The sequence below is a fragment of the Loxodonta africana genome, chromosome 11 (assembly GCF_030014295.1).
Source record: "Loxodonta africana isolate mLoxAfr1 chromosome 11, mLoxAfr1.hap2, whole genome shotgun sequence".
Lineage (NCBI taxonomy): Eukaryota > Metazoa > Chordata > Mammalia > Proboscidea > Elephantidae > Loxodonta > Loxodonta africana.
Genome location: NC_087352.1, coordinates 6272947 through 6345035, shown reverse-complemented (window position 1 = coordinate 6345035; position 72089 = coordinate 6272947). Strand labels below are relative to the sequence as shown.

The 72089-nt window shown below is 44.4% G+C and overlaps 2 protein-coding genes across 2 annotated transcripts; both read left to right on the top strand.

Moving 5' to 3' along the window:
- Positions 1-21824: 21824 nt before the first annotated feature.
- Positions 21825-35914, top strand: LOC100667350 (cytochrome P450 2B11-like). Its single transcript, XM_003420790.3, has 9 exons — positions 21825-22204; positions 24030-24192; positions 24337-24486; positions 27362-27522; positions 29763-29939; positions 30390-30531; positions 31667-31854; positions 32026-32167; positions 35733-35914. The coding sequence occupies exons 1-9, from the start codon at positions 22034-22036 to the stop codon at positions 35912-35914; spliced, it is 1476 nt and encodes a 491-aa protein (XP_003420838.2). The 5' UTR covers positions 21825-22033.
- Positions 35915-37367: 1453 nt separating this feature from the next.
- LOC100677504 (cytochrome P450 2B11-like) lies at positions 37368-66097 on the top strand. Its single transcript, XM_064293492.1, is given in 12 exon segments — positions 37368-37619; positions 38091-38257; positions 38352-38504; positions 39321-39480; positions 40386-40517; positions 40519-40563; positions 41658-41799; positions 43000-43172; positions 44680-44851; positions 55506-55513; positions 65634-65809; positions 65941-66097. Coding segments are annotated over 12 exon segments (1668 nt in total). The 5' UTR covers positions 37368-37436.
- Positions 66098-72089: the final 5992 nt, after the last annotated feature.

Genomic DNA, 72089 nt, shown 5'->3' with positions numbered 1-72089 from the left:
TATCTTTAGTTTAATAGTTTCTTATAGTTGTTTTGTGGTGTATAAGACTATCCGTGAGCTATGTGCTTAAAAACATTAGGTAATCCTGACCTTCCCCCTATAAAACCCTCTCGTTAGCCCTTTACAGTAAGACAGAATTTGGGAGAAATTTAACTCCCTCTGTCTCTTGGATGCCGGTGTTCAATAAAGCCCTCTTGCTGCTTACCTCCTCCTGTCTCAGCATTGGCTGTCTGGCAGGTGGCTCGAATCCATGATTTGTGGTAACATCTACCTGTCTCTGTCTTTCTCACTCTCTCCTACTGTCTTTATCTGTTGCTCTCCCTGTCCCTAAGTTTCTCCATGTTTCTGTGTCTGGTGGGCATTTCTGTTCAGAAAATTCCTTCACTCTCTCACCTCTCTCCGCTTCTTCCTGCCCCTGTCCCTGCCTTCACCATTACTTGACCCCCACCCCATGGCTTACCCTTGAAGCAGGCAGTCATGAAAGGGTTATTAAGCATTGTTAACCATCCCATAATAGCAGTTTTTTCAGAAAAGTCTACTTATGCTACATTTTATTACAACTTTTACAGCACTTCACCATGATTGGTTGAAGCCCCAGGTTTCTTGTCTTCTTGTGGCAGGAGGCTGAGGCACAGGGGCACTGATTCCAAATCTACCCACTATATGACCTTCCTGGGGTGGCAGTAGTGAGCTGTCACCATTTTTTCAGGACTGTGCCCAGTATTTTTAGTCATGTGCAAAAACCCATTCACCAAAATTATCCGGACTGCCCATGCTTCACAAGACTGAAGACCCTCCCCTCATTGTTCATGCATACGTATGTCACTCCCTATAAAAGGACCAAATCTGCCCTGGTTCAGGGAGCTGACAGCCTTAGGTCACGAGACCCTGCCTGTCTCCCAGTTTGCAAACTGTGAATAAACCTTTCTATTCTTCCAACTCTGTCTGGCTGACTTCAATTCACTAGTCTGCTTGATAAGAAGCTATTCGTTGGAGGCTTCATTTGGCACCCCAGAGGGGACTCAACAGAGACTCCAGCTCGGAGTAAAGTAGGTCCTGAAACCTCCTCAAGAGGGCACCCTTGACCCTTCATTTGTTCAGGAGGACTTTCTGGGTGGCACCAGCTCTGAACTGGACAACCCAGGAGTCCCTCATTGGAGAACAGAAACATTCGGACAGCACCGTGAAACAGGTACCTAGTTTAAGTTTCATTTTGGAGTAGCTTTTTACTAGGTGGTGGACTGTGTCCTTGGTGATGGGTGTTATTAGGCCTTGTGGTGATCCTGCTGTGTTTTGGAGCTGAGTCCTCACCTGCATGGGGGCACAGCCCTTGATCTCCGTACCTGGAGGACACCTGGGGAGACTGTCGCTATGTTCTGGGGCTGAGCCCCCACCTGCATGAGGGCACAGGTCTCCATTTGGTCTTTTGTCTCGACTCCTGCATGGGTATGGGACTTGGTTAATTGTCTTTGTGTCTTGGGCCCCCCTGTTTGTCTTGTGTGTTAGCTAGGAAGACTCAACTGGCTCGAGTCTAGGACCCTCCCTGTATAGGACAGTTTTCTCACTCTCTTTCTCTTCTGAGGAGTGTACTGAAACATTCTAATTTTAGATACTGAGTCTTATATAAGACACTAACTTAGTTGGAACAAAATACACACCTTGCAAATGTTGGCTCTGAAAGGTGTGGTACTTCAATTGTGCCATCTTAGATTATTTATCAAGGCAAGAGAGCTCTGCCTCTCCATATAGCCAGTGGCTCTCAAATACATCCTTCCTCTGACCGACTAATTGGAAGAGATAAGATTTACAAACTAGTTGGATGCCGGTCAGTCCACCCCTAAACCACCCCCTTTAGAGTGCATCTTGACCCATTGGGATTTTTGTTTTAAACTGGTGACACCCGGAGGGAGCGTTTGAGGTTCCTCTGTGGCACAGCTTGGGCTCAATATAACTTAGAAGATCAGGAGAAGTGGCCAGCCGAGGAATGTTTGAATCATAATACCATTTTGCAGTTAGACTTGTTTTGTAAAAAAAAAAAAACATAAGTGGGAAGAGGTACCTTACAACAGGTTTTCCCCTATTCAAAATAGGTGATTAAGAGCTTGACATGACTAATGCCATAATGACGCTCTAAGTAAACTCTAAACATTTTTTAATTGCACTAGCTGCACTGGTCTCTTCCAAAGGGGTGCAGAGCTATCTCAGCTCCTGTGGCCTTGGTCTCCTTCTTTCTTCGTTCTCTTGAGAAATGGCCTTCAGCCTGCAAACTGACTAAAAGGCTTTCTTTCTTGCTCCCTATCTCAGCCAGATTGGATTTGGCAAAACAGCTCCACTAGCCGAGACAGTCTTATGAGAGTTTTTCAGCCTCTTATAAATATACTGATTAGAGTCCAGATGCCTGACATGTTTATCTTTAGTTTAATAAAGAGTTTCTGTAGTTGTTTTGTGATGTATAAGACCATCTATGGACTATGTGCTCAAAACATTAGGTAACCCTGATCTTTCCCCTATAAAACTCTCCCATCAACCCTTTAGGGCAGACAGAGTTTGGGAGAAATTTAACCCCCTCTGTCTCTTGAATACCGGTATTCAATAAAGCCTTCAAACTGCTTACCTCCTCCTGTCTCAGTATTGGGTTTGCAGCAGGCGGCTCAGACCTGCAATGTGCAGTAACATGTACACGCAGACAGCCAGAATCAGTTTGCTTTCAGTTGAGAGGCGAGAGAGTGGACTTCCATTGTGTTCCTGCAAGGGTACCTGCATAACCCCACCATGCTCCATGACATGGTTGCCACTGACCTCAAATGGTAGACTCCCCCTATCAACGTGGCCGTATTCCACTACAATGATGATGTCATGCTACCCTCTGACTTGTTTGCTTCTTTGTAGACTGCAGCTGGTGAGATAGTCACGCACTTCCAGTCACAGGGATGGGTGGTGAACGAGGGAAAAATACAGGGGCCTGGCTTGTCTGTCAAGTACTTGGGTGTTATCTGGTCAGGTAAGACACGCGTGATGCTTGAAGCGGTGATAAGGTCCAAGTCTACCCCGCCCAGAATCTGTAAAACAACGAGAGGCATTTGTCGGGCTCCTAGGATATTGGTGTCCCTTCATACCCTGTGTAGCCCACATTGTACGACCCTACAGCCCTTATATAGGTGAGTGAAGAAAGGAAGTGAGACTGAAGGAAAGAGAAACAAGAAGATTGGGTTAGAAACTAATACAGGGGGCTAGAGGAGAAGATAATGAGGCAGAGAGAGACAGGAAGAGATGAAGATTGGAGAGAGAGAGAAGATGAGACCTGGGGAGCTCTAGAAAGTGAGGGTGTGAAAAGAGAAAGCCCATAAGAGAAGAAAGACACAGACACAGAGAATGTAAAGAAAGGAACAGTGTGAGACTGAGAAACAAAAGAGGGGGAGGCCAAGATATTTAGTGGGCAGTACGGGAGGCACTCCCCTCTGTTAACTTGGTTTCTGCCCTTTTTGGGCCCTCTAGTTGCTCTCTGGACCTTGTCTCCTCAAACTTCTGATAAAGTTTACTGCAATTCCAAGGTGATGGAGGGTTTCCAGCCCATTCCTGACAGAGAGGCCACTGGCCCTTACAAATCTTTAGAACAGACAGAGATTTTTACTCAGTTAGACAGACCAGTACCCCTGGACAGTTTGAAGTTACAGAAGAATGACCTTTGCCCCTATTTCCTTTAAGATTAAAGGGACCAGTATTAGAGGAGGGAATGAAGCAGGCAGTCATGAAAGGGTTATTAAGGGTTATTAACCATCCCATAATAGTTGTTTTTTTTTTTCAGAAAAGTCTACTCTTCGTACATTTTTGTTACAACTTTTACAGCACTTCACCGTGGTTGGTCGAATCTCCAAGTTTCTTGTCTTCTCCTGTCAAGGTGCAGGCACACTGATGCCGCCGAATCTACCCTACTATATGACCTTCCTGGGGTGGCAGTAGTGAGCCATCGCCGTATTTTCAGGGCTGTGTGCAGTATTTTTAGAGCCGTGTGCAAAAACCCATTCACTAAAATTATGTGGACGGCACATGCATTACAAGACTGAAGATCCTCCCCTCACTGTTCATGCATTTGTATGTCACTCCTTATAAAAGGAACAAATCTGGCCTGGTTCAGGGAGCTGGCAGCCTTAGGTAATGAGACCCTGCCTGTCTCCCAGTCTGCAAAATGTGAATAAAACTTTCTGTTCTTCCAACCCTGTGTCTAGCTGATTTCAATTGGCTAGTCTGCTTGACAAGAACCTATTCATTGACAGCTTCACCGAGAGCAGAGCTTGGGGGAGGGGCACTCCCCTCCATGGCAGGGGGTTGCCCAGCCCCAGGAGGGCAACAGACCTGGGGTCAGGCCAGCTTGGCAAGCAGGACCCTGGCTCCAGAGGAAGAAGCCCAGAAGGAGAACAAGGAGGAAAAGGAATACAGCCCATGGCAGGGCCATGAGGCCTGGGTGCTGAGAGCCCAGCCCAGGTCAGGAGAAACAGGAAGAAGAAGTAGTGGATACAGGCTCCCACAAGTTTGGGGAGGAGGTAGGGAGGGGCTCTGCAAGGTTAAGCTTTGATCCATCATGCTACTTTTCCCTTATCCTGGTTCCAGTAGCTCCTAACTCTTCCCTCAGCCCATCTCTAGATTCTGCAGCCTGTTTCCCTAAGCCCCTCTCTAGCTCCCCCAGCCTGTCTCTATTTCCCTTGGCTTGTTTCCAGTTCCCTCAACCCTTCTCTAGCTCCCTCAGACTGTCTCTAGCTCCCTTAGCTTCCATCTCTGTCTCTCTCAGCCTCTCGGTATGTTTACATACCTCCATGGGTCTACCTCTGTCTTTCTAACCTCAGTCTCTGGACTTCTGTGTTTCTCTTGCTAGCTCTCAATGTCTTTCCACCTGCCTCTTTGCCACTGTTTTATTCTCACAGCCTTAGGCTTCCCAATTTCCATCCCTATGACTCCTACCCACATAATAAACACTTGTCACATCCCAAGGTCATGACAAAAATACCTCACACTTAGTATACTTGGGAATGAGAACAATACCTACATCAGAGGGTGTGAATTCAGCGAGTTAGTATGTGTAAAGCACATCTTTCTTCCCTGTGAAATAGTGGGAGTAGGAATAGAATCAGCAGTAGGTCAACACTTGCCTATTGTCCAATCCCTGAAAGGTGCACACCAATCACTGGGCAGCCTGCTGTCCAGGGCCAGACAAAAAGTATCAAACCAAGTTGTTTACAGCTCACCCAAAAAATGTCAGTCAACCTGGCAAAAGTAACAGACCCTGTGGAATAGAAAACTAGGGCAACGGGCTTAGGGGAAAAATCTCTCAAGTTTTTTCCCCAAGAACCAAGGCAAAACACCACATAAAGGAACTCATTTCAACAGATTGCCATCAGTAATTGCTGGGGCTGGAATAAGGGCCCAAGGTCAGTCCCAGATCACGCAACACAGCAGGAGCCAAATCCTGGGGTGAGGAAAGTCCATGGTGGCACCTCTCCAAGGTTAGGAAAGTGCAGGTTCCACCCCTAAAAGACATCAGGAATGTTGTTCCCCTCCTGGGTCAGAGAAGCATGGGGTGAGGCTGATGGCTTTGACTTTCAGACATTTGCCTCACCCCCTCATGTGGGGTTGAAGCTGCCAATGAGGCTTCCCCCACTCCACTGCAGTTTCCCCCCTCTTTGCAGCCCACCAAGCCGCAGACACTTCACCAAAGAAGACAGTCAAGTGGCCAACAGGGACATGAGGAAATACTTATGATCTCTAGCCATCAAAGGAATGCAAATCAAAATCACAATGAGATACCATCTTACCCTGGCATTTTACCCTGGCATTACTGGCACAAAGCACTAAAACAGGAAATAAATGTTGGAGAGGTTACAGGGAGATTGGAACTCTTACGCACTGCTGGCGGGAATGCAAAATGATACAACCATTTTGCAAAATGATATGGTGCTTCCTTGGAAAGCTAGAAATACAAATACCATATGATCCAGCAATCCCACTCCTAGGAATATATCCTAGAGAAATAAGAGTCGTCACATGAGTAGACATATGCACACCCATGTTCATTGCAGCACTGTTCACAATAGCAAAAACATGGAAACAACCTAAGTGCCCATCAACAGTTGAATGGATAAACAAACTATGGTACATACACACAATGTAGTATTACGCAATGATAAAGAACAATGATGAATCTGTGAAGCATCTCATAACATCGATGTATCTGGAGGGCATTATGCTGAGTGAAATAAGTCAATCACAAAAGGACAAATATTGTATGAGATCACTACTATAAAAACTCATGAAAATTTACATACAAAAAGAAACAATCTTTGATGGTTATGAGGGAGGGGAGGAGTGGATATGGAAAAACACTTAATAGACAACAGATAGGTGGTAACTGGTGAAGGGTAAGACAGTACACAATACTGAGGAAGCCAGCACAACTTGTACAAGGCAAGGTCATGGTAGCTTCGTAGACACATTGAAACTCCCTGAGGGACTGAAGTGCTGGTGTGAGCGCTGTGGGGACCATGGTCTTGGGGAACTTCTAGCTCAATTGGCATAACATACTTTATAAAGAAAATGTTCTACATTCTACTTTGGTGAGTAGCATCTGGGGTCTTAAAAGCCCAGAGGAGGTAGAATGAAGAAAACTAAAGACACGGGGAAAAGATTAGTCCAAAGGACTAATGGACCACACCTACCATAGCCTCCACCAGACTGAGTCCAGGACAACTAGATGGTGCCCGGCTACCACAACTGACGGCTCTGACAGGGATCAAAATACAGGGTCATGGACAGAGCTTGAGAAAAATGTAGAACAAAATTCTAACTCAAAAAGAAAGACCATATTTACTGGCCTGACAGAGACTGGAGAAATCCTGAGAGTATGGGCCCTGAACACCCTTTCGGCTCAGTAATGAGGTCACTCCTGAGATTCACCCTTCAGCCAAAGATTGAACAGGCCATGGAACAAAACAAGACTAAAAGGTTGCACCAGCCCTGGGGTAGGGACCGGAAGGCAGAAAGGAAGAGGAAAGCTGGTAATAGGGAACCCAGGGTTGAGAAGGGAGAGTGTTGACATGTTGTGGGGTTGTTAACCAATGTCATACAACAATGTGTGTACTAACTGTTTGATGAGAAACTAGTTTGTTCTGTAAACCATCTAAAGTACAATAAAAAAAAGGAACAACAACAAAAAAAGAATGTTGCTGATGTAACTTGTAGGAACTTCCTACTTGTCAACCCCTTAAAACTAACCTTCCATCTCACCCTTGCTGAGCAGTCTTGGCAGCAGCAGCCTCGACTGTCTCCTTTCCTTGCACAATAAAATACAGGCACATTTCTACTCTCCTACCTCGGTCTCTCATTTATTGTCTGAGGCGAGTCACACTGAACAGAACCTGGGGTTTCCACCTGACAACATTTCTGGTGAGCCAGCCGGAGTCAATCACTTGGTTTCACAGGTGGATTAAACAATAGGCGGACTGTGACATCTGGCGCCACCAGTAGATTTCTCCCAGAGACCTTGGAGCAGCTCTGGAAGCCAATCCATGGCAGACACAATGGTGACTTTGTAGGCGACACGAAACGCACCTGGGTTATTTGGTAAGTACCTAGCTAAGGCCTTAGAAGAGTCCCAAGAAGCGGGAGGAATTGACTGTTGAAGGCATTAAAGGCTCTAGGTATCTGGGGTTATTTGGTAAATAATGGGGTAATTCCCAGGTAAAGACTTAGAGGAATCCCAAGAAATGGGAAAAACTGAGGGTGTAAAAGACTCTAAACAAAACAAAACAAAACAAAACAAAACAAAACACCAAACCCATTGCTGTTGCGTCGATTCTGACTCATAGCAACCCTATAGGTCAGAGTAGATCTGCCCCATAGAGTTTCCAAGGAGTGCCTGGTGGATTTGAACTTCCGACCTTTTGGTTAGCAGCTGTAGTACTTAACCACTATGCCACCAGGGTTTCTGCAAAAGGCTCTAGATATCTGTTATTAGGTTGGCACACAGAATTAGGTTGTGTGAGTGCGTTAAGTGTGTTTGTGTTCAGAGAATTGGGAACATTCAAGTGATCCCACAATGCAGCCCACTGGGATGCATCCTTAAGAACTGGGAATATTTCAAGTCAGATCCTACGAAAAGGAAAAAGATTATGTTCTTTTGGTTCTTTTGTAACACCGCATGGCCTCAGTATGAATTGGCAGATGGGGAAAAGTGCTAGCAAATGGGTCTCTAAATTATAATACTATCCTCCAGCTTGATCTTCTCTGTACTCCCCGGGGTAAATGAGATGAAAAGTAGTATGTAGAAGGCTTTATGACTGTGTATCAGGACTAGGGACTGCAGAAGAAATGTAGAATTCTAGTCCAGAAAGGGGCTGGTGGATCGTGACTTCCAGCCTTCCCTTCTGACCCCAAGGAAGAATCCTTTTTGCCCTTGCCTGTCTCTTTGGTGCCGGGCCCCTTATACTTCTATTCTGGGAGATGCAACTGTACCAGCAATGATTCATGCCCCATAGCTTTCCTATATCCACCTTCCCAAGCCCTTCTGCTCCAGTGTTGGGCTCGCCACCCCATACATTAAGTGAAATGGTTTTGGGGCACCCCAACTTGGTGACTAGGGAGAACAAAAGTAACACAAGGGTGACAGATTCTCAGGACAGCCATAGCACAGTCGAGCCCAGGGGCATACACCCCCTTTGACAAGTCCCAGGAGGAGACGCTGGCATGGTCTGAATCCACCAACCTTTCTCAACAAAGTGATCTTTATAACTGGAAAAACTATTGCCCCGGATATTGGGAAGACCCTGAGAGAATACAGAGGTTTTTTTTCCTTCCATCTTCTGCACTTATAAAGCTAATGGGACAGATTGTAAGGTGCTGCTAGATGTGCTCCTGACCCCAAAAGAAAGGTGCTTGGTCCTAGAAAAGTCTAGGGCTGAGGCCAACAGGCACCATGAAGTACAGGCAGTAAATCAGCCAGGGGCAGAGAATTTCCCCACAGGGGCCCTGGCTGGGATCAGAATATACAGCCAATGGATGGACTCACCTTGCTTATCATCCAAAACCAAAACCAAAACTTGTTGAGTCAATTCTGATTCATAGTAACCCTATAGGACAGAGTAGAACTGCCACCATAGGGTTTCCAAGGAGCAGCTAGTGGATTCAAACAGCTGATCTTTTGGTTAGCAGTTGAATGCTTAACCACTGTGCCACTATGGCTCCTGCTTATTATAGGCAGTGCCTTTAAGAAGGGTCGAAGAAAGGGGTGCCTGAACAAACAAACAAAAAAACCAAGAATCAACTAAAGATCCCTCTAAGTTTCTGGAAAAAATTTATGAGGCTTTTAGACAATTAGCCGACATGGACCTTGACAGTTCTGGAAATCCTTGCATGGTAAATAGGATTTTTATCAGGCAGAATACCTTGGATATACAGAGAAAGACTCCAGAAACTTGAGGGAGGTGTGGAGTTAGGGATCTCATGGCTTGTTGAGCTTGCCTACCAGGTATATTCCTATTGGGACTGGTAACAAGAAAACAGAAAAATTACTGATCAGAAGAGACAAGCCACATTCCTGACCACCACCTTGCTGAGACATGGCCCATATCCTGGTGGCCCGAGAAGGGGAGGGTCCCTGAGGACAGAGGGAGGTGAGAGGCCCCAGCCCCTGTTAAGCCAAGACTAGTGTGCCTAGTGCAAAGAGAGACGACACTGGAAGAGAGAAAACCAAAACAACCAAACCCATTGCCGTCAAGTCAATTCCAACTCATAGAGACCCTAAAGCAACCCTATAGGACAGAGTGGAACTGCCCCATAGAGTTTCCAAGGAGCGCCTGGTGGATTCAAACTGCTGACCTTTTGGCTAGCAGCCATAGCACTTAACCACCCTGCCACCAGGGTTTCCTTGGGAGAGAGAGTATCCTAAATTTCTACCCAAAGGAAAGAAAGAGGCTGGTGCTGCCCAGTGCCCCACGATGCTGGTGGGAGAAGACTCAGATTGAGGGAGAACGGAGGTGACTCTCCCAAGTGAGCCTCTGGTTATAATGAAGGTGGTGGTGGGGGACCTGTACAGTTTCTAGTGAATACCGGAGCGACCCATTCTGTCCTGACCCAGAAGACGGCGCCAATGAAACAAACTGTGTGAGTCATGGAAATCTTGAATAAGAGGGAGAGCCTTCCCTCCCTCCAGCTTCTAACCTGCTCCATACAAGGGACGCCATTAACACGTTCTTTTCTTTACATGCCTGATTGTCTCATTCCCTTGCTGGAAAAAGACTTGTGCAAACTGCAAGCGCACATTTCTTTTGATAAAAAAACCATGCAGATGCAGGGTATCGAGTCTCAGAAGAAAAATCTCAGGTCAATTTAAAAAAAAAATTAAAAGGAGGTGATTTATCTGGGTTTTAAAATCAGACAGGAGTGTGAGAACTCCTCCCTGCCTGAAAAGATGCTATTTGCAGATTGGCAGCCCTTACCAACCAGTGACAGCTCCAAGGTTTTTTGGGAATGGCTGATTTTTGCTACATCTGGATCCCAATTTTGGACTTATTGCCAACCCTTTACACTGAATCTTAGACGGAAAAGACACAGACCCCTTAGAATGGACCGAGACAGAGCAACAGGCTTTTGATACCATTATGCAATTGGGTTAGGAGACATTTAATTGGATCAAAGGCCCACACCACTATTTAGGCAGTGGTAAAGAGCTGCCCCCACCTGCGTGAAAAATAATCCCCAAAACACTCCTGAAGTGCCCCCAGTGAACTGGGGCAATGCTTGGAGACAACTAGCAGGTGGATTTCACTGAGATGCCTTGAGTTCCCAGGAATTACAAATATCTGCTAGTCTTTATCCAAACCTTCACTAACTGGGTTGAAGCTTTTCTTTGCAGGACTGAAAAGGTCAGAGGTTGTGAAGCACCTCCTGAACAAAATTATCTCTCAATTGGGGCTTCCCGTCTCCACTGGCAGTGACATCGGGCCCCATTTTGTGGCCTTGGTAGTGCAATTGGTGGCAACCACCCTGGACATTAATTAGAACTTACACACAGCCTGGAAACCCCAGTCCAGCTGTAAAGTACAGCAGGCTAACCAGACTCTGAAGAGGCATCTAGCAAAGCTGTGGTAAGAGATCAAGTTGGTATGGACAAAAGCACTGCCTATGGCCCTCTTGAAGAGTTTGGTCCACCCCCAGAGGCAAACTAATACAGCTGCAGCCCAGGGCCAGACAAAAAGTATCAAACCAAGTTATTTACAGCTTACCCAAGAAATGTCAGTCAACCTGGCAAAAGTAACAGACCCTATGGAGTAGAAAACTAGGGCAAAGGGCTTAGGGGAAAAATCTCTCAAGTTTTTTTTCCCAAGAACCAAGGCAAAACACCACATAAAGGAACTCATTTCAATACATTAAAAAAAAAAAAAAAGTTTTTTTTTTTTTTTTTTTACCCATCAGTAATTGCTGGGGCTGGAATAAGGGCCCAAGGTCAGTCCCAGATCACGCAACACAGCAGGAGCCAGATTCTGGGGTGAGGAAAGTCCATGGTGGCACCTCTCCAAGGGTAGGAAAGTGAAGATTCCACCCCTTAAATACACAAGGATTGTAACTCACCTCCTGGGTCAGAGGAGTACAAGGTGAGACTGGGCCTGACAACTTTGACTTTCAGGCATTTGTCTCACCCCTCCTCATCGAGGTGATACAGCAGCACCTATCTTTAATGGTGAAAAGTGGTTTGCTTAGATTTGTAAGCAAGACACTGGCCTCCTGTTTAAAGATGAGAGAAAGAAACAGCCAGAAAGAGATAGACAAACATGGACACATTCATTTACATATTTGGCAGATGTGGGCTGACCCCTGCCAGGGGCTGGGTGGGTGCAGGTCACAGAGATGATGGAGCGACTTGAGCCCAGTGTACATCAAGCAATCTGGACCAAGTCCCTGCACTCCTGGAAGTCAGAGCCTAGAGAAAAAAAGAGACACCCAGAAGGAAGGAGATAGTGGGTTGAGAGAGTTAAACACAGTGATCGTAAAGGTCAGAGAGAGACTCTGGCACAGTGAGAGATGGAGAGAAAGACAGGGAGAGAACAGCTAAGCTCAATTACATGCCAAAGAGGCCAAGAGAGGGAGGCTGCGAATGTCTTGGTGTCCCAGGTCTCAGTCTCTCTGTTTTTCTCCATTTGTTTTACCTCTGCCTCTGGGTTTCACTGATTTTGTCTTTCTCACTCCCTCAGTCTTTCTGTCTTCCCTTCTCATCATCTCTGTCTCTATGGCTGTCATAGAAAGGGAGAGGTGAAGGAGAAGGTGTAGACTGAGATGACACTGAGCATCATACAAAGACAAGATACACACACACACACACACGCAGACTCATTCACAGGAATGTATACCAACACCACAAATACAAATACACAACTTCCACTAAGGGCCCAGGTGAAGTAACAGGGACCAGATCAACCCTCCCTTTGGAAGCAACCACAAAATGGAGATACTATATGAAAAAACAGCTTTTAAGCCATGGGACATAAGGCAATGAAGGACGGTGATTCCTGACAGATGCGAAACAAAAGAGGGCAGCTCTATAATTACCCCAGTTTATGGGTTTCTGAGAGTTTCCATGCTGCAGTGCAGGAAGGGGAGCCTTGACAGAGCCCAGTGGACCCTCTGAGTTAAGGAGAGGTGAGTGAGAGTCTACAGGGACCAGACAGAATTCACAGGATGGAATGCAGGCTAGGAGAGCGCCACACACAGAAGGACTACTGGAGATCTTCAGAGGGTCCGTCTTGAGTATTCAGCAGAGCATTGATCAGTGAATGCATGTCAGGAACCACCTGATGATGGGGAAAGAGTCCTTTAAAGTATTACCAAAAACAGTACAGTCTCTCACACAAGGCCAGGAATTGTCCCGCTTCTCAACAGACAGACTGAAAAAAATTCATAATTTCCTGGGCATTGGGACTCAGGAAGGTCTTGCCTCAGTAAAAAAAAAAAAACTGCCTCAGTAAAAAAAAAAAAAAAAGCTCTAGACCGAGCACTGCACTGGACCCACTGAAAACATCTTAAAAACAAGAACTGAATGGATAGAACAGTGTCCGAGGAACTTAACTATGTCCCACAACAAAACTCAAGAATATTTATGGTTTTGTTGTTAGGTGCCTTTGAGTTGGTTCCAACTCATAGTGACCCTATGTACAACAGAACAAAACACTGCCCGGTCCTACACCATCCTCACCATCATTGTTTTGCTTGAGCCCATTGTTGCAGCCACTGTGTCAATCCATCTCATTGAGGGTCTTCCGCTTTATCACTGACTATTTTACCAAGCATGATGTCCTTTTCCAGGGACTGGTCTCTCCTGATAACATGTCCAAAGTATTTGAGATGAAGTCTCGCCATTTTCGCTTCTAAGGAGCATTCTGATTGTACTTCTTCCAAGACAGATTTGTTTGTTCTTCTGTCAGTCCATTGCATATTCAATATTCTTCACCAACAATATAATTCAAAGGCATCAGTTCTTCTTGGGTGTTCCTTATTCATTGTCCAGTTTTCACATACATTTGAGGCGATTGAAAACATCATGGCTTGGGTCATCTTGCACCTTAGTCCTTAAAGTGATATATATATACATACTGACACTTTAAAGAGATCTTTTGCAGCAGATTTGCCCAGTGCAACTCATTGTTTGATTTCTTGACTGTTGTTTCCCTGGGTGTTGATTATGGATCCAGGTGAAATCAAATCCTTGACAACTTCAATCTTTTCTCTGTTTATCATGATGTTGCTTATCAGTCCAGTTGTGAGGATTTGTGTTTTCTTTATGTTGAGGTGTAATCCATACTGAATGCTGCAGTCTTTGTTCTTCATCATGAAGTGCTTCAAGTCCTCTTCAATTTCATCAAGGAAGTTTGTGTCATCTGTATATCACAGGTTGTTAGAGTCTTCCTCCAATCCTGATGCCATGTTCTTCTTCATGTACTCCAGCTTCTTGGGTTATTTGCTTAGCATACAGACTGAATAGGTGTGGTGAAAGGATACAATCCTGATGTACACCTTTCTTGACTTTAAACAATGCAGTATCCTCTAGTGTTCAAATGGCTGCCCCTTGGTCTAAGTACAGGTTCCTCATGAGCACAATTAAGTGTTCTGGAATTCCCATTTTCCACAATGTTATGCATAATTTGTTATGATCCACACAGTCAAATGTCTGTGCAAAGTCAATAGAACACAGGTAAACATCTTTCTGATATTCTCCACTTTCCCCCAGAATCTATCTGACATCAGCAATGATATCCGGCTTGAATTTCTCACAGTTCCCTGTGGATGTACTGCTGCAACTTCTTTTGAATGATCTTTCCTAACCTTGCAGAGGTGCCACCATGGACTTTCCTCACCCCAGGATCTGGGTCGAGCTGTACTGCGTGATCTAGAACTGGCCTTGTATCCCTATTCCACCCTCAGCAATTACTGATCAACACTCATGGAGGCCGCCATCAAGAAACAAAAAGATGTATTGCATTGGGCAAATCTTCCGCAAAAGACCTCATTGTAGTGTTAAAAAGCAAAGATGTCATCTTGAAGACTAAGGTTTGTCTGACCCGAGCCCTGGAGTTTTCAGTCTCCCCATATGCATGGAAAAGCTGAACAATCAGTAAGGAAGACTCACAAAGAACTGACATCTTTGAATTGTGCTGGCAAAGGATATTGAATATACCACCGACTGCCGAAAGAATGAAAAAATCTGTCTTGGAAGAAGTACAATCTGGCATTATTTCTATCACGAAGGCCATATTTTCTAACCACCAATCCTTCTCCTTTGTTTACAACTGTTCCTTCCTTTGTTTTCAGCTTTCAAATTCCAATCACCAGTAATTATCAGTGCATCTTGATTGCATGTCCAACCAATTTCAGACTGCAGAAGTTGGTAAAAATCTTAAATTTCCTCATCTTTGGCATTAGTGGTTAGTGTGTAAATTTGAATGATAGTCATATTAACTTGTCTTCTTTGTTATTAGGTGCTTTCAAGTGGGTTCCAACTCATAACGACCCTGTGCACAACAGAACAAAACACTGCTCAGTCCGTCACCATCCTCACAATTGTTGTTATACTGGAATCCGTGGTTGCAACCATTGTGTCAACCCATCTCATTGAGGGTCTTCTGTTTTTTTTGCTGACCCTCTACCTTACCAAGCATGATGTCCTTCTCCAGGAACTGATCTCTCCTGACCACATGTCCAAAGTATGTGAGATGCAGTCTCGCCATCCTTGCTTTCAAGGAGCATTCTGGTTGTACTTCTTCCAAGACAGATTTGTTTGTTCTTTTGCCAGTCCATGGTATATTCAATATTCTTTGCCAACACCACAATTCAAAGGCATCGATTCTTCATGGGTCTTCCTTATTCATTGCCCAGCTTTCCCATGCATTTGAGGCAGTTAAAAACACTATGGCTTCGGTCAGGCACACCTTAGTCCTCAAGGTGACATCTTTGCTTTTTAACACTTTAAAGAGATCTCTTGCCCAGTGCAATGGGTCTTTTGATTTCTTGACTGCTGCTTCCATAGGTGTTGATTGTGGATCCAAGTAAAATCAAATCCTTGACAACCTCAATCTTTTCTGCCTTTATCATGATGTTGTTTGTCAGTCCAGTTGTGAGGATTTGTGTTTTCTTTATGTTGAGGTGTAATCCATACTGAAGGCTGTGGTCTTTGGTCTTCATTAGTAAGTGCGTCAAGTTCCCTTCACTTTCAGCAATCAAGGTTGTGGCATCTATATAACTCAGGTTGTTAATGAGTCTTCCTCCAATTCTGAAGCTCTGTTCTTCTTCATATAGTCCAGCTTCTAGGATTATTTGCTCAGCATACAGATTGAATAGGTACTGGTGAAAGGTACAACCCTGACACATACCTTTCCTGACTTTAAACCACTCAGTATCCCCCTATTCTGTTAAAACGACTGCCTCTTGATATATGTACAGGTTCCTCACAAGCACAACTAAGTGTTCCAGAATTCCCGTTTTCCAAAATGTTATCCATAATTTGTTATGATCCACACAGTTGAATGCCTTAGCATAGTAATAAAACAGAGGCAAACATCTTTCTGGTGTTCTCTGCTTTCAGCCAGGATTCATCTGACATCAGCAATGATATCCCTGGTTCCACATCCTCTTCTAAATTCAGCTTGAACTTCTGGTGGTTCCCGGTTGATATTCTGCTTCAGCCCCTTTTGAATGATCTTCAGCAAAATTTCACTTGCATGTGATATTAATCATATTGTTCAATAATTCCGCATTTGGTTGAATCACCTTTCTTGGGAATAGGCATAAACATGGATCTCTTCCAGTTGATTGGCCAGGTAGCAGTTTCCCAGATTTCCTGGCATAGACAAGTGTGCACGTTCAGAGCTATAGCCATTTGTTGAAACATCTCAACTGGTATTCTGTCAATTCCTGGAGCCTTGTTTTTTGACAATGCCTTCAGTGTAGCTTGGACTTCTTCCTTCAGTACCATCGGTTCCTGATCATATGTTACCTCCTGAAATGGTTGTACGTCCACCAATTCTTTTTGGTATATTGACTCTGTGTATTCCTTCCATCTTCCTTTGATTGTTCCTGCGTCATTTAATATTTTCGCCGTAGAATCCTTCAGTACTGCAACTTGAGGTTTGATTTTTTTTTTTTTTTCTTCAGTTCTTTCAGCTTGAGAAATATTGAGCATGTTATTCCTGTTTGGTTTTCTATCTCCAGCTCTTTGCACATGTCATCATAATACTTTACCTTGTCTTCTCTAACCGCCCTTTGAAATCTTCTCTTCAGCTCTTTTACTTCATCATTTTTTCCTTTTGCTTTAGCTACTGGACGTTTGGGAGCAAGTTTCAGAATCTCTTCTGACATCCATTTAGGTCTTTTCTTTCTCTCCTGTCTTTTTAATGACTTCTTGCTTTCTTCATGTATGATGTCCTTGATGTCATTTCACAACTTGTCTCGTCTTTGGTCATTAGTGTTCAACACATCAAATCTATTCTTGAGACGGTCTCTAAATTCAGGTGGGATATACCAAGGTCATGCTTTGGCTCTCGGGGACTTATTCTAATTTTCTTCAGTTTCTTCCTGAACGTGCACACAAGTAATTGATGGTCTGATCTGCAGTCGGCCCCTGGGCTTGTTCCAACTGATGATATTGAGCTTTTCTGTCATCTCTTTTCACAGATGTAGTCCATTTGACTCCTGTGTATTCCACCTGGCAGGGCCCATGTGTATAGTCGCCATTTATGTTGGTGAAAAAAAGCATTTGCAATGAAGAAGTCATCGGTCTTGCAAAATTCAATCATTCAATCTCCAGCATTTTTCTATCACCAAGGCCATGTTTTCCAACTACCAATCCTTCTTCCTCATTTCCAACTTTCACATTCCAATCACCAGTAATAACTGTGCATCCTGATTGCATGTTAGGTCAATTTCAGACTGCAAAAGTTGGTAAAAATCTTTAATTTCTTCATCTTTGGCCTTAGTGGTTGATGGGTAAACCCGAATAATAGTTGTGTTAACTGGTCTTTCTTGTAGACGTATGGATATTATCCTACCACTGACAGTATTGTACTTCAGGATACATCTGGGAAATGATCTTTTTGACGATGAATGCAACGCCATTCCTCTTTAATTTGTCATTCCAAGCATAGTGGACCATGTGATTGTCTGATTAAAAGTGCCCAACAGCAGCCCACTTCAGCTCACTAACACCTAGGATATCAGTGTTTATGAGTTAGTTTCATTTTTGACAACTTCCAGTTTTCCTAAATTCATACTTTGTACGTTTCATGTTTCGATTATCAATGGATCTTCGCAGCTGTTTGTTCTCATTTTGAGTAATGCAATATCAGCAAATGAAGATCAAAAACTTGACTCCATCCATATTATTAAGGCCGACTCTACTTTGAGGGGACAGCTCTCCCTCAGTAGACTTTTGAGTGCCTTCCAACCTGAGGGACCCATCTTCCTGCACAATATCAGACAATATTTGGCTGCTGTTCATGAGTTTTTTACTGGTCAACTTTTTCAGTAGACTACCAAGGCCTTTTTCCTAGTCTGTCTTAGTCTCGATGCTCTGCTGAAATACTGTCCGCCAAGAATAACCCTGCTGATATTTGAAATACCAATTACAAAGCTTCCAGTATCACAGCAACATGCAAGCCACCACAGTGTCACAAACTGACATACAATTTTGAAACAACAGCAAAAACATCCAAAAAATACTTGCTGGTATATGTAAGCATATGTATGTATGTAGTGTATATGTGTTCATACATACATGTATATATATGGTTGTTTTTGCTGTTGTTTCAAAATTACGTATGCCATAGCAATTACCATCAAGTCCTTATTTCTTGTGTACTTTTTAGTGACATTGCTTACCTTCACCAAGCTGAGTACACTTCACCCTTGTTTGGTGTTAACTTTCGAATGGCCAAAAATAACAAGTGTCTTCTATCCAGAAAACCCGCCTCTCTCCACCCATCCATGGTAACCTCTAATGAACATTAAAAAAAGCTTCTATATATTTACTTGTTCATCTCATTTCATAGAAGTAAGAACACAAAATATTTGTTTTTTTGTGATTGTCTGATTTCACTCAACATAATGTTCTACAGCTTCACCCATGTTCCAAGATATTTTGGGAACTCATTTTGCTTTATCACTGAGTTGTAGTCCATTGTTTGTATGTACCATATTTTACTTATCCATTCATCTGTTGATAGACACTTAAGTTGTTTCCATCTTTTTGCTATTGTGAATAGTGCTGCACAGAACGTGAGTGTGTATGAGTAAAAGTGTTTTATAAGGTCTCTTTAATTTTCTACTAAATAAAATATTAAGTAAAAATCAGAGGTTATAAACCTTGAACTGAAACTTCCCCCTGAGTTACCTTTTAGCTAAATAATAAATTGGCTCAAAAAATAAAGGATATGACCCTTGAGTAATGCACAACTTAAAAAAAAAATCATGTACATGAGTCTACCATGGATTGAATTGTGTCCCCCCAAACTGTGTGTCAACTTGGCTAGGCCATGATTCTCAGTATTGTGTTGTTGTCCTCCATTTTGTGATCTGATGTAATTGTCCAGTGTTGTAAAACCTAACCTCTGTGATATTAATGAGGCAGTTATATTAATGAGACAGAACACAATTTAGAGGATTATGTTGTATCTTGAGTCAATCCCTTTTGAGATATAAAATAAACAAGTGAGCAGAGAGGAGAGGAACCTCATTACCACCAACAAAGAAGATCCAGGAGTGGAGAGCTTTTTTTTGGACATTTGATCCCTGCGCTGAGAAGCTCCTAGATGTTGTAGGGTAAAAAAAATCACAAAGTGTAGTAAAGCAAAAAGAAAGTTTTACCTGGCATATATTTAAAGAGGCAAAAGTGGGAAGCAGACAAGGATGCTGTCACAGTCATGTCTGCCCGAATCTAAAGAAATATTACAGAATAGGCAAGAATGGGAAAATGGACAGGCACGCTGCCACAGCCATGTCTGCTCGAGTCCAAGGAAGGTTAGAGAATCACCTGTATATATTAACGCTACAAACAGGCAAAACCATGCAAGCTTTGCCTTTTCACAGATTGGCTAGAAACTGTGATCCTACATCCCGAATTGCTTTTCTTAACAATCACTGGTACAGGTTTCAGTAATGACAGCAGCGTCTTCATTGTTCCAACAAATTTTCCATTCATTAAATGCTAATAGAAAGTGGAAAGTCTTTTGTGTTCTGTTTGAATGGTTTATGTGAAGGTTCCGTAAGAGATATTTTCCAAGATTATCTTAGCTATTGTCTTTATACCTCAGGGCCCAGTTGATGTGTCCTTGTGAGTCCTTGCGAGTTCTTTTGAGCCCTGTGAGCCCAGCTCCAGCTGAGTCACATTCTCTAGGCTCAAGGACAGGGAATAATGATTCCAATATTATTTCCTAAATCATAGACCAGGGAAAGATAAATGACAAGGACCTTCCCCAGAGCCAACAGAGGAAGAAAGCCTTTCTCTGGAGATCATACCCTGAATTTGGACTTCTAGCCTCTTAAACTGTGAGAGAAAAACTCTGTTAGAGTCACCCACTTGCAATATTTCTGTTATAGCAGCACAAGATAACTAAGACAGAGACCAAATGGTCAAGAATTACTCTAAAGCAAAGATGAAAGGGTAAGGGAACAGAGAAACGAGATTCCTGGAAATGAAACATCCAGAATGGCATTAATAAGAATGTTGACATATTGTGAAAAATGTAATCAATGTCACTGGACAATTTGTGTAGTAATTGTTATTTGGGAACCTAATCTGCTGTATAAACTTTCACCTAAAACACAATAAAATATTATTTTTAAAGAATCAGATGCTATCTGGCCAGGTTTATTTGTTCTTTGTTACTATGGTTTCTTTCCTCTGTTTCAATGATCTGAATTGTGGAGACACCTCTCAGTGTAGGAGGGGTATGCAGAAAAGTTTCATGTGATGGAAGGGAGCATAGGGCAGGTATTACTTAAGAGGTATGGAGTTTCTGTTTATCATGTCATAAATAATTACTGTAAAGCAAAGACAAAATGGTAAGAGAACAGAGAAACCAGATTACTGGAAACGAAACATCCAGAACGAGGTTAATGAGAATGGTGACACATTTTGAAAAACATTTCTGTAGTTTCTTTCCTCTGGAAACAGAAACTTTATCCATCTCTAAATTGGGAATGACAGCAATTCCTACCTCAAAGGGTGGAGATCCCCAGCGAACAAAGACACTGAGAAACACCTGATCACTCAACCTGCCAGGTATGTCTCTCTCCACCTGAGCCCTCCTTTTGTTTGTTTCACCTCTTCTGTGTCTCTCACTCCTCCCTTGGTTTCTCTCTGGCCATGGCTATCAGCGGGGAGACTGGAGAGACAGACCCTGAGTATCTGTAAGCTGTACACAGACAGGGACCTGAGATGCACACACACACATGCAAACACGATAAGCACACGCAGACTCACACACAGGGACATATACCACCACCACCACGCAAATACATACCTTCCCATATGGAACCACGCAAGCACATACAAGCATGTGCCCAGAGGCAAGCAGGCACATACAACATAATCACGCACAAGCACACCCAGAATCGCCCCAGGAAGCCACACCACCACCACCCAAATGCAGCACACCTTTTCATCTAAAATCATGTAAACATGTATAAGTCCATAGACACACAAGAGCATACACACAAGCACAACCAGACTCATAAACAGAAACACACACCTTCACATTTGCATAAATACTGACTCTTATTCACATATGGTTCAGCCCTGGTGGCACAGTGGTTAAGTGTTCAGCTGCTAACCAAAAAGTCGGCACCAGACACTCCTTGGATTCCTTTGGGGCAGTTCTACTCTGTCCCATAGGGTTGCCATGAGTTAGAATTGACTCAGAGGCAGTGGGTTTGGGTGGGTATTCACATATGGATCCCCAGTGGTGCAGTGGTTAAGTGTTCAATTGCTAACCAAAAGATCAGCAGTTTGAATCTTGGAAACTCTACGGGGCAGTTCTACTCTCTTCTATAGGGTCTCTATGAGTAAGAATTGGGTCAACGGCAACAGATATTCACATATAGAAATCATACAAGTGCACACAGAGAGGCAAGTAAGCATGGAAAAGTGCATACCGGCATAAATACACAAACACAAACAAAGCCAAGTTGACTAGTGGATGCTCACCCAACCCCCTCGAAAACAAACACCTGTACACTTCCCTGTGACCTTGGCAGCTCTGCCACAGAGCTCTTGCCATCTGCTGAAGGGGTGGAGGACGAGGGAGTAAGCAGATTACCAGGCTGCCTGAGCAGGAAGTATGGATTCCCTAGCACCTCTTCTAAGTTCACACTATTGGGCAATGATGTGAGGAGAGGCAGGAATGAAAGGAGTTACATAATTGGGAGTGGGGGGAGGCAGGTTCAGATAAAAGCCCCAGCTTCAGAATTGACTCGATGAGGGGTGGAAGACACTCAGACTAAGGCCATGGAGCTCAGCATTCTCCTCCTCCTGGCTCTCTTCACAGGCCTCTTACTTCTCCTGGCCAGGAGCTATCCAAAGGCCGAGGGCCACCTCCCACCAGGCCCAAGTCCTCTGCCTTTCTTGGGGAACCTTCTGCAGATGGACAGAGGAGGCCTACTCAAATCCTTCCTGAAGGTGAGATCCAGATGGACGGGGTCAGATGGTGGGCTGGTCCCTGCCTCAGTGCTTGGAGATCACTCAAGGATTCTTAAGAAAGAGTGGGGTATGCTTTCAGGTTCGGGGTGGAACACGTGAAGATTGGTATGTAAGGTGCTGTAGGGTACATGGAGGTGAAGCTTGGTGGATTATGGCCACTTTGTCAGGTCTTCCTGCTCAATTGAAAGTGTGTAGGCATTGTCCGTGGAGTGGGCAAATGGTTATGAAAGTGTCTAGGTGCAAGCCACGGGCATAGTATTTCACTCTTCTCCCCGTCCGTCTGTAGAGTCCCAGGGTGGCTTCCTGACACTTGCAGAGAGAAAAAAAGAGGAAGAGTTGCCAAAGACTGGCTCCTGTCAGTGCTAGGGAAATGGGGAAGAAGGAGGGAGAGCAGAAAGGGAAGGGAAGGACTGCTGGGAGGCTTGGTATGGGGTGATTATCAACAAGGAACATAATTCACTATAACAGTAGCTTGCACTTGTGGAGTATTTATTAGGCTCCCAATCACTGCTTTCTACCCATGATTTCATTTTTAATTATTTTTTTCTATTTATTAATAATGTAATTAATATCCATGGGCCCACCACTCCACAGGTTCAACATCTCCTAAAAATTTTACAACTCTTAAGTGCACAGCTCGATGAATAGTCACAAACTGAACACACCCATGTGATCAATGTATATAGCAAGAGAGAACATGTTGGTCCACTCACAACCTTTTCTAGCCACTACCCTGCACGCTATTCCTGACACCATAGATTAATTTTGCCTGTTTCTGAACTTTATATAAATCAAATTAAGAAGTATGGACCCTTCTCTGTCTAGTTGCTTTAATTCAATATTATGGCTATGTGAGTCATCCATGTTGTTGTGTATAGCAGTAGTTTGTTATTTTTCTTTGCTGTATGGTATTGCGAGTACATCACTATTTATCCATTGATTCCATTTCTATACTGATGAGCATTTTAATAGTAAGGCTTCTATGACTGTCCTTGTTGCTTTTTTTGCGACCACATGTACACCTTTCCATTGGGCATGCATCTAGGAGTGAAATTATTGGATTCTTGAGTATGCATATGTCTGTTCGGCCTCAGTAAATGCAGTCAAGCAGTTCCCCAGTCAGTTGTACTGACAGAATTTTTCATATTTCATGATCACCATCAGAGGGCTGTACTCTGCCTTCTTGTCTACAAAGTGGGTTGTTCTCTGCAGGAATTATCAGCAGGCAGATAGCAGGTTGGGTCACAAGAAAGATGGTTTTTTAGTTGTGATGCCATGGAGATATGGTCAGCCTCCAGGATACGGGCAGGAGTGATATTAGAAATACTTAACCATCTGTATTGCTTTGGGCGTCAACCGATCACAGCAGACCTTGGCTGCACCAAAAGTTATCCTTTAGTTGCTGGGTCCTGGGGAGGTCTCGTGGGTCCTGAGAAGGGGGGAAGAGGAGCCCAGGGAGGAGATTTGTGGGACAGTGACTCATTACCAACCTATATGTAAGTGCTTTCACGATTTAGGAGTCCCTGGGTGGTGCAAATGGTTCACACTCTTGGCTGCTAACTAACAGGCTGCAGATTCGAGTCCACCCGAAAGTGCCTTGGAAGAAAGTCCCAGTGATCTACTTTTGAAAAATCAGCCATTGAAAACCCCATGGAACACAGTTTTACTCTGACACACATTAGGTCACTGTGAGTTAGAACTTACTCTAAGGGAACTGTTTTTTGTTTGTTTGTTTGCTTGTTTTTATGGCCTTAGAGATGCATACTGACTAATTAGCAATCTTGGGTTTGGGTATGCTTGGCAGCTCCAAGAGAAGTACGGGGATGTGTTCACGGTGTACCTGGGGCCCAGGCCTGTGGTCATGCTGTGTGGAACAGAGGCCATACGGGAGGCCCTAGTGGACCAAGCTGAGGTCTTCTCTGGCCGGGCGCATGTCGCCTATGTGGAGCAAGTCTTCCAGGGATATGGTGAGAGCCTCAAACACACTGAGGGGTGGGGTGGAGGATGGGAATCAGGGAGAATGAGGCTGGGAAGGGAAGACAAGGGGTGAAGAGGGGCTCGGCATCTCCTTCCAAACTCCTCTGCAACCCAAGCCTCTTTCATGCCCCCAGGTGTCATCTTTGCCAACGGGGATCGCTGGAAGGCTCTCCGGCGATTCTCCCTGGCCACCATGAGGGACTTTGGGATGGGAAAGCGGAGCGTGGAGGAGCGGATCCAGGAGGAGGCTCAGTGTCTGATGGAGGAGCTGCGGAAATCCAAGGGTGAGCCCTGGAGAGAGAGATGGGTAGGAAAGAAAGATAGTGAAATACAGAGAGAGGTGGGGTACATAGCAATAGAAAGACAGAGATGTATATGTGGGCAGATAAACAGAGGTACCGATAGGGAAGGATGGAGACCGAGAGACTATCAGATAGAGAGACAGAGAGAGAGGGGAATAGAGATGGGTAGCAGAGAAACACAGAACCAGAGAGAGATTTGGGGGTCTATAGGGTGTCAAAGAATAACTCGAAGGCACAGACTATTTACTTGTATTCAAGGGAGAAACAGTACATGGATTAACACATGTTATTTTCCATAGAGTCAATTTCTACTCATAGCAACCTCACGCGACAGAACAGAACTGCCCCATAAGGTGTTCAGGGCTGTAATCTTTACAGAAGTGGATGGCCAGGTTTTTTTTGCATAGAAATGCTGGGTGGGTCGAACAGCCAACCTTTGGGTTAGCGGTGGCGCAGTGGGGAAGTGCTATTGCTGCTAACCAAAAGGTCGGCAGTTCAAATTCACCAGGCACTCTTGGAAACTCTTTGGGGCAGTTCTACTCCGTCCTATAGGGTCACTATGAGTTGGAATCGACTCTATGGCAACTGGGTTTAATGGTATGGTATGGTGTAGTACAATATAATATTTATATAAAAGAAAACAAAAAGAAAAGGGAAAACTACAGATATATTAGAAATAACCAATCATGTTTTCCTTTCCTTGATTGAACTGCTCATGAGCTAGCAGTGAGCATAGGCCAGCTGAAGTATCCTGGCCTTGAGTAGTGGATGGGTCATCAAAGAAACATTCAGTTGTTTCTGGATTCTCCACAGGAGCTCAGGTATTTAGCTGGAACATATAGGTGATAGTCCTTTGTGTGAAGCCCTGGCGGAGTAATTGTTAAGAGCTTGGCTTCTAACCAAAAGCAGTTCAAATCCACCAGCCACTCCTTGGAAACCTTACAGGGCAGTTCTACTCTGTCCTATAGAGTAACTATGAGTTAAAACTGACTCAATGGCACCTAACAGCAACTAACAGTCCTTTGTGTACACCTCCATCTCATTTATTTCAGGTCTTTGCCATTTTCCTTATTAAAAATCTCTCCAGAGATTGTGAAGCATAAATGTAGAGACCAGACAGGAGGGGCAGAGTCAAAGGGAGCAATCACGAAATAGAAGCAGCGAGATTGAGGTGGAAAGGCAGAGGGATACAGAGTGACAAAGACAGAGAGACTGGGAAGGAGAAAGAGTCAGAGATGGAGGGAGCAAGAAAAAGAGAGATACAAGTAAGGACCAAAACAGATGGTGGAAGAGACTCAGAGGCAGAGAGAATTTGAGACAGAGAAAATTAGAGAGACATGGTAGTTCTATGTTTAAATTTTTGAAGAAGATAATATAACATTAAAAAAAATGTTTTATTCCTGAAGCCAACTCTTCAGACATGGATTGGACTGGACAATGGGTTGGAGAGGGATGCTGGTGAGGAGTGAGCTTCTTGGATCAGGTGGACACTTGGGACTATGTTGGCATCTCCTGCCTGGAGGGGAGATGAGAGGGTGGAGGGGGTTAGAAGCTGGCGAAATGGACACGAAAAGAGAGAGTGGAGGGAGAGAGGGGGCTGTCTCATTAGGGGGAGAGTAATTGGGAGTGTGTAGCAAGGTGTATATGGGTTTTTGTGTGAGAGACGGACTTGATTTGTAAACTTTTACTTAAAGCACAATACATATTATTTAAAAAAATGGTTTTGAGGAATTTCCAAACTGTTTTCCACAGCAGCTATACAATTTTACAATCCCACCAGCAATGTGTGAGGTCTCCATTTTCTCCACATCCTCACTAACATCTGTTGTTTTGTTTTTAATCGTAGACATCCTAGTGGGCATAAAGTGATAGGACAACTATTGTATGATCCCACTTATATGAAATATCTAGAATAGACAAGAGTATATGAACAAAGTTTATTAGTGGTCACCAGGGGTGGGCAGAGGGAGGGGAAAGGAGAACTCAATGCTTAGAGGACACCGAGGTTCTGTTAAGGGCAGTGGAAATATTTGGGAACAGATATGGGTGATGGTCGAACAACATGATGAACGTAAGGTAATGCCACTCAGCTGTACATGTAAACAATGCTGAAATGGCATTTGTTTTGCTACATATAGCAAAATAGACAGACAGACAAGGCTCAGGAAAAGTTCTACAGAGAGACACTAGGGAAGACAGACAAGGCGAGACCCAGAGAGGGAGAGTCTGCAGCAACTGGATATTCTTGGTCTCCCAACACACCACCACGTCCTTCAAACAGGGACGGGGCAGAACCTGGCCAATCGAGGCATCAACGGGCAAGTGAAGACCAGAGTGCCCTGGAGGTGGGGAGAGGAGTTGAAGGTGGAGCCATAGATAGGGGTAGAGAGATCAGGTCTTTTTAATCTACACAATCAATCAATTGAACATCCTCTGCCCCTGGGACTTCGCTTGTTCACAGAACTGTATAGAGATACACAGAGCTGAGGCCTCCGAGGAGATGGAGGGTAACAACCAACAGCAAGGATTCTGTCACTAGGTTGTCTAGGTCTGAACGCTGGCACCAGCAATTAGTAGCTGAGCAACCTTAGTCAAATAACTTAACCTCTCAGTCTGCCCATTTATAAAATGGAGAAATTAAAAGAACTGAGTCTGTGTCACAGGGTTGTGGTGAGAATTAAATGATATAATGGGTGAAGCGCTTAGAATGGGTCAGGGTGCATGAGAAGACCTAGTAAGTATTAGATGCTATCACTCCTCAGCAGTGGAGGACAGTTACACAGAGACAGGCAACAGGTAAATGCCCACCCCTCGGCCCTGAATTCCTGTTGCCTGATCTGCCCTCTTCTCCTCCTAGGAGCTCTCCTGGACCCCACCTTCTTCTTCCATGCCATCACCGCCAACATCATCTGTTCCATTGTCTTTGGAGAACGCTTTGCCTACAAAGATCCCCAGTTCCTTCGGTTGCTGGATACATTCTACCAGACCTTTGCACTTGTCAGCTCCTTCTCCAGCCAGGTCAGGAAGTGAGGGAGGGAGGGTGGGGACAGGGTGAGCATCCAGGGCAGGGAGAGGACTGATCTTCTTTTAGGGCACAGGAATGCAGTGTAAGACTGGGAGATGGGATGAGACAACACAGAGAGAGACATGGGAGCCTAGAGAGAGGGAGAGACTGTGAGGAGGGAATGAGAGAGTAAGAGAAAGAAGGGAGAGCGATGGGGGAGGTAGAAATAGAGAGAAGTAGAGTCAGAGAGAAAAAACCAATTGCCCTGGAGTCAACACTAACTTGTGGTGGCCCGTGTGTGCCAGAGTGGAACTGTGCTCCACAGGGTTTTCAGTGTATGACTTTTCAGAAGTGGATCACCAGAACTGTTTTTTGAGGCACCTCTGGGTGTGGACTTCCAACTTTTTGGCTAGCAGCCATACTCATTAACTATTTGCACCACCCAGGGACTCCCCAAACTGTTGCAGTTGAGTCAGTTCCAACTCATGCTGACCCCATGTGTGTCAGAGCATAACTGTGCTCCGTGGAGTTTTCGGTGGCTGATTTGTCAGAAGTAGATCACCAGGATTTTCTTCTGAGGCACCTCTGGGTGAACATGAACTACCATTGTTCCTGTTAGTAGCAGAGCATTCTAAGTATTTGCACCACCAAGGGGTCATCAGAGTCGGAGAGAGAGAGACCAAACAACTAGGAGGTCTTGGAAGAGAGGGAAGAGAATAGGAAATGAGAGAGGACAGAGAGAAAGCAAGACAAAGAAGGGCAAAGATAAAGAGATCCTGAGAGGCAGAGGTGAAAAGAATGAGAGAAAGAATCAGGCTTTCAAAGTCTCTACTCGTCTGATGTGCTCTGACTTTGAATCTTTGCCTTTGGCAAAACCCTTCCTTCACCTGAAGAAATTTAATGATACATGAAAATAAGAAACCCCATTTCTTCCTTTGTTTCCCACTTCTCCTTCTCCCTCTTTCTGTTATTGTTTTTTTAAACTCTCTCCCCCCCACAACCCCCAGATTATAAAGTAATATGTTCCTCTTCTAGAACAATATAATGAAACTTCTCTTTATTGACTAACCTGGAAATACATCCATGGCATATTTAAAAAAATTAAATTGTGTTTAGCTAAGGTTGCATTTAGTTTACAGGGATGTAAAATATGGCAAGTGATATTGGTGATGGTTGCACAATGTGATTAGTGCCATTGGTTTCACTGAGCTGTATAAGTGACAAATGCTGAATTAGCAATGTGTTGTGTTATCTCTATTTTTTACGACACTAAAAAAAAAAAATTATACTGCATAGCACACACAGCAGTAGTTCTTAACCAGGGGTGTATATCAGATTGGTGTATGGGATTGTCACAAAATCAGGTTCCCAGGACCTCCTGCCGGGGTCTCTGATCTAGCAAGTCTGGGAAGGGGTCCAGATTGAGTACCTGAGACAAGCACCATAGGTGATTCCAGTGTGCTTCTCCCACTGAGACTATAAAGAGAGAGACAGAGAGGTCTGGAAGGAGACCCACCGAATAGTTAACAATGACTGTCTCTAAAAGGAGAGATTAAGGATGAATCTTACATCTTATCCTATACAGTTCTGCATTTCAGGGCAATTGTTAGCTACATTTATCATCAGGTAAAGCAGGAGAAATATGCTCCAAAATAAATAAGTGGTTCCAAGTAGTCAGCAGGCTCATCTTGTGCAAGCACCAATTCATCAATGCAGGACCCAGCAAGAGAGACGCAGAGAGGTGGAAAGAGGCAGGGAGAAGTCTGAGAAAAGCAGTTAAACAGGCTGAGGTACACAATGAGATGCACGGAGAGCTGGAAACAAGACACTCAGGGAGAAAGAGCGGGGGGAAGGAGAGAGTCAGGGAGGTGAGGCAAACAAAAAGAAATGTGGATGAGGTAGGAAGATGCAGAAAGAGACAAATATGAGGAAAATAGCTCAATGGAGACATAGAATCAAAGTGAGGGGCTCAGATCAATGGACCGATAAAATGATCAATAATAGGTTAAAAGATACAGGAGGGCATAAAGAGACAGAGACAGACTACAAATGCAAAGAACTGGAGTCAAAACATAGATATTAGATGACAAAGAGTCAGATCTATCTCTATATCTCTGAATCATCGCTCTTTTAGAGAGAGAGAGAAAGAGATTCCTTGGGGAGGTATTACGACTCAGGAGGGCTGCCTTCTCCCTGTGACCCCACTAGCTCAGCCCCAGGTGGACCTCACATCACAGCCACTCCTTTCTCTCAGGTGTTTGAGCTCTTCCAGGACTTCCTGAGGCACTTTCCAGGCCCACACCGGCAAGTCTACAAAAACCTGCAGGAAGTCAACGCCTTCATCAGCTGCAGTGTGGCAAAGCACCGGGAAACCCTGGACCCCAGCGCCCCTCGGGACTTCATTGATACTTACCTGCTCCGCATGGACAAAGTGGGGTCGGGGAGAGGGGAGGGAGGGAAGGGAAGGAAGAGAAGGTGTAGGAGAGAAGGGAAAGGAAAGGAAAAGAGCAGGAGAGTGGGGAGGGGGCATCAAGAACAGAGATTGTGGAGAGGGGAACAGCAAAGGGGAGAAAAGAAGATGAGGAAGGGAAAGAGGATGGAGGTGAATGGAAGAAGGTAAGGAGGAGAAACTGAGATGGAAATGGAGGAGAGAGAGGGAGACAGGTTGGGAGACAAAGACCAGCTCGCTAAAAGGCTGGAAAGATAGAAACAGAGCAAGACAGAGAGAAAATAGACTGAGAGAGTCAGGAACAGAGACTGCTGGACACACTGCACAAAGCCAGATAGTGGGAGAGGCCCAGAAACAGGAGAAGGGAGCCAAGAGATGTGCGTGCTACAAGGCACAAGCCTCCCCTGACCTAAGCCCTGCTTTCCTACCCAGGAGAAGTCCAACCCGGACACCGAGTTCCACCAGAGGAACCTCATTCTCACCACACTGTCTCTCTTCTTCGCTGGCACTGAGACCACCAGCACCACTCTCCGCTACGGATTCCTGCTCATGCTCAAATACCCCCACATCGCAGGTGGGCAGAGCGGGGACAGACAATCCCAGAGGGACCTTCTGACCCCCTTTTGGGCTGCAGAAGTGGAACTAGGGGTCCTGGGTGGATAAGAGAAGTAATGCTGGCTTCTGACCTCAGGGGCACTGCAGGCTTTAGAATAGTTTCCAGCTGAATTGGCCTTGTTAATGGATGGATAATCCACTGATCTGTCCTCTCAATAGTTTCATCCTTGATCACTTATAGATTGACTCATCCGTCTATGAATTATGTTTTATTCTTTAATCTTTCCATCAATTGTTCTTTAAATTCATCCTCCATCCACCCATTGTTTCATTTATCTACTTAATAAGTCATTTATTTATTTATGCAATTATAGATTTATTAATCATTCAATCCACCCATCCATTTATTTCTTTATACACTCGTTCATTCATTAATTGATCTGTTCATTTATTCCTCTATCAATCAAGCCATTCATCCATTTGTCTGAATTATTCATTCATTGGTTTCATTCATTTGTCTATGGATCATTTCTTAATCCATGATTCATTAATTGATCTATTGACTGACACATGAATACATAATCCATTCATTGATTTGTTCACTAATCAACCTTTCCAGTTGTGAATAAATCTGCCTATTGATTGATTGATTGGTGTATTTATTCACTTATTTATTTAGCTATTCAAGAATTAATCTATTCATCTGTTCCACTGTTATATTCCTAAGGGCCTAGCACAGTACCTCACATATAACACAAACAATAAATATTAGTCTGTTTTCTACTAATCTTAGAGGGAGAAATTCCACAAAAAACTCTTTTAGAGATAACCTGAATCTGCAAGAATATTTACCCACAAGGGAAAGTCAAAAGTGATTTCCCTTTAGATTGAAGACATGTATATGTGTGTGTGTGTGTATACTTGCACATGTGAAAAGGGAATCCATAACGTTTCAAAGGGTATGCATCTTTGTTGCTTCCCTCTCCACCTTCTCTCAACTGGTTGTTCTGAGGGGTGTCCATGGTCTTACCCTTTACTGTAGATTTTCCCTGGCTTATTGACCCATAGAAAGCAGTGTCCCCACTGAATGCCTCTTTGAAATGCCTGCTCCAGTGAAGTGAGTAAGGGATTCATGGGTCCCTTCTTCTGTGCAGAAAAAGTCCGAAAGGAGATTGAACAGGTGATTGGCTTACATCGCCCTCCAGCTCTCGATGATCGAGCCAAAATGCCGTACACCGACGCAGTCATTCATGAGATGCAGAGATTTGGGGACCTCCTCCCCATTGGCGTGCCCCACATGGTCACCAAAGACACTTACTTCCGAGGGTACATCATCCCCAAGGTGAGGTCCGCTGGGCTCCTGCATCTCTCCTGTGTGGGCATCCTGGGTTCTCTTAATCCCAATACTTGACTGCTTCTATAACTAGAGTTCCCTTGTTGTTGTTTTTCTTGAGTGGGGGTGGGCAGAGAGACAGTGAAATCTTTTGATTGGTTTCTTCTACCCCTCCCTCAGGGCACTAAAGTATTCCCCATCCTAAGCTCTGCCCTTCATGACCCACGTTACTTTGAAAAACCAGATGAATTCAACCCTGATCACTTTCTGGATGACAAGGGGGCACTGAAGAAGAATGACGCTTTTATGCCCTTCTCCGTAGGTAAGCTGGACCCATTCTCCTTTCCCCAGACACCAGAGTGCAGGTTCCATCCCCTCTTCTAGACAAACAATGATAGGCCGTTTATTGAACACTTACTAGATGCCAGTTACCTGTGTTATCCCATTCCATTTCACTACAACCTTAGAGGGGGATGAGACATGAGATTGTGTCCCGAAGACACACCTTGGTAAGCAGGACTCTGGGCAATGATTTTAACCTCTTCCTGGGTGGTGAAAATGGTTAGCAGCCAAGGCTGGAGAATCGAGTCCACGCAAAGGCAACTAAGAAGAAAGGCCTGGAGATCTACTTACCAAAAATGCTCCATTGAAAACCCTATGGAGCACAGTTTTGCTCTGACAGACATAAGGTCACCATGAATTAGAATTGATTTGATGGCAACTGTTTTTTTTTCTTTAAACCCTCAATGTATACTTTAAAAAATATCTGTTTGTCACAATTCTGAACCCAATGCTCTATTAAACAAAAATCAAACCCATTGCCATCAAGTTGATTTCAACTCATAGTGATCCTATAGGACAGAGTAGAACCATCCCATAGGGTTTCCAAGGAGTGGCTGGTGAATTTGAAAAGTGACCTTTTGGTTAGCAACCTGAGTTCTTAACCACTGCTCCACCAGGGCACTAATGCTTTATTAAAAAAATAAATGCTTTATTAGGGACTAAATATAACACAAAAGACAAGTCACACAGACAGACACAGTCCTCATCGCAGGAAATTCACAGTCCAGTTGGGGGCTTTGGTAGCATAAAGCAGGAAGTACTGACTAATCTTGGGGGACCATAAGGAAAAGCTTATCTAAGGAATTGGCATCTAAACTAAGACATCATAGGTGAATCTTAGTCAACCACTGAAAGAATGTTCCAGGAAGAGAGAACAGCAAGGACCTGAAGGTGGAGATGGTATGGTATGTTTGAGAAACTATAAGAAATCCAGTGAGCCTAGTATATAGTTTATGGGATGGGATAAGGGTGAAGAGCTCAGCTGGGCATCTTGAAGCCTGGGGGAAGAATAAGGATTTATTCTTCGGGCACTGGGGAGCCTGGGGAGGAGATTGACATGCTCTGACTTGTCTCTGACCCCATCCTCCACTCTTTGCCTCCATCCAGAGAAAATCCCAACACCCAGGGTTCTCATCCTTTGGGAAAAAGGAAGAGCCCAGATTCCAGTCTTGAGTTTCATCAGAGACTTCAGTGACCCAGACCCTGGCCCTGCTTAGTGTCAATGGCCTCCCTTCATTTCATCTTTAATGAGAGTCAGGGAACACATGGGGAGGTGGGATGGGGATCAATCTCTGCATCTGAGCGTCCTATCCTGAGTTTAGAGAAAGGCAGTTGTTGTTATTGTTAGGTGCAGTCAAGTTGGTTCCGACTCCTAGAGACCCTTTGTGCAACAGAACAAAACACTGTCCAGTCCTGCACCATCGTTATGCTCGAGACCATTGTTGCAGTCACTGTGTTAATCCATCTCATTGAGGGTCTTCCTCTTTTTGGCTGAGAGGCAGAGATGCAGAGAAATAAAAACAAAGACAGGTTGAGAACAGAGCAATAAGGACAGTGAGGGACAAAGAGAGACACACTGAGAGAGAGACCGACAGAGATAAGGCGAGGGAATGGCAGAAAGATACAGAGACGAAAACATACAAAGAATGAATGTGAGAAAATAGACTTCGAGGGCAATGAATAAGAGAGAGAGAGGGAGGAGGAAGAGGAGAAAAAGGTAGAAGAAGAGTAAGAAAAACAGAATAAGAGATACAGAGAAAGAGAATGGCATAGTAGAGACCGAAACAGTGAGAGAACAAAAGACGAGAGACCTTTAGAGGGAGATGAAAAGAGGGAGACAGAATGAATGAGAGAGAAGCAGGGAGCTCAGCAAGATGTGACAAGAAAGCAGAAAGAGAGAAAAGAAAGAGTTAAACAGTCCTAAAAGTATATATAAAAAGAAAAATAGACGGAGAAAAAGACAGACAGTCAGACTGCCACGGGCAGAAAGAAAACAACTGGAGCCACAGGGTGTTAAGATGGAGCCAGTAGGACAGCCCCAGGGATGAGAAGGGCACACTGGGATGGAGGCAGAAGGCATTAATTAGCCTGTCAGCTTGTCCTGGGAAGAGGTGGGTCACAGAACCAGTTACAGGAGAAGAACCAGCCTGAGACTTGCCCTGAGCACGTCTAGGCTCCCACCTCCTCTAAGGATCTGCCAAAAAGATGTGTGGATCCTTCCTTAGATACCAGGCAGGAATAATCTTCCAACAATTTGGAAGGCCTTGGGAATTACTGGAAATCTATTCTTTTTTTATTTTTTATTGTGCTTTAGGTGACAGGTTACAGCTCAAGTTAATTTCTCATTCAAAAATTTACACACGTATTGTTTTGTGACAGTGGTTGCAATGCCCACAATGTGACAGCAGGCTCTCCTTTTCCACCCCGGGTTCCCTATGTCTGTTCATCCAGTTTCTGTCCCTTCTTGCCTTCTCATCCTGCTTTTGGACAGGAGTTGCCCACTTGGTCTCGTATATTTGACTGAACTAAGAAGTACGTTTCTCACGTGTGTTATAGGCCTGTCTTATCTTTGTCTGAAATGTAGGCTTTGGGAATGGTTCCAGCTCTGGGTTAGCAGAGTGTCCAGGGGTGGAGACCCATTCTTGATATGACCTTTCAAAGGTGGTCAGTTTGCAAATTAAGAATCCCTGAAGTAAAGGGAGAGAGCTGCTCCGTGTCTCTGCTTCTGTTTTCTGGATCCCTTTGTTCTCATTTCTCTCTGAGCCCATGGCTTATAACCTAATGGAGGTTTCTTATCCCCTTGAGAGTCCAAGGGAAGCCATGAATCTCTTCTTCATGTGCGTCACCCTCATTCACCCTGAAATTTTATATACAATTCAGGATTTTTCAGAATTCTTGAAGTCCAGGAGCTTCAGGCTGAGAATGACAAATACACGGGTATACACAGAATGCCAGAGATACCCACAACACAACATACACTCTGCCCCCACACACCCAGAGGCACACACAAAGCGATAGCTACACTGGATATGGGCCAGATGCTATTCTAAGTCACTTACCAAACATTAATTTCTTCCTTTAACCTCTCAACAGCCCTATGAGGTAGGTAACATTATCCCCATATTAGAAAAGAAAAATATTAAAGATGTTAAGTCGGAAGTATACACACATCTACATATGTGGAGTCACCACACACACAGACACAGACACAGACACAGACACACACACACACACACAGAGCCAGAACTGGGTCCTTGCCCTCTCTGGGACCACTGACCTCTTTGGGAATCTAATAGAAGCTACAAATTCTCTCCTGGAAAGATGCACATGTCATACCCACTCAAAGATTTGCCCCCTGTTTCAAAGGGCTCAGGAACTCTCAAAAGTCCACCCTGAACCGCAGATGACAGGCCAACTCCATGCAAATTTCTGGCAATGGATACAGGTGTCTGGGCTTTGGGATGTGACAGGACAAAGGATTCCCCACGGAATGTGCACCTGCCGCATGCCCACATTGGTAATCTCTCCCTCCTCTGTACCCACAGGGAAGCGCATTTGTCTTGGTGAAGGCATTGCCAAGGCCGAATTGTTCCTCTTCTTCACCACTATCCTCCAGAACTTCTCTGTGGCCAGCCCTGTGGCCCCCAAGGACGTCAGCCTCATGCCGCTGGAGAGTGGTTTCGGCAAAATGCCCCCCGTGTACCAGATCCGCTTCCTGGCCCGCTGAGGGGGCAAGGGCAGAGATCAGAAGATTTCAGGGTCATCCAGTGTCCCCACCTCTAGAGAATAGCCCCTGACTTCCTCCAAGTCTTCCTGCCTCTGAGAGACCTGGTACAAGCCAGTACCCTTCCTTGGTGGCCACTTCCATGGGAAAGTTCTTTCTGCAGTCTCACTTCCATCATACTTCAGTCTTTCTAAAGAGTCCTGAAGGTCTTTTCCTTTCCCTAGAAATAGAATTTCAGGGGTTGGAAGCAGCCTCGAAGGCAGCCCAACCCCTTCCTTGGTGTGGCTAAGGAGACCAGGGCTCAAGGGGGAAACTTGGTTCAGGATTTCTGTGTAGTTGTGCCTCCCGGGCCACCACTCATGCTGAATGATTTCTCCCTTTGCACAGGACAGCCACAGCCTCCATTTGTTAACTCCTGTGCTCCATAAGCTGTGCTAAAAGGCTCTGCATACATGAGCTCACTCTAATCCTCCTCTCATTCGCCCTGTGTGGTGGGTGCAATGAACATGCCCATTTTACAGATGAGTAAACAGAGGCCAGGAGATGGCGTCAGTTGTCCAAGGGCACATCACTAGTGATCAGAGGAGTAAGATTCACAGGCTGCCTGTCTGGCTCTAGAACCCACTCTTCCTTGCAACGTCTTGACCTGGGAATCTTCCTCCCCTACCCTCATTCTTAGCTGTCTACTTCTTCCCTCCATGAAAGGCCCTCCTCAACCCATACCCTCTCCTTTGTGGGATTTGGGTGCCCTGTCCTCTCTGATGATCCCTTCAAATCCCCTGAGATTCAAATAAACATCCAAAGCCTGACATACCGGAGCCAGGTGGCAATCTGTTCGCATTTTGCATGGGACTCATTTATTGTCAGGTCCACAGGGACCTGAAAAAACCTCTTTCTCACCTCAGTGCTATTGTTTCATTCGTCCCTGTACGCTCAACACGTGGAGCAACGCATGACATAAAACAGGTGTTCAAAATATTTGCTGAGGAATGAATGAATCAATGAACAATTGGCTAAATCAGTCCCCCACAAGGCCAAGGTCCCATTAGACCTTGCCTCCTTCTCCATGTCTCACTCTCTTCGGATGCCCGAAATAAACCCTTGTTTCCCAATGGGCACAGGATGCCCCCAATTCTGCCTGCCAGTTAGGATCTCATACCACCATGCCACCCTTTGACAAAACTGCCTGAGAGCCAGCCACCTGTACAGGGAAATCACCTTAAGCCCAACCTCCACACATTCCACCAGCTTGCATCCACTCTTTCCTGAGGGAAATGCTTTTCAGTCAATGGCACGGCCCATTGAGATGCCTCTAGCCAGCCAGTGGGAAGCCGGCTTTGGACCCTGACCTGGAGACACTAAACTTTCTGGTTTCCACAGCTCCTACCACGCTGGGGATCCTGTAACCTCTGGAGAGTCCCCAGGAGCTCTGCCAAGGTAGACATCTGGCATGGCCTCTCCCCCAAACCACGGGAACAAAACAACAAACTGGGCAGCCTGCCTTTAAGAGGCATGGAAGGCAGGCATGTTGAGGACCATGGTGCTCTCCATTTTCTTGCTCCTCTTAATTCTCACTGGCCTTCTGTTACTCTGGGCCTGGGAACGCCCCACCTCCAGGAGCCACCTCCCACCTGGACCCCCGCCACTGCCCTTCCTGGGGAACATTTTACTAGTAGGCCACAAAGTCCTTCTCAAGTCCTTCCAGAAGGTGAGATGGGGGAAGGAAGGAATGGAAAGGCAGGAGGTGGGTGGGTGGGAAACAGGGAGCAAGGCAGTTGGGAGTCTAATTTTGGGTGGGACTTCTTCCAGCCACAACCTGGTCCAGTGTGCTCACTAGTGAAGCTTCTGGAATTTTTATGAGGCAAGGTAGGTTGCAGAAGGAAATTCTGGTAGACCCTAGGCTTCGAGTTGGAGTGGTGAGTTGGGGAAGAAATAGCTGGAGATCAGGTGTGGAACTCTCTGTAATTCTTAAAATTCAAAACTAGGTGGGTTCTTGGGAGTGCTGAGAGATGAGAATACTTGGGGCAAGACTGTGAGTGGGAGGCTTGATTGAGGCCAGCAAGTGGAAGCCCCTATTCTTCCCTGATGGAGCTGAACATGAAGGTGTGGCCCAGATGTGAGAAGTGGAAGATCAGCCCTTCTCTTGAGTCAGAGACAGATCTACATCCTGTCCCCACAGCTGCGGGAGAAATATGGGGGTGTGTTCACCCTCTACTTGTGGCCTCGGCCAGCTGTCATCCTGTTCGGGTTTGAGGCAATTTGGGAGGCCCTGGTGGACGAGGCCAAGGCTTTCTTAGGCTGAGGGCATATCTCCATCCTTGAACCCATCTTCCAGGAAACAGGTGAGTAGCGGCAGGGGCGGATGCTGGAGAGAGGGCAAGGGAGTATGCAATCTGCCCTTCCAACCTTCCCTCCACAAACCCCCTCCCACCAAACCAAGGATGGCCTTCGCCAATGGAAAGCCTTGGAAAGTCCTTCAACTATTCTCTGTGGCTACCATGAAGGACTTTGGGATGGGGATACAGAGCATCGAGAAGCAGATCAGGGAGGAGGCAAAGTGTCTGGTAGAGGAGCTGCAGAAGACCCAGGGTGAGCCCCAGAACGTGGGGCTGGGGCAGAGTGCTGGAGGGGCAAATGGGGGGTCTGCAAGGTGGGGACAGAGAGAGGGAGAAAGAAAACACGACTGACAGAGAGACACAGGGACAGAGACAGATGAGGAGATGGGTTCAGGGAAAGAGAGGAAAGTGAGGCAGAGACTGAAAAAGAGAATGGAGAAACAAACAAAGACTAGGAGGGAGGGGGGTAGGGAAGGCAGGTGTGGAAGGAACTGAAAGAACACAAAGAATGACCTAGAAACAGAAATTTGAAGGAGAAGATTGAGAAATAAAATGGTAAAGATAGAACAGAGTCATGGGGAGACACAAAATGTCAAAGAGGCAGAGGAGAAAAAACCCCTTTACCGTTGAGTCGATTCCGACTCATAGCAACTCTATAGGACAGAGTAGAACTGCCCCATAGAATTTCCAAGGAGCGCCTGGTGGGTTCGAACTGCCGACCTTTTGGTTAGCAGCTGTAGCACTTAACCACTGTGCCATCAGGGTTTCCGAAGTAGAGGAAACAGGGACCGAAAGAAAGAGGGGGCATAAAGAGACAAAGAAGAATTGAAAAGAAGGGACCGAGTCTCAAAGAAAGAGAGACAAGGCCAGAGAAAGTCAGACACACACAAAATCGCACCAAGACAAAGACTGAGTAATTGACAAGAGACACAGGGAAGGAGGTGCCCAGAGAGAAAAGCTCAGATACAGGGAAACCAATAAAATAAGATAAGATGGTACCAGTCAGATCAGAGTTACCAGCAAGTCCAGTGCAGGGGGCATTGAGCCCCCTATAACAGACCTCTCATCCCCAGGGGCCTATCTGGACCCACTGTCCTCTTTCACTCCATCACAGCCAACATCATCTGTTCCATCATCTTTGGTGAGCGCTTTCATTACCAGGACCCCAAGTTCTTACGACTGCTACATTTATTGAGCAATGCCTTTGCCCTCCTCAGCTCTTTCTACAGCCAGGTGAGTCTGGAATCAGATGGGTGGGCCCTGGTAAGGAGCCAGGTTCTGCCTGTCCTGAGCATGGAATGAAGAGAGCACAAAGAATTCATTTTTTCTGAAAGGGAAGGAGCTTATTTTAGTGTCTTCCCTGCATCAGAGGAACAATAACACCCAAAAGATTGCTGCTAGCTTATGTAGTGCCTTTGTGGAAATTAGAAAATTGTGCCCCTACTTCAAGGAAAAACCGTGTTTAAGTTAGTTTATTATTACGCAACCCCAATAGCTCTGCCAGGGGAGCTTTCCAAGTCCCAGTTACATGCACACATGTGTTCATGTTTTTACACACACACACACACACACACACGCACACACACACACTCCCCTAGCCTCATCTCCCCTACCTCCCTCCTTCATGAGAAGGCCTTTACAGTTTGATATTTCCCCTTCATACCAACATATTTTGCCACTTGTTTTTATTACCGTGTGAATGGGGAGGGGCTTTCCTTTTTTTATTTAACAGTATGTTGTGGACATATCTTCAGGTTAATGCCTATGTTCTAATTCATTTTTTCATAGTTGTACACACACTCATGTCCCCAGACTCCAGAGCGCACTTCACTCCCTACACCTTTCTAGATGAGTCAGGTTGGGGATAAGAATTGGGCTTCTGAAAAGGGTGGAAGGGTAAGAGAAGAAAATTCAGTGGATTTAAGAGGGTGATTGGAAAGTGTACCATTGGGTGTGTTTGTGCACATGTGCATACGTGCGTGCACGCTCAGCTGGGAGGCACATTCCCCAAGCCTACAGAGTGAATGGTGCCCCTTGGATGTTGCTCCCTTGTGCAGGGCACAACCTCATAGTGGAAGCCCTGGACCCGCAGTCTAGAGAGGGTAGAACAGACTCTGAAGCCTTGCTTACTCCTCTAGGTGTTTGAGCTCTTCTCTGCCATTTTGAAACACTTTCCTGGCACCCACAAACTTTTGTACAGCATCATTGAAGAACTGAATGATTTTATCACAGAGAACATCAAGAAGAACCAGAAATCCCTGGGCCTCAGTGCCCCCCCATGACTTCATTGATTCCTTCTTGCTCTGCATGGACAAGGCAAGGGCCAAGCTGGATTGGGGGTAGGTGGGAAAGAGAGTGATGGACACAGCACTGATATTGAGTTAGTATGTTTGGGTATGATGTATGTATTGTTATACCTCCATTGATGTATTGAAATACCTCTTTAGGGATTGATAAACAGCCACTGGCCCAAGATTTCCATCTACCCCTTCCTTCCTCAGACAAACCAGGCCCCACCCAATGCCAGCTAAGAGGCAGCAACTAAAGAATTAACATCTGACCCAGCAAGGGGCCTCTGAGACCCTGATTTCCTCTCTTCTTCTTCCCATTCTGGCTGGTTGGAGGCCCGTGCCTATTCTGATTGGTTGGAGGCCCATGTCTTTTTTAACTGGTTTGGGAAGTGCCATGTTGTTGTTGCTAGCTGCCATGGAGTCTGCTAACTCATGGCGATCCTATGTGTAACTAAACAAAAGCTGCGTGGTTCTGTGCTATCCCCATGATTGGTTGCAGATAGGACCTTTGTGATCCATATGGTTTTCATTGGTTGATTTTCAGAAGTAGATCCCCAGGCCTTTCTTTCTAGTCTTAGTCTGAAGCTCTACTGATATCTGTTCAGCATCACGGCAACACACAAGCCTCCACCGACATACGGGTGGTGGATGCGCGTGAGGTGCGTTGGCTGGGAATCAATCCTGGGTCTCCCGTATGAAAGGCGAGAATTCTACCACTAAAACACCACTGCCTCTAGGAAGTGCCACACTAATTAAATACTTTTAATATCACTCCCGGATAGTTGCTGCAAGGGCCAATCAGGAGGGCAAAAACACCCAAGGACAGAGAGGGATAACAACAATTATAAAATAAAGATATTAATCGCTGATGTTTATTGAGCACTTATATACATTTTATTAAAACAACTCCAGATGAGGAAACTAAAGCACAGAGGGGTTAAGGTTTTTGCCCAAAGACACACAGCTAAGAAACTGTAGGGCCTGGGTTTGAACCCAAGCAGTTTGGCTCCACAGCCCACGCATTTGGCCACTCTATTGGCCTTGAATAGAGAAAAAGAAAAAGAAAACTGGCACAGAGAAACATGGGGGTAGGTTGAAAAGAAGACACATCACCCCCAGGAATGCTCCATTCTTAAGAGTGAGTTCCACCATAAGAATCTCGTCCACACCGTCCTCTCACTCTTCTTAGCTGGCACTGAGACCTGCAGCACCACCCTGTGCCATGGGCTTCTACTCCTTGTCAAGAACCCTGACGTCTTAGGTGAGCTGGGCTTCTGGTGGGTGGGCCAGGGGAGGAGGGAGGGTCTCTGTGGCTATGGTGGAAGGTGGTAGGTAGATTGATGGGTGAGACAGAAAACTCCGTCTTGGCCTGTCTGAAAAATAAAAACCCTGCAGAGATTTGTAATTTATAATAAACCTGTGCCACTGACACAGCCCTTTGAAGCTGATAAGACACTTCACAGTTTACAAAATAATTTTCATTCAAGGAAGCATCCTTCATTTTAGAAGGGGCTTTTGTGCGCTTGAAGTATTTTATCATTTGCGGAGGACTTGGCAACTGCAAAGTGCCTTACAGTTTACAAACCATCACTATTCAAAAAGCATTTTGTAGTCTACAAAAGCACATGGCTCTTGACCATGCACTTTGAAATGGACAAAGAACTTGACTATTCGGAGTATATTGCTGGTTTACAACAAATTTAGAAACCCCTCCGTTGGTTCTCATGCTGGTGGTATGCAGACCAGATTTTTGAGAAACTCTCATCTATTTTACAGGTAAGAAATTGAAGGCCCAGAGTGGGGAAGTGACTTATCCAAGATCACAGAGCCAGTTAGTGAACAGGATCCGACACCAATCCCAGCCATGACTCAGTCTTAGTGTAAAAAGGGAGGGAGGGAGAGAGAAAGGGATGAAGGGAAGAGGGGGAAAGAGGGAGGAAGGGAAACAAAGGAAAAAGGGAGGGAGGGAGGAAAGAAGGAAAGGAGGTAGGGAGAAAGAGAATGAAAGAGGAAAAGTTGACCTTAAGTGTTGAATAAACTTCCCCCCATTTGTCAAGTGCAGTCAACACCCATCTGTCAGCGGAGGCTTCCGTGCTGCTATATTGCTGAACAGGTTTCAGTGGAGCTTCCAGACTAAGACAGACTAGGAGGAAAGGCCTGGTGACCTACTTCCAAAAAATCAGCCAGTGAAAACCCAGTGAACCACAACAGTTTGATCTCATTGTGCAACACCTCTACCCCAAGTGTACCTCCCTGAAGTGGAGACATCATGCGAGACTTCCCCATAAAGAAAGCATTGGCTTTACTTCCCTCTCTCTTCACTGAGAAGGAGCAACAACCCAAGCTTTTATTAGAGTTCATAAAACCCTCCCCACTCCCTCTTGCAGGTCCTTTCATGGGTCCCTTGATTGAGTCTAGTGTTATAGGCATTCACTGATGAAACCCTGCCCTTACCCCCCAGAGAAGGTCCACGCAGAGATCAACAGGGTGCTTGGCCCACACTGCCTCCCAGCCCTTGAAGACAGGGACAAAATTTCTTACACAAATGCCGTCATCCATGAGATTCACAGATACAGTGACCTCACCCCCATTGGCATCTACCACTGTGTCCTCAGGGACACCCATTTCCCTAAGGTGAGACCTGCAGGGAAACAGAATCTTGGACAGAGGTTCTGGCCGCCTGTAGTCTTAGGGTTCATGTCTCTGGTCCTTGGACTACAATCAGAATTTTTACATTCAGATTTCTGTGGAGGGTGGAAGATTTTGGAAATACAGAAAAGCCCTCTCCCATCTATTCTATCTTATTTATTTATTTATTTTACCTCTATTGTTGTTGTTGTTAGGTGCCGTCAACTTGGTTCCAGCTCATAGCGACACTATGCACAACAGAATGAAACACTGCCCAGTGCTGCACCATCCTCACAGTCGTTGCTATGTTTGACCCATCTTGTTGAGGGTCTTCCTCTTTTTCGCTGACCCTCTACTTTACCAAACATGATGTCCTTCTCCAGGGACTGATTCCTCCTGATAACATGTTCAAAGTACATAAGGTGAAGTCGTTCCATCCTTGCTTCTAAGGAGCATTCTAGCTGTACTTCCAAGACAGATTTGTTCATTCTTCTGGCAGTCTATGGTACGTTCAATGTCCTTTGCCAACACCACAATTCATAGGCATATTAGATTTTTCTTTTACTTAAAAAGTACTGCGTATTTATTGAAACTTGTTATACAATAAATCTGTTGCCATTGAGTCGATTCTGACTGATAATGACCCTATAGGACAGAGTAGAACGGTCCCATAGGGTTTCTGAGGAGTGGCTGGTGGACTCATCTGCTGACCTTTTGGTTAGCAGCCAAATGCTTAACCACTGAGCCACCAGGGCCCCATGCTATACAATAAGCTTTTTTTTTTTTAAATCTGTTTAATCATCTCCCCTACCTCCCTCCTTCATGAGAAGGTGTTCACAGTCTCATGTTTCTCCTTTCACACTTTAATTTCATATTAACATGTAAAGCATATGTCTACATATATCCAAGAAATAGTTCACACGATTTCTATCACTTTGCAACTTGCGCTTACAGTGTGGCATGTCTCCTTCCACAACTGTCTTTATGTTCATACCAACACACTTTGCCACTTGTTTTTTATTGCTCTGTGTGTGTGTCTCTGTATATGTTGGGGGGGCTTTCCTTTTTTAATGTAACAGTACATCATAGGCGTATCTTTAACTCATTTTTCCGTAGTTGCGTAGTATTCCTGAATATGGATGTACCTAGGGGTGATAGTCACAGTATCTAATCACCCCATGGGCACCAACCCATCAGGTTAAATTTCAGCCCTAGTGCTGGAGTTGGGTTCTTGGAGGCCTCTGCTGATCCAGATATGAACCTTACAGTTGAGAAATAGTGGACAAGTCCAGAGGGCCTTGGGGAAGAAAGATCATGGCGGATGGTTGGAGGTATCTAGAAGGTTTGGGACACAACTATTAACCCAGTGAGAAGAATTATTTCAATATTTTGTCTACCAACTGTAGAGCCACAGAGTGGGTGCTGTGATTGTCAGTTGTGGACGCACCATAATTGATTCAGCCACTCCATGTTGATGGCCACTTGAGTTCCCTCAACTTTGATTTCCTTGTAGGGCACTACCACGTACGCTGTCATGAGTTCCGTCCTCCCTGACCAAAGGCACTTTGAGAAACCAGACGCCTTCCACCCTGGCCACTTCCTGGATGGGGACGGCAACTTCAGGAAGCAGGAATCCTTCATCCCATTCTCTGTGGGTAAGCTCTGTCCTTCCCCACAAGGAACAAGTGCTCATCCCCTCTTCTGCCTGTGATATTCTCCTTTTGTGCACCTCAAATGCAGGGTGAACATTTTTTTTTAAAAAACACCAAGGATTCTGAAGGAAACAGTAAGCAAGACATCTACATAGATAAAGATAGTCTGAAAGGGAAGGAAAGAGGGGAGAAAGATAGAAACTAAGTTGATAATAGATGAAGTGAAAAACAGACACACACACATACACAGAGCACAGATAAATGATCCATTACTGAGCATCTGTTATATACAAACAAATGAGAAAGGCAGCCCCTTCTTTTTTCCTTTCAAAATGAAAATAACTTTGTTGGTTTTTTTTTTTTTTTTACCTCTCCCTGCTAACTTTTATACTTGAAATAAAGTTGGAAGTGAGATTCACCACACAGAAACAGACCTGTTAATATTTTGGAGTGCATCCTTCCAAAATTTTTATTAATATGTGCACACACACAGAGGTAGTTGATAGCTGAGTCGGCAGATGACAGGTAGGAAACTAGATGAAAGAAAGGTAGGAAGGAGAAAAGAAAAGGAAGGGACGGGAACACAAGAAAATTTAATTTGCTTACTTTTTTTCTGCTAGCCAGTTGTTTAAATCCAAGGATGAGGCAAAGGAGCACAAAAATTTGAGGAGTATTCACTCACAGAATAGTGAAGATGCCCTGTTTAAATCATGTATCAAACAATTCATCTTTTCCCCACTGATTTGAGATTTATCATATACTAAATTCTTAAATCTCCTGGGGTCTATTTCTGGTTTATCCATGGATCTGTTGGTCTCTTCTGGCTATACCATAATGCTTTGGCATTATTATACCTGTATAATATGTTTTAATATTTTACAGGGGCTATTTTTTAAATTTTTTAGTTTTAGTCTTCCTCTGGAGCCCTAGTGGTGTAGTGGTTAAGAGTTCGGCTGCTAACCAAAAGATCAGCTGTTCAAACTCACCAGCTGCTCCTTGGAAACCCTATGGGGCAGTTCTACTCTGTCCTATAGGGTCACTATGAGTCAGAATCAACTGGATGGCAACAGGTTTTAGTCTTCCTCTGGAGCCCTGGTGGCGCAGTTCGAATCCATCAGCTGCTCCTTGAAAACCTTATGGGGCAGTTTTATTGTGTCCTATAGGGTCGCTATGGGTAGGAATTGACTCAATGGCTAGGGTTTTTTGTTGTTGTTGTTAGTCTCCTTCTGTTGCTCTTCTTTATCCGATATCTTCATGGCTCATCTAACATCGTCTGAGGCATTTTTTCTCCAAATGTACTTTAGAATCATTTTTTCAAGGTCTCGAAGGCCCACTGGGATTTTATTAGGATTAATTTAAATTTGTAGATTAATTTGGATCGCCTTGACAACTTTACAATTTGAGGTATCCCAGACAAAAAGATAGTGTGTTTCTCCATTGAGTTGACTCATATTGTTTGAGGGTGTATTTGCTTCCATTTTTCTACTAGGTTTTACATTTTTCTTGCTAAATTTGTTCCTAAGATACATGGGAAGGGGTTGTTGCTATTGTTTACAGAACCTCTTGTAACATATTTTTAATTGTTTCAATTAGTTTATTAGAAAACCATTGATTTTTGTGTATTTATTTCATTTATTTATTTTTGAACATTTTAATTGTGTTTTAGGTGAACGTTTACACAGCAAATTAGATTCACATTCAACAAGTCGTACACAAATTGTTCCGTGACATTGGCTACAATCCCTGCTATGTGTCAGCACTCACTATTTCCATCCCGCCTGACTTGTTTCAGTCCATCCAGTTTCCCTACCCTTCCTTGCCTTCTCATCTTTGCTTTTGTGTAAATGTTGACTGTTTGGTTTCAAATAGTTAATTGTTTAAAGGAGCACATTCCTCATGGGTGTTGTTGTTTATAGGCCAATCTATTATTTGGCTGAAAGGTAACCCCTAGGAGTGGCCTCAGTTCCAGGTTAAAAGGGTATTTTAGGGTGATAGTCTTGGGATTCCCCTGGCCTCTATCAGTTCAGTAAATTCTGGTCTTTTTTATGAATTTGAATTTTGTTCTACATCTTTCTCCCATTCTAACCAGGACCTTTTATTGTGTCCTTGGTCAGAATGCTCCGTAGTAGTAGCTGGGCACCATCTAGTTCTTACGGTCTCAGGTTAGGAGAGGCTGTGGTTCACATGGGCCATTAGTCCTGTTGACTAATTTCTTCCTTGAGTCTTTGGTTTCATTCACTTTCCTTTGCTCCAGATGGGAAGAGACCAATAATTGTATCTTGGTGTTGTTAGGTGCCATCAAGTCGGTTCTAACTCATTGGGACCCTATGTACAACAGGACCAAACACTGCCTGCTCCTGTGCTATCCTCATAATAGTTGCTAAGCTTGAGCCCATCGTCGTGGCCACTGTGTCAATCCATCTTGTTGAGAGTCTTCCTATTTTTCGCTGGCCCTCTACTCTACCAAGCATGATGTCCTTCTCCAGGGACTGATCTCTCCTGATAACGTGTCCAAAGTATGTGAGACGCAGTCTTGCCATCCTTGCTTCTAAGGAGCATTCTGGCTATACTTCTTCCAAGACAGATTTTTTCTTTCTTTTGGCAGTCTGTGTATATTCAGTATTCTTCACCAGTTGTATCTTAGATGGCCAGATTTTTTGTGTATTTCTGTTGTGACTGGGCAACTTCCAGGTAATGCTTTAATTACTAACAGTTTTTCACTGATTCACTTGGGTTTTCTAGATAATTGGTCTTAGCCTCTTCAAATGATGATATTTTAACCTAATCCCTTTTTTCACTAAATCCTTGTGTCAATTTTCCTCTAAGACCCTGACCTAGTACTTCCAGTATTATTTTAAATAATGGTAGTGTTAGTGAGCAATCTTTCCTTATTCCTTGCTTTAGGGAGACTATTTTCCATTTTCTCTACTAAACTTAATGCTGGCTATCTGTCTTTTCCAGATATTTTTAGGTTATTCTACCACACCCTTTTTTCAATTTTAATTCAAATTAGGAAAAAAATCCCCCCCCGCCATTTTACAACAGGTTCTTCTTTTTTAAATCGGTATTGGGTATTGAGTTGTCCTAAGTATCTTTTCAGCTCCTGTCAAGATGCTAGAATTGTTTTTCTCTTTTGACCTCTTAGAAATAATAGCTGTCTTAGTGTTGAATCACACACTCCTTACTAAAGCTGGAATAAGAGAGGCCCAGGGAAGGCAGGGGATCTGACCAAGCCTCCCTAGGGAGTCATGGTCTGTGCTCGTTAGGGCACGTTAGGGTTCAAGAGCAAACAGCCTGGATATGTCAGCAGCTTAAAGACAAGAGGTTCATTTCATGCACATGCAACATTTCCATGCAGGGCAGCAGGCGGACAACATTCATCACAATCACCTACAGACTCAGGCTGATGGGGCTCCATCCTGACTCAGGCAGAAACAGGGAAAGCAGCACAGCAATTTAGCCTTCACTTCCATGAGTCCCTGGGTGGTGCGAATGGTTAATGCACTTGGCTGCTAACTGAATGGTTGGAGGTTCAAGTCCACTTGGAGGTGCCTTGGAAGAAAGGATTGGTGCTCTACTTCTGAAAAATCAGCCATTGAAAACCTTACGAAGCACAGGTCTACTCTGACACACACGGAGTCACCACGTGTTGGAGTTGACTTGACGGGAACTGGTTTGGTTTTTCTGTTTTTTGTTTCTTTCCATTGGTCAAAGCAAGTCCAACACTCAAGTTCAGCACTGAGCTGTTTAATCCACCCAGAGATGTGCCATGAATATTTGTGAATGATTATATAGTCTACCACCATGCAAGAGGCAGTTCTTTGGGCCCCTCCCTTTTCCACTGAGGCTGCAGTCAACAGGATGCAGCCCAAATTGCCCTCCAGCCCAGAGGCCACCTTGGTCTTGCCCACTCTTGGTTATAAATTTAGAAAAATAGGGGTAAATAATAAGGTAACCACACAGGAGTCAAACTATCCTACTCATCAAAATAAAATACAAGGGAAAAATACAGACTCAGCAGAAAGAAAATGAACAACAACAAACATGAGGAAAGGAAAATATGCAAAGAAAATCTACTCAGCACATAAAATCAAGTGGGAAAAAGAAACTATCAACACACAAAAAAAGACATCAAAATGATAGCACTAAATTCATACCTATCCATAATTACCCTGAATGTAAATGGACTACATGCACCAATAAAGAGACAGAGAGTGGCACAATGGATTAAAAAACAAGATCTGTGTATATGCTGGCTATAAGAGACACACCTTAGACTTAGAGACACAACCAAACTAAAACTCAAAGGATGGAAAAAATATATCAAGCAAACAACAATCCAAAAAGAGCAGGAGTGGCAATATTAATTTCTGACAAAATAGACTTTAAAGTTAAATCCATCAGAAAGGATAAGGAAGGACACTATCTAATGATTAAAGGGACAATACACCAAGAAGAAATGACCATATTAAATATTTATGCACCCCATGACAGGGCTGCAAGACACGTAAAACAAACTCTAACAGCATTGAAAAGGGAGATAGACAGCTCCACAATAATAGTAGGAGACTTCAACACACCACTTTCGGTGAGGGATAGGACATCCAGAAAGAAGCTCAATAAAGACACAGAAGATCTAAATTCATAATCAACCAACTTGACCTCTTAGGCATATACAGAACACTCCACCCAACAGCAACCAAGTATACTTTCTTTTCTAGTGCACATGGAACATTCTCTAGAATAGACTACATATTAGGTCATAAAGCAAGCCTTAGCGGAATCCAAAACATTGAAATATTACAAAGCATCTTCTCTGACCATAAGGCCATAAAAGTAGAAATCAATAACAGGAAAAGTAGGGAAAAGAAATCAAACACTTGGAAACTGAACAATACCCTGCTCAAAAAAGACTGGATTATAGAAGACAATAAGGATGGAATAAAGACATTCATAGAATCCAGTGAGAATGAAAACAATTTCTATGAGAACCTTTGGGACACAGCAAAAGCGGTTCTCAGAGGCCAATTTATATCAATAAATGCACACATCCAAAAGGAAGAAAGGGCCAAAATCAAAGAATTATCCCTACAACTTGAACAAATAGAAAGAGAGCAACAAAAGAAACCCACAGGCACCAGAAGAAAACAAATAATAAAAATTAGAGCTGAACTAAATGAAATAGGAAACAGAAAAGGAATTGAAAGAATTAACAAGACCAAAAGCTGGTTTTCTGAAAAACTCAACAAAATTGATAAACCATTGGCCAAACTGACAAAAGAAAAACAGATTAGGAAGCAAATAACCCAAATAAGAAATGAGATGGGCGATATTACAACAGACCCAACTGAAATTAAAAGAATCATATCAGATTACCATGAAAAACTATACTCAAATTTGAAAACCTAGAAGAAATGGATGAATTCCTAGAAACACACTACCTACCTAAACTAACACAAACAGAGGTAGAACAACTAAATAGACCCATAACAAAAGAAGAGATTGAAAAAAAAAGAAAAAAAACTCCCAACAAAAAAAAAAAAGCCCTGGTCCAGAGGGCTTCACTGCAGAGTTCTACCAAACTTTGAGAGAAGAGTTAACACTACTACTACTATAGGTATTTCAGAGCATAGAAAAGGACGGAATACTACCAAACTCATTCTATGAAGCCACCATATCCCTGATACCAAAACCAGGGAAAGACACCACAAGAAAATTATAGACCTATATCCCTCATAAATGTAGATGCAAAAATCCTCAACAAAATCCTAGCCAATAGAATTCAACAACATAGCAAAAAAATTTCACCATGACCAAGTGGGATTCATACCAGGTATGCAGGGATGGTTCAACATTAGAAAAACAATTAATCTAATTCACCACATAAATAAAACAAAAGACGAGAATCACAGGATTTTATCAATTGATGCAGAAAAGGCATTTGACAAAGTTCAACACTCATTCATGATAAAAACTCTCAGCAAAATAGGAATAGAAGGAAAATTTCTCAGCATAATAAAGGGCATTTATACAAAGCCAACAGCAACATCACCCTAAATGGACAGAGCCTGAAAACATTCCCATGCAGATAGGGAGCCAGACAAGGATGCCCTTTATCACCACTCTTATTCAACATTGTGCTGGAAGTCCTAGCCAGAGCAATTAGGCTATATAAAGAAATAAAGGGCATCCAGATTGGCAAGGAAGATGTAAAAGTATCTCTATTTGCAGATGACATGATCTTATACACAGAAAACCCCAAGGAATCCTTCAGAAAACTACTGAAACTAATAGAAGAGTTCAGCAGAGTATCGGGATACAAGATAAACATACAAAAATCAGTTGGATTCCTCTACACCAACAAAAAGAACGTTGAAGAGGAAATCGCCAAATCAATGCCATTTACAGTGGCCCCCAAGAAGATAAAATACTTAGGAATAAATCGTGCCAGAGATGTAAAAGACTTATACGAAGAAAATTACAGTACACTTCTGCAAGAAACCAAAAGAGACTTACAAAAGTGGAAGAACATACCTTGCTCATGGATAGGAAGACTTAACACTATAAAAATGTCTATTCTACCAAAAGCCATCTGTACATTTAATGCAATTCCGATCCAAATCCCAACGACATTCTTTAATGAGATGGAGAAAAAATCACCAATTTCATATGGAAGGGAAAGAGGCCCCAGATAAATAAGGCATTACTGAAAAAGAAGAACAAAGTGAGAGGCCTTACTTACCTGATTTTAGAACCTATTATACCACCACAGTAGTCAAAACAGCCTGGTCTGGTACAACAACAGATACATGGACCAATGGGACAGAATCGAGAATCCAGATATAAATGCATCCACATATGAGCAGTTGATATTTGACAAAGGCCCCAAATCAGTTAAATGGGGAAAAGACAGTCTTTTTAACAAATGGTGCTGGCATGACTGGATATCCTTCCGCAAAAAAGTGAAGCAAGACCCATACCTCACTCCATGCACAAAAACTAACTCAAAATGGATCAAAGACCTAAATATAAAATCTAAAATGATAAAGACAACGGAAGAAAAAATAGGGACAAAGTTAGAAGCCCTAATACATGGCATAAACAGTATAGAAAACATTATAAAGAATGCAGAAGAAAAACTAGATAACTGGGAGCTCCTAAAAATCAAACACTTCACCAAAGACTTCACCAAAAGAGTAAAAAGACTACCTACAGACTGGGAAAAAGTTTTTAGCTTTGACATTTCCGATCAGCGCCTGATGTCTAAAATCTACATGATACTGCAAAAACTCAATTGCAAAAAGACAAATAACCGAATTAAAAAAGGGCAAAAGATATGAATAGACACTTCACTAAAGAAGACATTCAGGTAGCTAACAGATATATGAGGAAATGTTCACAATCATTATCCATTAGAGAAATGCAGATCAAAACTACAATGAGATTTCATCTCACTCCAACAAGGCTGGCATTAATCCAAAAAAACAAAAGAATAAATGTTGGAGAGACTGTGGAGAGATTGGAACACTTCTACGCTGCTTGTGGGAATGTCAAATGGTACAACGACTTTGGAAATCAATTTGGTGCTTCCTTAAAAAGCTAGAAATAAAACTACCATACGATCCCGCAATCCCACTCCTTGGAATATATCCTAGAGAAATAAGAGCCTTTACACGAACAGATATATGCACACCCATGTTTATTGCAGCTCTGTTTACAATAGCCAAAAGGTGGAAGCAACCAAGGTGCCCATCAACAGAGGAGTGGATAAATAAATTATGGTATATTCACACAATGGGATACTACGCATAGATAAAGAACAGTGAGGAATCTGTGAAACATTTGGTAACACAGAGGAACCTGTAAGGCATTATGCTGAGTGAAACTAGTCAGTTGCAAAAGGACAAATATTGTATAAGAGCACTATTATAAGAACTTGAGAAATAGTTTAAACTGAGAAGAAAATACTCTTTTGTGGTTACGAGAGGGGGGAGGGTGGGAGAGAGGCATTCACTAATTAGTAGATGAGAGCTACTTTAGGTGAAGGGAAAGACAGCACACAATACAGGGGAGGTGAGCACAATTGGACTAAACCAAAAGCAAAGAAGTTCCCTGAATAAACTGAATGCTTCGAAGGCCAGTGTAGCAGGGGCAGGGGTCTGGGGACCATGGTTTCAGGGGACATCTAAGTCAATTGGCATAATAAAACCTATTAACAAAACATTCTGCATCCCACTTTGAAGAGTGGCATCTAGGGTCTTAAATGCTAGCAAGCAGCCATCTAAGATGCATCAATTGGTCTCAACCCACCTGGATCAAAGGAGAATGAAGAACACCAAGGACACAAGATGATTACGAGCCCAGGAGACAGAAAGGGCCACATTGAACCAGAGACTACATCATCCTGAGACCAGAAGAACTAGATGGTGCCTGGCCACAACTGATGACTGCCCTGAAAGGGAACACAACAGAGAACCCCTGAGGGAGCGGGAGAGCAGTGGGATGCAGACCCCAAATTCTCATAAGACCAGACTTAATGGTCTGACTGAGACTGGAAGGATTCCGGTGGTCATGGCCCCCAGACCTTCTGTTGCTCCAGCATAGGAAGCATTCCTGAAGCCAACTCTTCAGACATGGATTGCACTGGACAGTGGGTTGGAGAGGGATGCTGGTGAGAAGCGAGCCTCTTGGATCAGGTGGACACTTGAGACTATATTGGCATCTCTTTCCTGGAGGGGAGATGAGAGGGTGCAGGGGGCTAGAAGCTGGCGAAAACGATAGGAAAGGAGAGAGTGGAGGGAGACAGCGTCTCATTAGGGGGAGAGTAATTGGGAATGTGTAGCAAGGTGTATATGGGTTTTTATGTGAGAGACTGACTTGATTTGTAAACTTTCACTTAAAGCACAATAAAATTATTAAAAAAAAAAAAAAAGCTGTGGCAGCCTACATTCCCAGGGAGGAATGTTTTCTCATACTTTAGATAGGGAAACAGAGATCTTATTCACAAACTATTGTGTGTCTGTTCCAATCTATCTGGGGGTTACCTGAAGGACTGACACAAGGTGCTCATCTCCATTTTGCCTATCTCAGAATTCATGCAGGATGTAAAAGCAGCAGGCCTTTCCTGAAAGCTGTCCTAGAAATATGAGGGAGAAATTAAGACATTATCAGATAAACAGCAGCTAAGGGGTTTTATTACTAGTATATCTGCCCCAGAAAATATGCTACAGAGAGTCCTTCGGATTGTAACAGGACACTAGACAGTAACTTGAAGCTATATGAAGAAATAAAGATCTCTGGTAAAGATAATTTTACGGGCAAATATAAAGGCCTAGCTTATTGTATTTTTGGTTTATAACCCTAGTTGTTATAACCTACATGACTTAAAACACAAATGCATAAAAACATTTATAAATGTATGTTATTGGGCACTGTCATGGATTGAATTGTATTCCCCCAAAATATGTGTCAACTTGGTTAGGCCACGATTCCCAGTACTGTGTGGTTGTCCTCCATTTTGTGATTTTCCTATGTGTTATAAATCATAATCTCTGCCTGTGGTTGAAGAGGATTAGGGTGGGACGTAACACCTTTGCTCAGGTCACACCCCTGATCCAATGTAAAGGGAGTTTCCCTGGGGTGTGGCCTGCACCACCTTTTATCTTACAAGAGATGAAAGGAAAGAGAAGCAAGCAGAGAGTGAGGGGACTTCATACCACCAAGAAAGAAACACCAAAAGCAGAGAGTATCGTTTGGACCTGGGGTTCTTGTGAGGAGAAGCTCCTAGTCCAGGGGAAGATTGAGGAGAAGTACCTTCCTCCACATGTAATTTATTTATAGAGAAGGTAGACTCCACAGAGGTTAAAGCTGTAATTACAAAAGAAGCGGCAGCCACTCATACTAGCTGAGAGAGAGGATATTTGGTACTTTGTGGCTTGGACAATGTTCATGTTTTGTCTGTGCTCAGGCATGATCACGACATAGTCTTGATTTTGTCTATGGCCCTGTCTGAAGTTGATGTTCTATGAAACTGTTTATGTTCAACAAGAGAGCACTAAGACCTAGCTGTGAGTGCCAGGCTATCTCACAGCAACACCACAGCCTAGCGGAGAGTACCACACCAGTTCCTTGGTACCAGGGACTTTTCTCTTTCTCAACAGAGTGTTAGCAGAACCTGTGACCTGCTTCGAGCCAGTAGAATATGACAAAGGAGAAGTGGTAATTAAGGTCCCAAATCAGTTGATTTTGAATTCATCGAAAGGGTGATGATCCAGGATGGGCCTGAGTTAATCACCAACCCAATCATTGCTGTTGCATGGTGAGCATGCTTTGAGAAACAGTGGCAGAGGATATGAGTTTGACCTATGGAGACAAAGTGTTGTACCGAAACACTCTGTCTAGACATTTGGTGAAGTGTACTGGATATTCTCTTGGCCCCCTCCCCCAGCCCCATTTTCTGCCCAACTCTGGGCTCTGGGGTAGGGTGGGGTTGACTTCTATGAACCTGAAGGATCCGTTGTTTTTTGACTTCTGGTTGGGTTCAACCAACAGAAGGCCCCAGAATAAGAGAGAGGTTCCTTTCTGCCTCACCATGTTTTTGGCAATGGCTGCATTCCTGTCCAGCCATTGGTCCATAGCTTCTTTTCCATGGATCCGGTAATAGCTCATGTTCCTCTTGTCCCTTCAGGCTTAGAGGTGAGAACAGCTTCTCACTATTACCATCCCTTGATGGTTCCCTTGACCCTGCCTACACCTCTGTAGATGTTGTTGTTGTTAGCTGCTACTGAGTTGGCCCCAACTCATGTGACCCCAGGACTGGACTCTTGTGCTCCATAAGGCTTTCATTGGTTGATATTTGGAAGTAGAGCACCAGACTTTTCTTCCTCGTCTGCTTTAGTCTGGAAGCTCTGCTGAAACCTGATCAGCACCATAGCAACAAGCAAGCCTCCGAGGATAGACTGGTGGTGTCTGTGCTTCAGGCACATCGACTGGGAATGAACCCAGGTCTCCCTTACGGAAGGTAAGAATTCTACCACTGAGCCACCACTGTCCCCCTCTGTAGATAGGCCTTCCATTAACCTCCCTTTTGTTCAACCCTGTGAGTGTGTCATCTATGCTCTGCTGGATGCAACAAGAGAGGGCATTGCCATGCCAATGGAGTGGGTGGGGCAGTACCCAATTTAAACATCATCTGGAAGTGAAGGCATATGTGAACCCAGGAGACTGTGCCACTCTCTCTCTACCTGCCTTCTGGAGTCAAAATTGACATCTTTGGACCAAATAAGCCCCTGGATTCTTGGGCAGTTTGGGACAGACACAGGCGTGTGAAGCCTCAAGTGATTAATTGGAAAATAAAAGTGGTGTACCATGCTTGTGGAAACCCTGGTGGCGTAATGGTTAAGTTCTATGGCTGCTAACCAAAAGGCTGGCAGTTCAAATCCACCAGCCACTGCTTGGAAACTCTATAGGGCAGTTCTACTGTGTCCTATAGGGTCGCTATGAGTCAGAATAGACTAGACAGCAATGGGTTTGGGTTTGCGGGTCACACAGGTGCAATGTAGCTGTGTCCGTCCAGCACATTTCTTTGCATGTTGATGCTCAAGTTTCACCTGTATCATAGCTACCCAGTTCACCTAGTCTCAGCCGTTTCATATTTCGTACGGCTTTACAGTTTGTTTATATCACCCAGGATCCGACAGGAAAACAGTATGGGTGGGATGTTCTTGGCACAGCTCACTTGGGCTTACTTGAGTACATAAAGATTTATTTTAAGGAATCAGCTCACATGATTGTGGGGGTCGGCAAGTCCAGTATTTGTAGGGCAGGCTGGAAACTCAGGAACCACTTGATGTTGCAGTCTTGAGTCTGAAATTATATGGCAGGTCAGCAGTCTGGAAATTCAGGCAGGATATCTATGTTATAGTCTTGAGGCAGAATTCTTTCTTCTTCCAGAAACCTCAGTTTCTGCTCTTCTGGTCTTCAACTGATTGGATGAGGCCCATTCCCACTATTGAGAGCAATCTTCTTTATTTAGAGTCAACTGATTATAACTGTTAATCACATCTACAGAACACTTGCATAACAACATCTGGACTAGTATTTGACCAAACTGAGCACCATAGTCCAGCTGAGTAGACACATAACATTAACCAACACAGTGGTCTTAAAAGCATTTGAAACTGCATCAAATCTTAGAATCATGCCTCCGATTTCCTTCTATGGCTTCTTCTATGTTGTACGAAGCAGAGATGGCACAGAACAAAGTGACAGATACATCACAGACAGCACATGGTAGGCATGGCCTGAATGTACATCTAAACACACACACAATAGCAGGTCCTGTGGATTGAATTGTGTCCCTCAAAAACATGCGTCAATTCGGCTAGGCCATGATTCCCAGTATTATGTGATTGTCCACCATTTTGTCAACTGATGTGATTTTTCTGTGTGTTGTAAATCCTACCTCTTTGATGTTAATGAGGCAGGATTAGAGGCAGTTATGTTAATGAAGCAGGACTCAAGATTAGATTGTATTTTAAGTCAATCTCTTTTGAGATATGAGAGTAGTGAGTAGAGAGACAGGGGGACCTCAGGCCACCGAGAATGAAGAACCAGGAGGGGAGTGCATCCTTTGGACCCAGGGTCCCTGCACTGAGAAACTCCTAGACCAGGGGAAGATTGATGACAAAGACCTTCACCTAGAGCCAGCAGAGAGAGAAAGTTTTCCCCGGTAGCTGGCACCCTGAATTCAGACTTCCAGCCTCCTAGACTGTGAGAGAATAAATTTGTCTTTGTTAAAGCCATCCACTTGTAGTATTTCTGTTATAGCAGCACTAGATAACTAAGGAAATGGAATATTCTCTTGTTGGAGTATATGCGTGTTAATAAAATACAGCATGGTTAACTTAAAAAAAATTTTTTATTGTGGCCAAATATATATACATAGCCTGAAATTTGCCATTTTAACCATTTTTAAGTGTACAATTCAATGACACTGGTTACGTTCACAACATTATGCAACCTTCCCCACTGTTTCTAAAACTTTCTCATCACCCCAACAGAAGCTTGATGTTAGTTATCTGATGATGCTATAAAAGAAATACCACAAATGGGTGGCTTTAATGAATAGAAATTTATTTTCTCACAGTTTAGGAGGTTGGAAGTCTGAATTCAGGTGCCAGCTCTAGGGGACGGCTTTCTCTGTTGACTCTGGAAGAAGGTCCTTTCAGCTTCTTTTCCTCAGCAATCTTCTTATGCTTGGCATCTATCTTCCCCATCTCTGCTTCCTTGATGCTTGTTTAATATACTCTTTTATATCTCAAAAGAAATTGACTAAGACACACTTTATACTAATACTGGCTCATTAACACAACAAAGAAAACCTATTCCCAAATGGGATTATAACCACTATAAAAAACCCTATTGCTATCAAGCCAATTCTGACTCATAGAGACCCTATAGAACACAGTAGAACTGCCTCAAAGTGTTTCCAAGGAGCAGCTGGTGGATTCAAACTACTAACTTTTTGGTTAGCAGCCGGAGCTCTTAGGCACTGCAGCACCAGGGCACCTATAACCACTGTAGGGGTTAGGATCTAGAACACATATTTGGGGAAGGGGAGACAAAATTCAATCCATAACATGCACTATCCATGAAACAATAATTTGACAACAACAATGTCCATCAACTGATGAACGGATAAACAAAATTTGGCATACCCATATGTGGTGGTTAAGATTATGTGTCATCTTGGCTGGGCCATGATTCTGTGTTTATATGTGAGTACCCTCATGATAGGATCTGCTATGAGTAGCCAGTTGGTTGAAAGGGAGTTCTCTCAGGCCCGTAGCCTGTATCTGAATATAAGTGGACGTTCCGGCTTTTGCCCTCTCTAGATCCTGCAGCTGCCTCCTGTTCATCTGACCTCCGGTTCTTGGGACTTGAGCCAATCTTGGGATTCATCAATCTACACAGCCTGTGAGCAAGAGTCCTGCTCTCCGACCTGCCAATCTTGGGTTTGCCAGCCCCTGCAGCTACGTGAATCAAGACAAGGCTTGCAGTCCTGCCTGCTGATCTTCGAATTCGGAGATCTTCACGGCCCATGACAAAAGCCCTGCTCTTCAACCTGCCAGTCTTGGGTTCACCAGCCCCTGCGGCTATGTGAATCAGAAGAAGCTTCTATCATGATCCACAGACTTGGGATGTTCCACCCTCTACAGTTGCGTGAGCTGTTTCCTTGATATAAATCTCTCTCTCCCTCTATATATGTATTTATACGCTTTACTGGTTTTGCTTTTCTAGAGAACCAGCCTAAGACACCATACAATGCAACACTGTACAGCCTCATAAAGAAATGAAGAACTGACACATGCTACAACATGGATGAAACATTACATCAAAAACATTACACTAAGTGAAAAAAGCCAGACAAAAAGGTTACATATCATATGATTCTATTTATATGAAAGGTCCAGAATAGGCAAGTCCATAGAGACAGAAAGTAGATTAGTGTTTGCCAGGGGCTTGGGAAAGGGGGAGTGAGGAGTGACTGCTTAATGGGTATGGAGTTTCCATCTGAAATGGTGAAAAATTTCTAGAAGTCTATAGTGGTGATGCTTGTACAACATTGTGAATATACTTAATGCCATTGAGTTGTATACTTTAAAAAGGTTAAAATGGTAAATTTTCTATTAAAAATATTTTACCACAATAAAAAATAAGTTATATTAAAAAATTTTATTGGGTTCTATTGCAGTTATAGCATAAGGTTACTCACCTACCACTCACCTGCCAGCTTCTCCCTCCCCTACTTCCTCACTAAAATAACCACAGCTGACAAATTGGATACCCAAAGCCTCTTTCACTCAATAATCAAGGAGGAAGATAGGCCCTGAGAAAAAGAGGATAAACAGAGAAAAAAAGAGGGTGAGGAGGGAGAGAAATAGAGAGTGATTTAAAGAGCAGCAAAGAGACGGACCCCAGGGGTCATGGCCCCTAGACTCTCTGTTAGCCAAAACTAAAACCATTCTCAAAGCCAACTCTTCAGACAAAAATTAGACTGGAGTATAAGACATAAAATGATACTGGCAAGGAGTGTGCCTCTTAGCTCAAGTAGACACGTGAGGCTATGTGGGCAGCTCCTGCCTGGAGGGAAGATGAGAAGGCAGAGGGGGACTGGGGCTGGTTGAATAGACATGGGAAATACAGGGTGGAGAGAAGGAGTGTGCTGTCACATTAGAGGGAGAGCAGCTAGAGTCACATAACAATGTATGTATAAGATTTTGTATGAGAAACTGACTTGAATTGTAAACTTTCACTTAAAGCACAATAAATAAATAATAAAGAGCAGCAAAGAGAGAGAGCTAGCAGAGACAGAAGAAAGAGAGAGAGGAGAGAGAGACGGAGATAGGAGGGGAAAGAGATGTAGAGACAGAAAGAGGGAGAAGAGGAGGAAAGGGGTTGCTCAGATGAGAAGAGAGGTAGAGAAAAGAGAAAATGAGAGTCACACAGAGAAGAAGAATGGAAAAGACAGGGAGAGAGAATAAGACAGATGTGAGAGGTAGAGAGAGGGTGAGAGAATGAGAGGCAGAGGGAAGGGAAGAGAAAGAGAGATTGAGATCTCAAGATTCTAACTGCCTGACAGCCAGAACGCGAGGTCTGGTATGGACCTTTTGGAACATTACGGAAGAACAGCAAATACGGTGATGCCCTCAGGGCAGATCCTCTCAGCCAGAGATTGGCGGGGCTGCCATCTCTGGAGCTCCCCATTAACAATCTCCCAGCAGGCTTTCTTACCTCCCAGCTGAACAGTACAGTTTCAATGCTTCTCCCACAGGGGGCATACAAGCCCAGGGTTACCACCTCCAGGACCACAGCACCCACTCCAAGCCTTGACCCTACAGAGTCGCCCAGCCAGGGGGCCCTGTCCCGCTCACTCCACCATTCCCACAAATCAACTTCTCTTCTTCTGAGGGTGGAGCAGAGAAGGGTATTGTGAAAACAGCCTGGGGTGGTATCTGACCTCCTTTAACTTCATGAGGGGGAAGCAGAATAAGATCAACAGCCCAAGGCTGATTCCTATAGGGAGAACGGCAGACATGCCTCCTCTCCTCACTCTGCCATCTTTACCAATTCTGATACCAACCATCCCTTCCACGGCACTCTCTCCTCCTGGCTGTTCTTCCTTGGTGGTGGTGGGATCCTATCTGTCCTGGCATGGTTCACCTCAAGCAAAACTGATCAATCTCTTTGGTGGGCCACAATTACCCTATCTGCACAGTCCCACCCAATCACTTGGGTGGGAGTTAGAAGACCATGGTGAGAAAGGCCACATGAAAGTGATCCATCGCCCCGCAGGCATAGACCCTGCCAAGGTTGCAGCTTGTTTTGTTTGGAAAGGAAACTGTTTGAACAACATGAACCAGAACTGAGGTTGAGAAATCCGATGCCCATCCAGGTCAGGCAGGAGCTGATTGAGGGTGGGGCTGGGGAGAGGGACAGCATGTGGGTGGGGGGTGGGGAGGAAGAAGCAGAGAGAGGGCTCAGTCACCCTTCCCTGGGCACTCTCTCCGGCCTCAGCTCTGGTTTCATCATCTTGAACCTGGACTACTGCAGTAGCCTGTTGTCTTTTTAAGCTGTCCTTTAGCAAATATTTACTTAGCAGCCTCTCAAGGGGCAGGGGACACAACAATGGCTGCGACAGCCTGGGACCTTGCCCTCCCAGAGCACACAGTCCGGTGGCTGTCACAAACCTGTCCTCAAACACGGATAGTCCAGAATTAGGGCCTGGATGGGAGAGGTGCAGGCAGAGGGATCTAGCTAGGATTTGGGGAGCCAGCCTCTCCCTCCTCTCTCTACCTTCCTCCCTGTCTTCTTGTCTTTCCTGCCTTTGGACTTCTGACATGTGTGCCTGATGTCCTTCCCCTCCTGGCTGTCTCTTCTCTTCTCTCCTTTACTCTCCCACTTTCCTTATATAAAGGACCCGTGGTGGCGCAATGGTTAAGCACTCTCTTGTCTGCTAACCAAAAGGTCTGTTGGAACCCAACAGCTGCTCCACGGGAGAAAGTTGTGGCAGTCTGTTTCCCTAAAGATTTACAGCCTTGGAAAGCCTACGGGGCTATGAGTACTGCGTGAGTTAGTCATCATTACTGAAGAACAAAGGTTTTGTTTATTTTATTGTGGTAAAATATTGTCTTAGGCTGGGTTCTATAGAGAAGCAAAACAGTGAAGTGTATAAATGTATATATAACCCTCTGCTATCGAGTCGATTCTGACTCATAGCGGCCCTATATATATATAGAGAGAGAGATTTATATCAAGGAAATGGCTCACGCGATTGTGGAGGCTGGAACTTCCCAAGTCTGTGAATTAAGATAGAGTCTTCTCTGATGCATGTAGCCACAGGGGCCGGTGAACCCAAGATTGGCAGGTCAGAGAGCAGGGCTCTTGCTCACAGGCTGTGAAGACTGAGGAATCCTGTGATTGGCAGATATGCTGCTAGCTCAAGTTCCAAGAACCGGAGGTCAGACGAACAGGAGGCAGCCACAGGATCCAGAGGAGGCGAAAGCCAGAATGTCCACTTATATTTGGATTCAGGCCACGTGCCCAGAGAAACTCCTTTCAACTCATTGGCTACTCACAGATCCCATCATGGGGGTGATCACATATAGACACTGAGAATCATGGCCCAGCCAAGTGGACACATAATCTTAACCATCCCAAACATATATAACAAAAAGTTTGCCAGAAGTTTTTCATCACCCCAGATAGGTAGGGCAGTGGTTAAGAGCTCCGCTGATAACCAAAATGTCAGCAGTTCGAATCCACCAGCCATCTCTTGAAGACCCTACAGGGTCGCTATGAGTTGGAATCGATGGTAGCGGGTTTTAAATGAAACTCAACACCCTTTAAGCAATAAATCCCCATCTCCTACTCCCACCTACACCTGGCAACCACTAATAAACTTTGGTCTCTATGCATTTGCCCATTCTAAATATCTCACGTAAGTGGGATCACACAATATTTGTTTTTTTGTATGTTTGACTTATTTCACTCAGCATAATGTTTTCAAGGACCATTCATGTTGCAGTATGTATCAGAAGTTCATTCCTTTTTATGGCTGAATAATATTCCATTGTATGGACATGCCACATTTTGTATATCCATTCGTCTGTTGATAGACACTTGGGTTGTTTCCACCTTTTGACTACTGTGAATCATGTTGTCATGAACATTGGTATACAAGTATCTGTTTTTCTGCTTTCAACTCTTTTGGGAGTAGGACTGCTGGGTCATAGATCTATGTTGAGCTTTTTAAAGAACTGTCAAACTCTTTCCCACGTTGGCTCAACAAAGGTTTAGTGAGCACATACTACATGGCAGGTACAGTCAGCACAGGGCCTATAGCAAAGAACAAGAAAACCAAGGCTCCTCCCTGAATAAATTTTGTAAATTCAAGCATGAGAGATGACTAAAAGCCAGCAGTACATTGGATGAGCAAGATGATCTCAAAACACCCAAAAACCGTTGCTGCAGAGTAGATTCCAACTCATAGCGACCCTATAGGACAGAGTAGAACTGCTCCATAGGGTTTCCAAGGAGCGGCTGGTGGATTGAAACTGCTGACATTTTGATTAACAGCCGTATCACTTAACCACTGTGCCACCAGGGTTCCAAGTTGATCTCAGCTAGTGCTAAATACCATGAAGAAGTTTAAACAAGGAAACGTGATGGATACTGACTGGTGCGGGTTACTTTAGATTGGGTCGTCAGGGAGGGCTTCTTTGAGAAGGTGACTTTTGAGAGTCGGTCATGGGAAGGTCTGGAGAAAAGCATTCCCAGGAGAACAAACAGCAAGGGCAAAGCCCTTGAGGCCAGCGCAGGCTTGACAAACTCCAAGAGTTATCAGACATTTGTTCTGATGACTTCCCTTCCTACTAAAACAGCGGCTGTGTGAGGGTAAGGATTCTCATTTACTTATTTTGGTGGTTGTTTGCTTTGGTCTCTGAGGACTTTCCAGCTCCTAGGGCAGTACCTGATATATACTATGGATTACAATAAATGTCTGTGGAATAAATAAGAGCTAGAATAAACAAGTGGAATAAATAAGACAAATATTGTATAATATTTGTATAGATATTGCATAATCCCTATGAGTCAATATGGACTCAATAGCAACGAGGTTGGTTTGGTTTTTTATATGAAATATCTAGAAGAGGCAAATTTATAGAAACCAAAGTATTTTAGAGGTTATCAGGGGCTTGGGGCAGGGGTGGGTGCAGGGAATGGGGAGTAGAGAGTTATTGCTTAGTGGGTTTCATGGATTGAATCGTGTCCCCCCAAAAATGTGTGTATCAACTTGGTTAGGCCATGATTCCCAGTATTGTGTGGTGGTCCTCCATTTTGTGATTGTAATTTAATGTTAAGAGGATTAGGGTGGGATTTTAACACCACCCTTACTCAGGTCACCTCCCTAATCCAAAGTAATGGGAGTTTCCCTGGGTGTGGCCTGCACCACCTTTTATCTCTTAAGAGATAAAAGGAAAGGGAAGCAAGCAGAGTCAGAGAACTCATACCACCAAGAAAGCAGTGCCAGGAGCAGAGCACATCCTTTGGACCTGGGGTCCCTGTGCCTGAGAAGCTCCTCAACTAGGGGAAGACTGAGGACCAGGACATTCCTTGAGAGCCCACAGAGAGAGAAAGCCTTCCCCTGGAGCTGACACCCTGAATTTGGACGTTGAGCCTACTTTGCTGTGAGAAAATAAACTTCTCTTTGTTAAAGCCATCCGCTTGTGGTACTTCTGTTACAGCAGCACTAGATGACTAAGACAATGGGTACAGAGGTCCTGTTTGGGTTGATGAAAAACGTTTGGAAATAGATAGTGTTGGTGGTTGTACAACACTGTACATGCAACTAATGTCTAATTGTTCACTTAAAAATGACTAAGATGAAAAAATTTATATGTATTTTACCACGATAAAATTAAAAAGAGCTGTACCTTCCAGGGGCCTACAGTACTTGTACACAGCTTCTCGGGGTATGACCTGGCCCTGTGTTGTGTGACCATTTTGGGGCATTCACAAGGCTCATTTTGGTGACCCATGGACTCCAGGCTAAAGCCCCCACTTCTCCAAATTTGGGGGCCACATCCCTAGAGTCCCCAGATCTCTCTCGGGAGTAGATAGACAGTTGCTGTCTCATGGCAACCTTATGTACAACAGAATGGAATTTTGCCTGGTCCTGCGCCATCCTCACAGTCACCGGCACGTCTATTGTGCCAATCCGTCTCTCTGAGGATCTCTCTCTCCCTCGCTGACCCTCTACTTTACTAAACATGATGTCTTCCTCCAGCGATCGATCCCTCCTGATGATGAGTCCAAAGCAGTGAGTTGGACAATGTTCCGTTGTGATCCATAAGGTTTTCACTGGCTAACTTTTGAAAGTAGATCACCAGGCCTTTCTTCCTAGTCTGCCTTAGCCTGGAAGCTCTGCTGAAACCTGTCCACCATGGGTGACCCTGCTGGTATTTGAAATATCAGCAGCATAGCTTCCAGCATCAGAGCAACACGAAAGCCACCACAGCACAACAAACTGACAGACGGGTGGTAGCTCTTGAGAGTAAACCCAAAAACCAAACCAAACCCATTGCCGTAGAGTCGATTCTGGCTCATAGCGACCCTACAGGACAGAGTAGAACTGCCCCATAGAGTTTCCAAGGAGTGCCTGGTGGATTCGAACTGCTGACCTTTTGGTTAGCAGCTGTAGCACTTAACCACTAGGCCACCAAGGTTTCACTCTGATCTGCTTGCCCTGCAGCAGCTGGCCCCTGAGCGCTCAGTCTCCGGGCCCCTGGGGCCTCTGGGCTGTGCATCCTCACCCCCAGCCCCTTTTCTACACACCATGCTGGACTTGGAGGAATTTGTACCCCCTGTGCCCCCACCACCCTACTATCCCCTGGAGTATACCTGCAGCTCAGAAACAGATGCACAGAGGTGAGGCCTGGCAGGTCTTGCTGGGGAAACCAAGGGAGGAGGCTGTAGCTGGAGTTTGGACCGGTGGGGAGGGATCTCGGTGGGGTAGGAGTTTTTTTTCCAGGCTTTAACACTCTCCCTCAACCTGCCAGCATCACCTACAATGGATCCATGGACAGCCCAGCGCCCTTGTACCCTACTGATTGCCCGCCTTCCTATGAGGCTGTCATGGGGTTACGAGGAGACAGCCAGGTGAGAGTCGGGCTGGGAAGCTGGGTGGAGCCTGGAAAGCTGAGTGGGCTGCAGTAGCTGGACACAGAGAATAATAGTTACTGCTTTCTTTATAGCACTAGCATGTCGCTGTCATCTTTGATCTTCCTTAAACTCTGGTGAGGAGGGCAGAGTCATAGGAACTACAATTTCTATTTTGCAAATGTGGAAACTGAGGCATAAATAAAGTGACTTGCACAAAGTGACAAAGCTGGACTGGAATCTAGGTCTCCAGAGCTCTGTCCAGTGCATGGGGGTGGCTTGTCACTGTGTAGGGCTGCACCCCTGACCCTGTGTCTTCTGCAGGCCACTCTCTTTGATCCTCAACTTCATGATGGCTCCTGCGTCTGTGTAGAGGAGCTAAAATGCCAGGCTTTGGAGCCAGATTGCCAGGGGGTTAAATCCTGGTCGCTAGGATCCAACTTTGAGAAGAGACTTAACCACTCTGTGTGCCTCAGTTTCCCTCCTCTGTAAAATGGAGGTAATTATAGCACTTATCAGGTAGGGTTGCTGTGAGGGTTAGGTGTGTTATGTGCCAAGTACTTAGAGTGTGCCTGGGACCTTTCGTGGTGCCCTATAACCCATAGCTGTAATCATCCTCAACACTGAGGTTTCTTGTCAGGATTAAAAGAGATCGGATCTGTCAGGGACTGGCAATAAGAGGTGCTGGAAAAATAATGCCTATGCTGGCAGTTCACAAGACTTTCCAGGCCAAGCTGGCAAGTCTTAGCCAGGGCACCTTCCCCTTTGATTGGATGGGTCTCTCCTCCCTGCTGCCAATCTCTCTCTGCCCCAGGCAAGTCTCTGGCTCCTTCGCTGACTTGTTTCTACTTTTCCTTTTGTCTCTTAGTCCCTCTCTCTGGCCTCTGTCTCAGTCTGTTTCTCTGGCTCTCTCCTCTAAATCTCTATTTCTTGTTTCCCTAGATTTCTCCCTGTCTCCGATTCTCTCTCAGTCTTTGTCTCTGTCTACACATCTCTGAACGAGTGTCCATCTCTTCCTTTCTCTTTATGTGTCTCTCCATCTCTGGCTCTGCCTCTCTCTCTCTGTGTCTTTCTCTGACTCCTTCTCCCTGTTTCTTTGGGTCCCAATTACTCATTCTCTCCCTCTTTCTTCTCCTTCTCCCTCCCTCTTTCCTCCTTTGTTTTCCTTTAATACACTTCGTTTTTAGGACACTTTTAGAGAAACTGGTGGCACAGTGGCTAAGAGATTGGTTGCTAAGCAAAAGGTCAGCAGTTTCAATCCAGCTGCTCCTTGGGAACCCTATGGGGCAATTCTACTTTGCCCTTTAGGGAGGCTGTGTGTTGGAATCGACTCAACGGCAAAGGGTTTGTTTTTTCTTTTTAGAGAAACTTACAGAAAAATTGCACAGAAAGTACAGAGAATTCCCATATCTTCTTCTCCCCATCCCCCACGGATTCTCCTATTACAGTGAAACCCGTGAGAGCCGGAAGTCAATGGGGCTGTCTTGTTTTTCCAGGTCTTGCAATATTTCCACCTTCGACAGGGTGCAGTCTTAGCACTTTTCTATCACTCTCTATGAGTGGAAAATATTTGCTTTCTCCTTCTCTGGCAGATTTTTCCACCTTACACAGGTTCCGGCTTTTTCAAGTTTTACTGTCTTAACACCGTATGTTCGTGTGGTACATTTGTTATAATTGATGGACCAATGTTGATACATTATTATCATCTAAAGTCGATAGTTTACATTAGCCTTTCACTCTTTGTGTTGTACAGTGCTGAGTTTTGACAAACGCAGGATAATACCATTACACCATCCTGCAGAATAGTTCCACAGCCCTAAAAATCCTGTGTTCACCCCCCCGGTTCATTCCCCCATCCCAACCCCTGGCAACCATGAATCTTTTTACTCTCTCCAGTTTAGCCTTTTCCAGCATGTCCTGTAGTTGAGATCATACAGTATGTAGCCTTTCCAAACTGGCTTCTTTCTCTTAGCTTTAGGCATTAGGTTCTTTCATGTCTCTTTGTAGAGACTCCCTCTCTTTTTATCTCTCTTTTCTGTCTGTATCTCTTTGCACCTTCCTCTTCTTTCCCTCTCTCCCTGCCTCTCTTTCTTTCTCTTGTTTTTTGGCTCTGTCTCTCTGAAGTCTTTCTCTTACTCTCTTCTGTTATGCTTATTGCCCAGATACCCCTCATTCTGGTTCGCTGCCTGTGGGAGAGGGTGAGGCAGAGTGATTATGTAATTGTTATGAACCCAGGGGGGTGAGGGTTGAGGAGGAGGCCAGGAGGGAACATTTTCTTCCTTCTCGCCCTTCTTAGCCTTCTCTTATTTCCCTAGTCCATCAACCTGGCCTCACAGAACTCCCAGCTCCATTCTTCCAGGATTGAGTGGAGAGATCAGATATCACCCCCTCCCCTCACCTGGTGTGCAAATTGTATGACAGAGGCTTCTGACCTCCTCTAACTTCATGAGGGGGATGGAGAATCAAGATCAACAGCCCAAGGCTGATACCTCTGAGGCAGAGGTCAGACTGCCTCCAGCCGTTTTTTACCAATTCTGACACTAACCGTTCCTTCCACAGCACTCTGCTTCTCTGCTGGGTTTGATAAGTCGTTGCAATGGCCACACAGAACTCACAGACCATACTCACAGTTGTGACATCTATTAGGGAAGTAACAGGTTACAGTTTAGGTTCAGGAACCCTGAGAATACAGTTCTTTCATCAGGACAGCTTCTTCTCAGCCGTGCCAGCGGGCACGCCTCTCCCTGGCTCCGCAGCCTCTACCTGCTCAGGCAAGTGTTACAAAGCACTTTTAGCTCTGCTGATAGGTGCCCCCAAGGAATCCCACTCTGCCAGTAAGCCTTGGCCCGATGGTGCTCAGCTCCAGCTCCATGGGTTGGCAAACCTAGCTCCACCAAGTGCCCAAAGGCACTCTCCTCCTCCAGCAAGCCTCCTGCCCAAAGCCACTCAGCTTTCTCACTTCATGGGTTGGGAAGCCCACTGCGTGTTCTCCTGCCAGTCTCCGCTGCCATGTTTCTCTGCCACCACTTTTTGTCATCTTCAGTATTACGGCTCTCTCTCTCTGAGTCTCCTGGTTCCAGGAGCTTCTCAGTGCAGGAATCCTAGGTCCAAAGGACACACTCCACTCCTGGCTCTTCTTTCTTGGTGGTGGTGATATCTTCTCTTTCTGCTTCTGGGATGGCTCATTTTAAGCCTAGTGGGATGGCAAAACTGACCAGTCCCCTTGGTAGGCCATAATTAACCTTATTTGAACAGTCCAGCCAATCAGTTGGGCAAGAGTTACAAGGCCATGGCTAGAAAGACCATATAAAAGTTACCCATTGCACCTAGCCTGGGGAGAGTCAGAATAAACAGTACAGGACAGGAAGGAGTGAGGAGCTTCGAGTGGGAGCCAGAGGTTGCAGTAAGGGTGGACTTCCCATAGGAGGTAGGCAGGTGCCAGGGCTCTCTTCCACCACCCAAAAATGGCACAAAGCTATGGAACCAAGGTGCCAGTGGAAATTTTGGGAAGTCACTCAAATCAGCCAGGTTGAGGCCTGGGGGATCCAGTTTCCCAGAACCAAGACCCCTGAGAACAGAAGGAAGAATGCCTGGTCTCCTCCTCAGTACTGGGTTCCTACAAAGAAAGAAGTGCTTTCCTTCCCACCTCCTCCCAGTGGGTCTTGATCACCACAGTGCTTCAGGAAATTACATAGATCACCGTCTTACCCACCAGAAAAAAATATTAAGCAGCTTATACTCCCAACCAGTGCATTGGTGGTTCAGTGGTAGAACTCTTGCCTTCCATACGGGAGACTAGGGTTTGATTTCCAGCCAATGCGTCTCACGCACAGCCACCACTCGTCTGTCAGTGGAGGCCTTGCACATGGAGCAATGGTTAAGTGCTGGACTGCTAACCAAGAGGTTGGTGGTTTGAAGCAACCAGCCACTCGGAGGGAGAACGATGTGGCAGTTTGCTTCCGTAAAGATCACAGCCTAGGAAACCCTACGGGGCAGTTCTCCTCTGACCTATAGGGTTGCTATGAGTCAGAATCAACTTGATGGCACACAGCAACATTGTTGAACAGGTTGAAAAATGGTGTTGAACAGGTAACAGCAGCACTTCCAGACTAAGATGGACTAAGAGAAAGGTCTGACGAACTACCGCTGAAAATCAGACAATGAAAACCCTATGGATCACAATGGTCCATTTTGCAACCGACTCCGGAGATGTCACAGGACCAGGCAGCATTTCGTTTTAGTATTCACAGGGTCACATGAGTCAAAGACTGCCTCTGCGGCAGCTAACAACAAGAACAAGGATAACAACTACAGACTCCTAACACCTACACTTCAGCACTTGGTTTCTCCACATCCCACCCACATACCTCATCATTTCCTACTCCCTCCCTGTTACATACCAACTTGTCCCTTCCCTCAGCCCCTCCCCACCCCCAGGGCAGCCTGAAGAGAGGAGACCTATGCAAGTCACTGTCCCCTGGTGGAAGATAGCTCCTGGAGGTGCAAACTGATACACCAATCCCAACTCTGCCCCTTGAGAGCCATATGAGTTGGGCAAGTCTCTGTCTGTGCATGCGCAAAATGGGACTGACACACGAACACGTGAAGATTCAATGAGGGCATGAAATTCGAGGAAGAGCATTCCAAAACGACAGCTATTGACATGACTGCAACTTCTGGCTGGGGCCTGGACCAACTCTCTCCTTGTCCTAAGCGACTCCATCTCAGATTTCTAAATGCAGCTTCTGTGATATGATGCAGTTTATCACTCCTGTAAAATTTGCACTGTGCCTCTGACCTAGAAATAAGCAATTCTACAGAAAAAATGCAATTTTACCTACCTTACTCTGCTAAAGGAAAAGCTTGTGTTTAGAAATAGCCAATGTCAGAAGAAGATAATTCAGACCTTTACAGGCATTAGAAAAAAAAATTTTTGTTTTTTTTTTCAAGCGTTAGACAAGATGTTAAATGCGTGATTCAGTGGCTAAGCCAAGTTTCCTTTAACCAAAAACCAAACCAAACCTGTTGTCATCGAGTCGGCTCTGACTCGTAGCACCCCTATAGGACAGAACAGAACTGCCCCCACAGGGTTTCCAAGGAGCGGCTGGTGGATTTGAACTGTCGACCTTTTGGTTAGCAGCCAAGCTCTTAACCACTGCACTACAGGGCTCCAGGTTTCCTTTAGACCACCTAAAAAACTTTTTTTCTGATTCCTTTACACTGTTCTGTATATTTTAAATGTTCCAGGAAACTTATAGTCAGCCAGATCCTATCTATCACCGAGAGCCAACCTTACAAAGGAGTCCAGCTCCTGCAAAGGCGTTAGCTGAGACTTTGCCACCTGCAACGTCGTAAATGTCAACCAATGAAAAATGCTTTAGCTGTACCCTTCTGTTTGCTTTTTTTTTTTTTTTCCTTTAGAAGCTCCTGTATTACTGCAGCCTCTGGGGCACTTTGTTCAGATTGTTCTGGCACTGTTTTCCATTTTGCGAAATGCTTTTTTCACCATAATAAAACTCTGCTTTTAAACTTAAACAGACTAGTGGTTTTTCCACCACAGCAAACCAAAGAACTTAGCACAGTGTGGTACACAAGAAATGCTCAGGAATGGGTAATCCCCTCCTTCTCCCTGCCTCCCTTGTTGGTCCAGCACCCAACTGAAAGTTCATGCTGTAGTCTATCCACTACCCATTGCCATCAGCCTCAGTCTACCCTCAGCCTGACTACTCAGCCTCCCTGCTCTAACTATTGCCCCTTCCCCACCTCTTATAATAAATTTTTCCCTGAGAACATATTTCAAAGGGCTAAGGAACCTATGGAGCCCTGGTGACACAGCGTTAAGAGCTTGGGTGCTACCCAAAAGGTCGGCAGTTCAAATCCACCAGCTGCTCCTTGGAAACCCTATAGGGCAGTTCCACAATGTCCTATAGGGTCACTATGAGTAGAAATCGACTTGATGGCAAATGGGTTTGGGTTTTTTTTTTTTTTTTTTGGTAAAGATCCTATGTTAGGGAACAGTTGTCGAATAATAATAATGGCACCATGCTAA

What these genes read in the sequence shown, in the direction of transcription:
- LOC100667350 (XM_003420790.3), top strand. Translation starts at nt 22,034, where the DNA reads ATGGAGCTCAGCATTCTCCTCCTCCTGGCTCTCTTCACAGGCCTCTTA. An exon ending in GCAAGTCTTCCAGGGATATG is followed by an intron (nt 24,193 to 24,336) that starts GTGAGAGCCTCA and finishes TCATGCCCCCAG; the next exon opens with GTGTCATCTTTGCCAACGGG. An exon ending in GAGGGTACATCATCCCCAAG is followed by an intron (nt 31,855 to 32,025) that starts GTGAGGTCCGCT and finishes CCCCTCCCTCAG; the next exon opens with GGCACTAAAGTATTCCCCAT.